The sequence below is a fragment of the Aotus nancymaae genome, unplaced genomic scaffold (assembly GCF_030222135.1).
Source record: "Aotus nancymaae isolate 86718 unplaced genomic scaffold, 86718_ANA_hifiasm-v0.15.2.pri h1tg000155l, whole genome shotgun sequence".
NCBI lineage: Eukaryota > Metazoa > Chordata > Mammalia > Primates > Aotidae > Aotus > Aotus nancymaae.
The window spans coordinates 1,600,145-1,661,092 of record NW_026988570.1 but is presented as its reverse complement, the minus strand read 5'-3'; the positions used below and the strand labels follow the sequence as shown (position 1 = coordinate 1,661,092).

The window sequence follows — 60,948 nt, the reverse complement described above, 5'->3', positions numbered from 1 at the left end:
GATGTGGAAGTCGTTCCCGCTGCTGGCAGAGGGCGGTGAGGCGGGCCTGGGCAATTTCGGAACTAGGAGAGACCACTTCGGCAACGCCTGTGGTCCTGGGCAAGGGCCATGGATTTCCCATTTCTCAGATCCCGGCTGCCCGACTTCATTCTTGTTTCTGTCGGTCCAAGCCATCCTCTCTTCTCCCTCCCTTAGTCTCCTGGCAGAGGCAGAAAGGGACACCGCTCTGCCGGCGTCCACTGCAGGGGAGGTGACCTAAAACCCATGGGCCCTTCACACACTGCATTCTCTGCACTCCAGCCCGGTTCCGGGAGAACCTCCCTATGCCGCCGGAGAAGGCCGCAAGGGCTCACGGCCCCCGACGCTGCCTGGGTCTCGGGGGCGCACGAACCGCCAACTCTGGCCGGCTTCCTTTTAGTGTCCCAAGTAGCGCTTAGCGCGTTGCTTCCCCCGACTCCTTTGTTTTTCAAAGTGTTCACAGGGTCGCCAGAGCTAGCTACGCGGGGGCGGCGAGGCTGCAAGGCTGCACAGGAACAGACAACAAGAAATAGGGCTTTCTTCTGCGTGGTTCTTTTCCGGTCCCTGTCTGCGCCACCCGACCCCGAGGCGAGCGCAGAGCTTTGCGGCGTGGGGCGGACTTGGGGCTCTCAGCCCGTGCAACAAGTTGCATTGCTTTTCCCCGGGTACGAAACCGGATGGCCAAAGAGCAGTGCTCTTCGGCGGTAGGAACTTCGAGGCCGGGTCAGGGCAGATCTCTGGCCTGTGAGTCTACTTAGCCGCGTCCACACCCGTGCCTTTTCCCTCTTGCAGTGAAATAACTGGGCGGGGCCCGGCGCGCGTCCTCCAGGGGCTCTGGGAACCCATGGCCTTCATCACTTATCTCAGAACTCACCTGAGAATGCGCTGAGACTTTGACCTGGGGCTGTGCTGTATCCCACTGACATTACAGATGTGCTTATGAATTTAAAAACTGATCCAGGTGGCCCGACGGCGGGACAACGCCTCCTCACTTGCTCCTCTGCGACAAGGCCCCGTCCTTCTCCCTGCTGGCTGGGGTGCTGGGTAGGGTGGCCCCTTTCCTTAATCCAACTAGCCTGACCTCCCCCGCGGGATGTTCAATTATTTCCTGACCCACTTCACACACCCCCGCTGCAATTAGTTGTCTAGAAGCCGGGGCTGGGGAACTTCGGCGCTCGGGAGCAGACCGGAGAGGAGAGGTTGGGGGCGGCAGCCACGCGTTGAGAGAGCAAACCCAGGTGCAGACTCAGAGGACTGGAGGGGCGGCATGGAGTTTGGTCTCTAGGGAGAAAGAGAGTGTGGTGCCGCGGACTTCAAGGAGGAAAGGGATGGGGGCGAGAGGGGAGGAGGGACAGGGTGCTTTGCGCCCCCGCACCGGGGCCTGAACTCTGCTGTTCTGCCTTCACTGGCCTCAGCCCATCGAAGGACAGCTCCTGCGAGCTTATCTGCATGCCCAACAAATCTCCGGGGTGCTAGCCGAGTGTAGGGCACAGCCTTCTCTCTCACTTGGAGGCTGCCACTCACCTCGGCTTTTTTCTTTTCCTAAAAGGATTTTTTTCTGAGTGCTTTTTTCATTTCCCTATTTTACCTGCTCTGCACATGCCTCCCGCACACCCCCGGGAGGCGGCGAAGACGCCCACTGGGACCACGCCTAGCCATTTTCTGGGCACCTCCTGTCCCCACAGGCTGTGTCTGTTAGGGAGACTGGGCGCGGAAGAAAAGCTGGAGACACCCTGCGGGGTGGCAGGAGGAGGGTGCCTGAGTTCCGGGACAGGAGTGGGCGAGGAAGATGCGCAGCCTGCTGATCTGCGTCCCGCCCGGCGCCAGGGACCCTCGGCGGGAGGAGAGCTCAAAGACCTCGCCCTGCGCCTTCTCGAGGACCAACAGAGTCTCCGTGCCTGCTCCAGAGTGGCTTAGAAACTCTGGGCACAGTGAAGGTGCAGTGCACCTCCTGAAGCTTTCCTCGGCCAACTGGGCCAGCGGAAGCTGTGACCGGAGCGCCCCCTCTATGCTGCGCACGCCGCGGCGGCCACCGGGTTGGGGGAGGTGAACGGGAAGCTAGGGTACACTTCGGGGTGGGGGATGGGCGCGCACATGGCCGCCAGCAAGCCGAGTCACTCCGGTAAACAAGCCAGGGTCGCCGGCGCGCGCGGTAGGCAACCCGGTGGGGCCACCCTGCCTTTACCTGTCCGAGCCTGCACACGCCGGCGGCTGCGGCGCCGCGGGAGCGGAGCTTGCTAGCCCTAGCGCCGGGCGGGACCTAGCGGGGGCGGGGTCCGCAGTGATTGGGCGCGGGCGCGGGGCCGTCAGCCAGAGCTGGGGTGCAGGGCTGCGCAGGTTTCACTTCGCTCCGCGCAGCCGCCAGGTCTGCAGTTTGTTGGAGTTCTGCGTCCTGCGCCGACGCTGCCACTACCACCACTCAGTTTTTGCAGCCACCCCGCGAACCCTGCCACGCTGCGATCGCATCGTCGTATTCGGTTCGCTGCGCTCCCGCCGCCACCGCCTCGGCGCCCTTCCCTTGTCCCTTGTTCCCCCAATGTCTGACTCTGACTCTCGGACTGAGAAACGCAAGGTAAGTACCTCCAAATCCCGGGGAGCGGGTCGGGCACGGATGGAAGACAAGCGCTGGAGCCCGAACGGCACCACCTACTGCCCGCTTACCGTGCACGTGCGAACCGAGACGCTTGCATCGGCCCCGCTTGTCGCCGGCGGGAAGCGGCGATCCGTGTGGGTCGGGTTCCCTCTCGGGCAGGTTCTCTTTAGGGAAAGGTCTTTCGCGCGGAACCTGCGGGCTCTTGGCCGAAGGGCGGCTTGGGCCGGGATGCTGCGCGCCGGCCTGGTGAAGGGTCGCAGGCCCGGGGAGGGGGAGGAGCAGCGCTTGCTTTCGGCGCCGGCCGGGGGATTGGTAACCGGCCCTGCAATACGGGGCTGTGCGCTCAGCCTGGAAGTCTCGCCGGCGGGCCTGGTGAAGGGTCTCAAGCCCGCGGAGGGGGAGAGGCAGCGCGTGCTTTCGGCGCAGGTCCGGGAGTTGGGGACCGGCCCGGAAAGTCTTGCCGCGCGCGGGCCTGGTGAAGGGTCTCAGGTCCAGAGAGTGGGAGAGGCAGCGCGTGCTTTCGGCTCCGGCCCGGGAGTTGGGGACTGGCTCCACAGTACCGAGCTGTGCGCCCAGCCGGAAAGTCTTGCCGCCGGCTCCGGCGCCCCGAGAGTAGGTGCCGCGCAGCGTGAGCGAGTTTCGCGTCTTGGATTTTTTTGGGCGCGCAGGCCTGTTGCGCAGGATTTGGGAAACTGCGGTGGTGATTTAACTAACGAGACGGGGCTTTTCCTTTTACTCATTCAGGACACGGTTTCGGGGCTGCTGCTGGTTCGTCTTCTCTAGAGTACCTGGGGCCCCTGCTTGCTCTGCAGGAATCCTGCGGACAGTGCCATCCGCACGATCCACTGGCAGCGAGAGATTTAGGCCCTCCCCTGACCACCTGGACCGCGCAGGGAACTAGCCGCGACCAGCAGAACCTGCCTGGTCCCTGGGGCCGAGCTATCTCAACGACTACGCGTGCCCAAGCACATCGACCTTATTCGCGGTGCAGGCTGGTGGCGCCGTGGCCTCCGAGACCTGTTGCCCCAGGGTGGGCGCTACTGGTGGAGGGCCCGACGGATGCCTGGGCGGAGGGTGTAGATTTACTCGATGATCGCGGACCTGCGCGTCTGTGGCCAGGGGAGGCTCTTCGGCTTTGACTCGTGTCTGCGGCGCACAACGAGAAAGGGAGGAAGTTGTTGGAGGAGAGTAATTGCCGCAGCTAGGGTTGTGACGGCCGTTGGGGTCTGCCCCCGACGGTCCAAAACAAGGACCAGTAGCGAGGACTGGGCCTGGGGATGGCCTTGTGGGTGCGGGCGCGGCGCAAGTCCTGCTTTGTCTACAGGTGACCCGCTGCCCGGGGCGGCGGGAGCTGCTGGGGCGTCTGTCCGGAAGGAGCACAGGGACAGGGCAGGGTAGCCGGGACAGCCGGTCCCCAAATCCTCCCGCGAAGCCGCCGCCAGGGCCACGGCCCGAGCCGCGCTCCGAAGCGAGTTTGTCAACAATCGCCGCGCCTTTGGCGGCCTGACCCGTAGGCTCCGCCCCCACCGTGGCTGCCGATTGGCTGCGGCGCGGAGCCACCGCGCGCGGACCAATTGGGAGCGCGGGCACCCGGCGCCAGCGGCGCGGGGAGGTCGGCGGTGCCGGCGGCGGCGGGCGCAGAGCGCAAGGGGAGGAGCGGGAGGAGGCGGAGGATGTTCCCGGCGGCTGCGACCGGGGCCGCGCGGGCCAGAGGCGCAGCGCGCGGAGCCGTCGGCTGCCCGGCGGAGCGCAGCGGCGGGCTGGCGGGAAGGCGTGGGCTCTGTGCTGCGTCGGGGACTCTGAACCCGATTCCCGGGCTTTGTCTCCTGCGCTGCCTTCGTGGTGACGGTCAGGGGCCGCCGGGTCGGCGAAGGGCGCGAGTCGGACGCCGCGGGGCCCGGTCCCGGGCCAGGACGCTGCGCTCTGAAGGGAAGGCTCTGACGTGAGTTTTGGCGTGATTGCCTTCTGAGGGGAGAGTCTGTGGGGTGAAGGGGGTGCTCACCAGTGTTGCCTAGCATTCGGACCTAGATGTGGACTTGGCAGGAGTTGGCTTCGGGGGGACCCCCCCCCCACATTTGGAGGTGTGCACTACACCGTGCGGCTGCATCTCGGAGAAGTTCTGTCTGGTTCGGTGCGGCGCGCGGTACGGGAGCGGGAGGGAGGGACCACGGGTGGAGAGCCCGGAGCCCGGCCGAGCCGCGCTGGAGTTACAAACTCTATTGTGACGCACTTACTACGACTGACGGCCGCTGCCAAACCTTCCCCAGACTTGCTGTCCTCAGCATTTTCGGCAAACAATGGGGCCGGAGCAGGGAACACCGCCTGCCGTCTGCAGTCGCTGCATCTGCGCCTTCTCCTATGCTCCAGCCTCCTATCTAACCCCTGGAAATCAGAGCCGCTGGGAATTTCTGACTTAAGTTTGTTCTGGGCAAAGAGCACACATGAATAGACTTGAAATAAACTACTACTTTGGAAATGCGCGCACGTGTGTGTGTGCGCCAGTTTCACAAGCTGTTGACATTGTTACTGTATTTTGTTTGGGGTTACGAAGTTTAGTCCCACCCTCTACCAAAAAAAAAATATGTCTTTATTATTTTAGGTACATTTTTATTATTTGGGAGATTGTCAGAAAAGTATAGAACATAAAGTATTGGGGATTAACCCTAAGAATTTTTAATGATTAGGTGAGAGCTAATTTGTTTATTCACTGATTTTTTTTTTTTTTTTTTTTTTTTGCTTAAAATAATCTTAGTTTTTATTTTCCTTGCAGAAAAAAAGACCAAATGGCAAAGCAACCTTCCGATGTAAGTTCTGAGTGTGACCGAGAAGGTAGACAATTGCAGCCTGCGGAGAGACCTCCCCAGCTCAGACCTGGGGCCCCTACCTCCCTACAGACAGAGCCACAAGGTAATCCCGAAGGCAATCACGGAGGTGAAGGGGACAGCTGCCCCCACGGCAGCCCTCAGGGCCCGCTGGCCCCACCGGCCAGCCCTGGCCCTTTTGCTACCAGATCCCCGCTTTTCATCTTTGTGAGAAGATCCTCCGTGCTGTCTCGATCCTCCAGTGGGTATTTCTCTTTTGACACAGACAGGAGCCCAGCACCCATGAGTTGTGACAAATCAACACAAACCCCAAGTCCTCCTTGCCAGGCCTTCAACCACTATCTCAGTGCAATGGGTAAGCAATGCCCGGGTAAGAAGCACTTGATGTGTGGATGGTTGAATCTGCTTGAAGGCTGTGTGTGGCAACTAAAATCCCCTTTTAAAACCCTGCAACTAATGTATTCCATGTTTTGATGGGAGTGGAGGGTGTGTCAAACTATCAAACCAACATTTTTTAAAAGTTATTAAATTTTGTGGCAGTGATGAGTTCAGGTCCAAACATTAGCTTTCAGGTGTGACTTCATTTTAAGCTAAAGTGTGTAACCACCACATGTTGTTTTAACCACCAGGCTTTACATAATAATGATATTTTGCTTGAAAGGGACCTGATCATTTATAGAAAATTAATAGCTTAATAATCAAAAGTGTGAAGAGAGATGACAATTATTTTTGAAAATGGCACTTTAAAAAAAATGAACTAGTTCATAAAAGCAGTACCACCATAGAACCATGAAAATGGTTTGTTTTCTGCTTAAATTCCTCTTTGGACTTACTGCTCAAAGGGTTCGGACATAGTACTGATCAGATTAGGTTGTAGGTTTTTATTTCAGGGATTAAAGGCAGTTGTAGGGTTTGAACCAAGAGTGGCTAACATAAATACAGAGAGGCCCACAGCAAAATCATGGAAGGAACCGACCTGGTGGGGACTGGTAAACTGGAGAGTATTTGCCCCTCCCTGTTTGGGCCATGCCTAATTGTGGCTGTGAGGGCATGTTGTCTCAGGGTGGTAGGTTTTCCTATATTGCAAGATAACCCAGGAATCCAAAATTGATGCCAGATACCCTGTTTCAACATTGACAACTAATTTAGATCTTTGAAAACATTGTACAAGCTGAAAAGAAATATCTGCAGGCTTGATTTGGCCCTTGAGCCTGTGACTTTGGGTACATACAATCCTGGTAACCCTGGTGAGGGGCTGAGTCTGTGTTGATTAACTTGCTGTTCCCCACCAATGGAAAAGGGTCATGTCTTGATCATTAGTCACCGCAATCACATTGACCATTTGTCCAGATTAGCTTGCCGTACATGAACAAGATAGAAGTAATTTGGTAGTTATCAGGAAATCCAGTACAGAGTCTATTAAAGTTTAGATTGTACTTGATGGTGAAGGCTAACTCAACAAAGTCATCAAACTTGACAGTGGAACAAAATGATATTTCTAAATACCATTCAGCTCTGTCTTCATAGGCTTCAGTGAGGTAAATCAGGTGGACCGTTGCCAATGTTACAGAATTGGAAAGAACCTCAGAGTGGTGGTCACTTGTCAGAGGTTGGGCACACCTGTGAAATGGTGGGCAGAAATGACAAACGTCCCAGCAGCTGCACAGGTTGGCTGCACGTCTCCTGTTACCTTCTAGCTCCTTTCCCTAAAAGTACTTTTTTAGGGCCCATCCTTAGGGAAAGAAGCTGGAAGTTTTATTATTGCTGGTACTACTGCTCATGAACTCATTTCAGCCTTAGAAGTTCTTAGTGCTTGTAACTGTTCTACTCGTGAAAATGCTACCCCATATATATGAACTTGCTTGCTTACTAAATGAGTTAACGGGGCTCTGTGGTGTGTACCTTAAAACATATGGTCTTTAAAGACCCTCTGGAAGCTATTATCACTTTTAACACTTTCACAGCAGAAGCTTCACACTTGTGGTTATTAAGCTATTTTCTCTAAATAACAGGCCCTTTTCAAGCAAAATGCATACATTGGTTTCTGTAGGTGGTGGCTTAATGCATGGAAATAGTTTCTCATTCCCTGGAACTAGGAATAGTGGGTGAGATAGTGTATTTTTTTAATGTAAAGACAGGCATGAATGCTTTTTTTGGTGATAAATACTATTTTACAAGCTAATTATAAGTTAAGTACTGTTGCTTGAGATGAAAGATAGGGCTTCAAAGATCATAATCTAAATTTTTAGGCACAGCTAATGGTTATATCTGTGAAGTAAAGTCATGGATCCTGAGGTATAATTTTATAGTATTAGCTACATTTCAGTAGATGGTGTAATGAAGAGTTTAATGTGTAGGATTAAATGAGAAGTTACAAAGAGTTTGTTTAAAGTTAATGTACCAAGGTAAGTTTTCAGTGTTAAGTTTTTGGGAGATTTGTTTTGGAAGAGGATGAGTTGGGGTTCAGGGAGGAAAGGACTTATCCAGATGTGAGTTTCTTAAATTGAAACATAAAATTTACAGTTTTTTAGTATGTAATTAACTTTTCTTTGGCCATTCTACAATCTTAGCTCATGCCTGAAGACCACTGAAATAATGCTAACTTGATAAGTGGTTCTCTTGACTTTGTTTAGTATTTTTACTCATCCCTATCCGTGAAGTTCTTCAATGAAGGTTTTGATAATTTATTGCAAAATACATTTTCCACAAAGATTGGTTTGAACTAGTGGAACACAATGTGAGGTTATAAAGAGGTTCGCCTTAGCCAAGGGCTCCTTTAGCCACAAAATAGTTTTTTGCTCAGCAACTTGGGGCAGAGAGTGCATCTTGAAGTTTTGTTCTTGCATCTTTCTTCTAATGAGAAAGTAAAGTCTTATGTGGAATGCGTAGTAAAGTGTACTAACTGTTTTCATATTTTCCTTTATGTCTCTAATTTTTCTGAAGACAGGTTCAAAGAATATGTTTATCTGTGGAGCAACAGATACAGTTTTTACACTTTTCCTCAATTTTAGTCTCCTTACACTCTGGGAGGATTAACTTGAAAAATGATATCTTAGTGAATAACTGATTATTTTTATCAAAATCTCTCACGTGTCTGTTTACTGAGTGCCTTTTTGGATGAGTGTTTTATGCCATATGTGTTTTTAATGCAAATTAAAGTGTAGTCAGTACAATTGGAAATCGAGTTGAGAAAGGTCAGGTTATGGAGGAATGCTCCCTCATGTCATGTTAGTAAATGCCTTAAACTTTATACTTGTTCCCTGGCACATCAGAATTCACAGATGAAAGATAAATGGCTTTCTTTTTTTGCACCCCTCAGAGTCTTGTGGGTACTTCTCTTATAGCTGGTAATTGTCTGACCCCTCCTGTAGTTTGTGAGCTCCCTGGGCAGGGCTTGATGTACTGTAAATGTTAGTGAGTGCCTGACGAAAAGAAGCCCAGGAGATGTTGCAAGTCAATCCAGCTCTGCCTGTTAGCCTTTCCAAGGAGCTCAGTTAAAAACGGAGGACAAATAAAGTTTAAGCAGCCAAGTAGCAAGAGAAAGGTCCTGACCTCTGCTCTGCCAAAATGTTTTTCATGACCTGGATCTAGCTGTAAGGTTTGCCATGTAGGGGTGACAGCTAAGGTCTAGCTCAGCCCAGCCCAGCAGGAAAGCCACACATGCATTAAGCACTTGACATAGGACTAGTCTGAACTGAGTTGTGCTGTCAGTGTTGATACATACTAGATTTTGATGACATAAAAAAGAATGAAAAATAGTTGAATTGTTTTCATATGGGTTACATGTTGAAATGATATTTTAAATATATAAGTTAAATATAAACTTGTATTGCAGTTAAAAAAAGTACAAAGCATAAAATTTACCATCTAAACCATTTATTTCTAAGTGTACTGTTCAGAGTGTTAAGTGCACTCATTTTGTTGTGCAGCCAATCTCCAGAACTTCTTCACCTTGCCAAACAGAAATGCCATACTCATTAAACAACTTACCATTTCCCCCTCCCCCAGCTTCTGACAACCATCATTCGATTTTCTGTCTATTAATTTGGCAACTTTAGGTACCTTATATAAGTGAAATTTATACAGTATTTGCCCTTCTATGATGGGTTTATTTCACAATGTCCTCAAGTTTCTTTTATCTTGTAGCATGTCAGAGTTTCCTTCCCTTTTAAGGATGAAAGGTTGTTCCAGTGTGTGTCTGTCACACGTTTTGTTCATCCGTTCATCCATCGGGGACACTTGCATTGCTTCCACTTTTTGGTTATTATGAGTAGTACTGCTATGAACATGGGTATGCAAATATCTTTTGGGGATTCTTTTTGAATTTTTTTGGATACATATTTGGAAGTAGAATTGCTGGATCATATGAAAATTCTCTTTTTAATTTTTTAGGGAACCATCATGCTGTTTTCCATAGAGGCTGTGCCATTTTACATTCCCACCAACAGTGCACAACGGTTCCAATTTCTCCACCTACTCACCAACACTATTTTTTTTTTAACAGTAGTCATCTGAATGGATATGAGGTGATATTTCATTGTGGTTTAGATTTATATTTACCTTCTTTGATTTGTATGGCCACCACCACAGTCAAGGTACAGAACAACTCCACCACAAGTATTTCTCATGATACCTTTTTATAGCCACAGCCACCTCTCCCTCTTGCTTGAGCATCTTGTCATATGCTCATTGGTGATTAAATAAAATATATTTTAATATTGACTTTCTCTGTTTCTTTTTACCTTTTTAAACGTGGCTACTAGAAAAATGCAAAATTAGTCTATGGCTGGTGTTCTGTTTCATCTAAACAGGCTGGCCTCACAGAGAGAGGAGCTGGAGTGTACAGTGCTGCTCTAGCAAGCAGGACTTAACTCTTCCCACTCAGGCCACGTAATTTCCATGAAGCTTACTCCTTGGGTTGTTTGATTGACTTAGGAGAAATAAAGTGATTAGCCAAATCTTGTGAGCATTTTAAACATTAAATGAGCATTGTAAACAGGAGTTTACAGAGTTTTGTTTTACCTATAAACTCCATCGTATATTTGGACTTCAAAAAGTAGATGGTAGAGCACATGCTTCCTCAGCACCTCCAGGCTACCCAGAACCTCACAATAGAGGTGTTTTTGAGAGAGTCCCAGCTCTGTCTCTGAAGCCCCATAGTCACTTGTTTGACACCCAAGAGAAATAAGGAAACTTCTTAGGTCCTAAGTGGGGAGAGAAAATGCTAAAAGAGAAAGTTTTTTTTTTTTTTTTTTTTTTTTACCAGTTCCAAACACAATTTAGTAATTGTTAGTTACCCGGTTTTAAATTTATGTCTTTCAAAAATTTTTTTTCAGGTAATTATAGATTCACATACATTTATGGGAAATAACACAAAGAAATCATATATGCCATTTACCCAGTTTCCCACAATGGTAACATCTTGCCTAATTATAGTATACTGTCACAACCAGCAGTTGACATTAACAGAATCTGTCTACCATGTTCAGATTTCTTCAGTTTCACATTTAGTCCATTTTATTTGTCTGTGTATGTATAGGTACTACTATTCAGTTTTATCAAATGTGTAGATTTGTATGGCCACCACCACAGTCAAGATACAGAACAACACTACAAGGATTTCTCATGATACCTTTTTATAGCCACAGCCACCTCTCCCTCTTCCTTAACCCTGATAACCACTCATCTGATCGACATGTCTGTACTTTTGTCATTTCAAGGATGCTATATAAGTACAATCATACTATATATGACCTTTTGAGATTGGCTTTTTTCACTTAGCGTAATTCCCTTGAAATTAATCTGAGAGTTGTTTATTAATAGTGCCTTCTTTTTTTATTGCTAAGTGGTATTCCATAGCATGATGCACTACAATTTGTTTATGCACCTGTTGAAGGATACTGTGTTTGCATGTTCTGGCAAGGCCCTGGCACAGCTGGAACTTAGGGGGAGGATTAAAAGTATTTATTGTAATTGTACTTTATTTTTATTTTTATATATATTTTTTGAGACGGAGTCTCACTCTGTCGCCCAGGCTGGAGTATGCTTTTGGGATCTTGGCTCAGTGCAACCTCCAACTCCTCGGTTCAAGCGATTCTCCTGCCTCAACCTCCCAAGTAGCTGGGATTACAGACATGCACCACCACACCTTGCTAATTTTTGTATTTTTAGTAGAGATGGGGTTTCACCATGTTGGCGAGGCTGGTCTCAAATTCCTGACCTCAGGTGATCTGTCTGCCTTGGTCTCCCAAAGTGCTGGGATTACAGGAGTGAGCCACTGTACCTGGTCCTACTTTTAATATTTATGTGTTCACTTGTAGTGTATAGAAATACAGTTGATTTTTGTGTGTTCGTCTTCTATTGTGCAGTTTACTCAACTCCTTTATTCTAAGAGTTTTTCCGTACATTTCCTGGGAGATGTATACAGTCATGTGATCTGCAATAGGGACAGTTTTATGTCTTCTTTCTGATGTGTGTACATTTCTTTTTCTTGCCCAATTGCACCTGCTAGAACTTCTAGTGTTTATGTTCACTGGGATGGTGAGAGCAAACATCCACACCTTGTCCCCAATCTTAGAGGGAAAGCTTTCTGTTTTTAATAATTAAATATGATGTTAAGTATAGGTTTCATCTGGATGCTTTTTAAAAGAATGAGGAAGTTTTAACCTGTATTCCCAGAATGCTGAGAGTTTTTGTCATAAATAGATTGTGGTTAGATTTTATAAAATGCTTCTGTATCAGTTGATATGATCCCATGATGTTAATTTATGTTAACCTGTTGATATGGTGCATTGCATTGATTTGCAATGTTAAGTCTCTCTTGGATGTCTGAGACAAATCTTGCTTGGGCGTGGTCTGTAATGCTTTTCATCCATTGTGGGATTGAATTTGCTGATGTTTTGCTTAGAGTATTTGTGCTTAAGTTCTTGAGAGGTATCTGTCATTTTCTTTTAAGACTGTCTGGTTTTTATATCAGGACCTTAATTAGGAAGGGTTTCCTCTTTTATTTTCAGGAAGAGATTGTGTTAAAATTGGTATTGATTCTTCTCTCAATGTTTATAGAATTCTGTAGTCAAACCATCTAGGCCAGGAGATTTTTTGGTTGGGGGGCATTTAGATTATAGATTTTTTGTTTTGTTTTGTTTTTGTAGGACTGTTCAGGTTGTCTGTTTCATCCCAGTTGAGTTTTCATAGTTTATAACTTTTGAGGAATTGGTCCAATTTTTCTAAGTTACTGAATTTATGAATGTGAAAAGTATTTGTTGTAGTTTCATATATTTAATGGATGCAGGATCTGTTGTGAATAGCTCCTGCTTCATTTCTGATATTGATAATTTGTATCTTTTTTATCTCTATCAGTCTTTCTGAAAGTTTATCAGTTTTAATGATTTTTTAAACCAGCTTTTTGTTGCACCGATTTTTCCTATTTTTAATTTTATTATTATTTCCTTCTGCTTGTTTTATGCTAGGTTCTTTTTCTAGTGTCTTGAGGCAGAAACTTAGAATAGTGTTTTGAGACCTTTCCTCTCCTATTTTTTACTCAGAAAGAAGCATTTAATAGGTATTTACAAACAGAAACCCAATCTCGGGCAGCCTCAAGATGAGATGGTAGATCCCTGCATGGTTACCCCCCAGACCCAGGGCTTATATGCCGTAGGGAAAGAGTATATATGCTTCAGAAGGGATGTATAGGACGGTTGCTTAAGGGCAGGAATTATGGTAAGTAAGATAATATCAAAAGTTGTTTCGACCTAAGAACAGGATGGATGGTAAGTATATGTTTGTACCCAAGGAACAGGAGATAAAACAGAAATCTTGGAGGCATTCCCAAAACCAGAGTTAATCAGAAGTCAACACAGCAAATTAGCATCCAAGATGGAGTTGCTTTGGCTTCCACACTCCAGCCCCCAATCTGGCTCTTACAGTCTTGTGTGCCTTGCTTTTCTGCCATGGTCCCTGAGCCTTTAGTGGGTGTGCTTCATATTGTATAGCTTTACCAGGAGTGCCTTGGCAGTGGAAAATAGATTGGGTGCAGTGGGATTCCAAATGAGGAAGATTCTCGGGCTTTGTCTAATCATCTATAGTCCTCAGAATACCAGAATTCTGGTTTTATTGGAAGAAGTAAAGTGAGATAAACACTGTTAATATGCGCACAAAGATGATAATGAAAAAGAATATGAAGAAAATTGGAACTTGGTTCTTCTTTAGAGACTTGTAGCTAGGAAATAATTCAGGATGCATTTTGAATTGCAGGCAAATAATAAAAACTCAAAAATAATGGTTAGGGCTAGAATTTGATAACAGGTGTACAATAGTTTTCTTTGGAACATACTTTTTTCTCTCCAGTTTCCTCATTTCTACCAAGGACCAATTTATTTGCAAAATAAATTTTAGTCTTATTATACTTAGCCTGATTAGTTGCATAAAGTGCAGCGAGAATAGTGATTGGCCATATAGGCTTTTGTTAAGTTGGCTTTGTTGGAATGTTTTTCATAAGGAATCTCAGATTAGACTTTTACAAGCTTCCATGCTAAAAAGCCAAGCTGAAAATTTGCCTCCACACATTGCCTGTAGTACCTCCAAATTGGATGAATTCCTTTCTTCTGGAGGTCCCAAAGTATCTTGAGGTTCCTGGGCCTGTCAGAAAATGATATTCTTTACTTATCCAAGGTCAGGAATCTTGTAAGGGAACTATGTAGACAAGTTACCAGGCCTGTCTTTTCAAGGGGCTTTTTATTCTTTAAAGCAATCTGGTCATATCTGAAAATATGCCATTTTAGTCAAAGCCTTGGTAAAATAACCAGTGCCTTCAATTGCATATGGAACAGAGTCTGTGCAATTTCAGTTCTTTTAAATGTGTCAAGGTTTGTTTTGTAGCTCAGGATATGGTCTATTTTGGTGACTATTTACAAAAGAAAACAGAGTCTTACTGAACTGATACAAATAATTGTATTGCCATAAAGTAAGAATACTCATGAGTAGTCTCCAAATTTTGGAGCACTCAGAGAGAGGCAAATTTTCCTCACAAAAGTATACTTTACTCAATCATAAGCTATAAATAACTCAAAAGCTAAAGGATTTTCTTCTATCAGAATGGCAGCTTTCCAAGCAAGATGCTGTCCATTCACCTTAGAACTGCCATCCACAAACCAAACAGCTCTTGGTCAGTCAGGTCAGAGCTGTCTTTCAGGTGCTGTAGAATCCAGCAGCTCCTCACACAGTTCCAGAGTCGATTGAACAGAAGTCACATCTCAGGAGTAGAGGTGGTAGATTTTACCCCCTTTTGCTTTTCTAATGTAAGCATTTAGTGCTAGAAATTTCCTTTTCACCACTGCTTAGCTGCATCCCACATGTTTTGGTATGTTGTGTTTTCATTTTTATTGAGTTCTCTATATATATTTTTAAATTTCCTTTGACACTTCCTCTTTGACCCTAGGTTATTTAGAAGTGTGCTTTATTCCTAAATCTGTGGAGACCGTCCTGTTTTCTGTTTGCTACTGTTTTCTTTCTGATTTCCGTTATGGTCAGAGAACGTATTTTATATTATTTCAGTCTTATAAATGTGTCAAGATTTGTTTTGTAGCTCAGGATATGGTCTATTTTGGTGACTGATCCATGCATGGGTACTTGAAAAAAATCTGTATTCTGCTGCTATTGGGTGTTCATTATATATCAGTCAGATCTTATTGGTTGATTGTGTTGTTCAGTTCTTCTCTGTCCTTGCTGATTTTTCTGTCTTGTTCTGTCAGTTGCTGAGAGTATGGTGCTGAAATCCCCAGCTCTTTCCTTTCAGCTCTATCAGAGTTTGCTTCATGTCTTTTGAGGTGCTGTTGTTTGGAGTTTACACATTTAAAATCATGATGTTTTCATGTTGGATCCAATCTTTTATCATTCCTATAAAATGTACTTTATCTGGTATTAATAGCACCTCTGCTTTTTTTTTTTTTTTTTTTTTTAATTGAGACGGAGTTTCGCTCGTTACCCAGGCTGGAGTGCAGTGGCGCGATCTCGGCTCACCACAACCTCCGCCTCAGGCAATTCTCCTGCCTCAGCCTCCTGAGTAGCTGGGATTACAGGCACGCGCCACAGTGTTCAGCTGATTTTTTGTATTTTTAGTAGAGACGGGGTTTCACCATGTTGACCAGGATGGTCTCGATCTCTTGACCTCGTGATCCACCCGCCTCGGCCTCCCAAAGTGCTGGGATTACAGGCGTGAGCCACCGCGCCCGGCGCACTTCTGCTTTTTTAACATTAATCTACTAGTGTTAACATAGTATTATCTTTTTCCATCCTTTCACTTTCAATCTTCATATGTTGTGTTTGAGGTAAGTTTTTTATATATGGCATGTCTTTAGGTAAACCTGTGTTTTTTAGTCTGCCAAATATGTCTCTTACATGGTCTAGACCATTTACATTTAAGATAATATATATAAATCAAAATGCCTTTTTATTATTTATATTTTGTTTTCTTTGTTCCTTGTTTTTTTGTTTTGTTTTTTAACCTTATTGTGGTTTATGTGAACCCTAGAAAATGTTCACATAACCCACAGTAAGATTAAAATCTGGAAGTTCAGATTCCTCCTTGGCTTTGCTGGAGGAATTTTGATTTGTTGTATTTTAAAATATTGCTCTGTATCATTTTCTTAGTTGCCGTTCCAGGTATTACAATATATCTGTGGAATATATTCTAAATCTACTGGTGTCAATGGTCCCAGCATTTTATGACTAGGCTGAAGAATAGAAACCTTACTTTTCTAGATTCCTTTAGCCCCATGTTTCAAATAAAATTATCTTAAGTATTTCCTCCACGTGCATTGAGCACTTGTATGAGCTAGTGTTGTCATTTTTGCTTCAGCCATATGATTTAAGAAGTAGTAAGAAATAGGCTAGTCTACTAATTGTTACTCCCATTTTTCCCATTCCAGTTTCCTTTCTGAAGTTCTAAGCTTTCTTTTATCATTTCCTTTCTGTTTAGATAACTTCCTTAGCTCTTTAATGATAGGTTTTTTAGTAACAAATCCTCTGAGTTCTCCTTCTGGGAATGTCTTTATGTCCCCTTCAGTCCAGAAGGATATCTTCACTGAAGATAGAATTCACAGTTGATGATTTTCTTTCAATACTTGGAAAACATGCCACTTTCTTCTGGCCTCCGTGGTTTTAGAGGAGAAATCCCCTGTCATTTGAATCGGCGTTCTCAGCTAAGTTATGTGTCATTCCTACGTGGTTGCTTTCAAGATTGTTTTAGTATTAAGCAGTTTAATTGTGATTTAATTTTTATATACGGCATGTCTTTAGATAAACCTGTCATGAGTTTCTTTGGCATGTCTTTAGATAAACCTGTCGTGGGTTTTTTTGGGCTTATCCTTTTTGGGGATGCATTCAGCATCTTGAATCTGGAGTTTCATGTTTTATGCCAGGTTTGGGAAACTTTCAGCCATTATGTCTTTAAATACTTTTCCAGTCTCTTCCTCTTTCTCTTTTGGAATTCTGATGATAAGGATTGAAGTGCTTTGGTTAGTCCTCTAAGTCCCTGAGACTGTTCATTTTTTTCCAGTATATTTTCTCTGTTTTCAGATTGAGTAAATTCTATTGATCTGCCCTTGTAGTCACTGATTGTTTTTAAAATTATGTTTAATTATATTTCTCAATTCTAAGATTGCTGCCTGTTTCTTTAGCTAAGTTGGAAGTTCAGATTCCTCCTTGGCTTTGCTGGTACTTTGCAAGCAAAAGTGGGGCCCGAATGCACACTGCTTCATTGTGTCCAATTGTTGGGGGAGGTGTGCAAGCTTGGCTCCCTAGGCCACTCTGACACCAGAAAGCAGGGAGACCATGGAGGGCTGCCTCACACCTTGTTTCTGCAGGGTAGAGGCTAGAACTCAGCTACCCTCTGTCCCCTGCTGACACTGGGGGCGGGGGAGCAGGTACAGCATGCCAACCAGCCCCACTTTCCACTCCCTGATTCTCTCTCTTTGATGCTGGGTGGGGGAGTTCCCTTTTGTTCTCCCTAATTAGCCAGATGGGGTAGAGACTCAGTACCTACTGGGTACCCAGACACCCAAGGCTGGGGCTGGGAGAGCCAGTGGGCCCATGAACCCTGTTTTGCACTGTCTGGTTCAGTGGGTGTATGTAATATCTTGTCAGCTAACCCCACCTTGTACCCGTTCCTTGTTGTTTAGTAGAGGTGGAGCCTTAGCTCACTGCTCAGCCCCACAAGGTTACCCTGGGAGGGGATATTAGATAACTGCCCATGCACCTACTAACACTTGCTCTGGCAGGGCAGCTGATCACCTCTGACTGCCAGGCAGGTTTGGGAGATGGGTCTGCTGACACCATCTGGTGGTGGGATCAGAGCACCTTCTGCTTCCCCTGGGCTGGGGATGGACTAGAAGATCAACTCCCCACTCTGGCCATGCTGAAGCTGTGGGGCTGCTGCCAGGGGTGTGGTGGTTTTTCCCATTGCTGTTTGGCTGGAGTAGGGCAGGAATCATGAAGTGGCTTTCTGTTGTTAGGTCACCCTCTTCTCAGTTCCTTGGCGATGGAGAACAGGCCTCCAATGGAGCTTTTATTGATGCCTCTTGGAGAGGCCCAGTCCAAGGCTTCTGCAGCATGCTGTCCAGAATACATGGGAGTGAGGAAAATGGCATACTCCCTGTCTGTCATCCCTCAAGTCCTAAGGTCCCCAGCAGCCTGTCCTCTTTCCCCCTTCGGTTTTCCTGGCCCTGCTTGTTGTGTTGTGTCTAGATTTGTCTAGGGTTCTGTCTTGGGTCTTGGGTTGGGAGAGAAGGACCTGGAGAGATGGCTCCTCCACCTTAGTGGAACTAGAGCTCTACCGCTTCCTTTAAAAAGTGTTTATGGTGGCTATCTATCTTATTCCCTTTAAGCTGCTCTGATGAAATACCTGAGATTGGGTGGCTTATACCAACAGAAGTTTATTTCTCACAGTTCTGGAGGCTAAGTCCAAGATGAAAGCAGCTTTGGTGTATGGTGAGAGCCACTTAGACGGCACCTTCAGGCTGTGTCCTTGAGTGATAGAAAGGGTGAGGGTTTCTCTGGGGTCTCTTGTGAGAGCACTAATTCCATTCCATTGGCCCCACCTCCTGACACTCATCACCTTCAAGGTTAGATTTCAGCAAGAGTTTTTGGGGACGTAACGTTCATACCATAGCAGTATCGATTGGCTCTGGCTACAAACTACTATGAATTTTAGAAGTTATTTCTTTCATCCCTTCTTTTTACTTGCTATGTGGAATAATAGACTTATAATGATGCAAAGAGATTTAGCCATGATCCAGGCTACCTTTTTCAGAAGATAACCATAATATCTATTGCTGTAACACTACTGTGTGTGACTCTCATGGTGTGCCCATAGGATGTGCTCCGTGCTGTTTTCAGACATCACTCCTGAAAATGTCTGAGTAACCCAAATCCAGTTTTGCATGCTTAGGGGGACTTCTTGTTAAAGATTCTGACTTGTTTTATATTTAGGGTACTTGTAGTAGGTTTAGAGATATACACATAATTGCCAGTTGAATGCTGTACATTCTGATGGCTTGCTGCTTGACCTACTTTAAAAACATTAAATCTGATCATTGGCCCAGTCTCCACACACCCCAGGTCTGCCTGTCACGGGACTCCTGGTGAACCACCACCTCTCCCTGCCCCTGTCTCCACCTCCCATACCCGAATTAAGTTGTCTCCATTCCTTCTTTGTTAGACCAGCCTCAGTCTCTTGCCATATTCCTCCTGTGATGAAATTTCTAGTCTAGTTCACCTCTGGTCACTGCTCGGTCAATGGCTGAGACTTGTGCTGGGGCAGCTGACTTCAGACTGCTTTCCTTCTCTGCAGGTCTCATCACACTGTGGACCCAAGCCAAACACATGTCCCCTGAGACCTCACAGGCTTGTTCCTGTGCTGGCTGTAGGCTCTGCCACCTATATCTGTCAGACCTTGCATTGCAGCACAGAGCAGAAGACCTGACATTCCCTTTTTTTTTTTTTTTTTTCAGGAAATGCTAGCAGAAACATTTGTGCAAGGGGGTTCATCACAGCATTGTTTATATACCCAGACTGGTGCTGTCTTCGTGGTGTTAAAAAGAATAATGGCATGGGGGAAATGCCTCTGGCCTGATACTAAGTTTTAAAAAGCTGCAAGATTATTTATGGTAGTCTAGTTTGGTATTAAAGAAGTTCATAGGCATATCAAAAACATAAGAGAATACATTAAACTGTTTTAGTAGTGGGTATTGTTGTATTCAGGTTACAGGTGGTCTTTTCTCTCTCTCTTTTTTTTTTTTTTCTTGAGACAGAGTCTCGCTGTTGCCCAGGCTGGAGTGCAATGGCACAATCTCAGCTCACTGCAGCATCCACCTCCCAGGTTCAAGTGATTGTCCTGCCTCAGCCTCCCGAGTAGCTGGGATTACAGGCACCCACCACCATGCCCAACTAATTTTTATATTTTTAGTAAAGACAAGGTTTCACCATGTTGGCCAGGCTGGTCTCAAACTCCTGAACTCAAGTGATCTGCCCACCTTAGCCTCCCAAAGTGCTGAGATTACAGGCATAAGCCACTACTCCCAGCCACAGGTGGTCTTTTCTATGTGCCTTTCTGTATGTACAAACTTGTTATAACTAGTATTATGTTTGTAATCAGAATAAATTTGATAAATAATACATATTAAAAATTTTGCTCTTAATAATTTTAATCTTTGTTTTCAGCATTCCTAGCAGCCTGTCAATGGGCATGTATGCCTTGCTTGTGTGATTCAGTGTTAACCATTGTGTCTTTTGCATTGGTAAAGATTTTGTCCAGGCTGATCAAGTTGGGGGCCCATCATGACCATCACCAGAAGTACTCGAGGTGAACATTAGCCCCCTGATTTACTCTTTGGGGGTCTGCCTTTTTATTTTTTGCAAAGTGAGTAATCTCTCAGGGAACATCACCATCGGTGGGATCATGGATGGATTTGGTGCTGGCAGGTTGCTCTTGGTAGCTCTCTCCCCCCTCCAGGTTGCTCTTGGGTCTGGGGAATGTTCTGGGTTGAGTCCTGCCTGCCCTCCATGGGGCCTGGGTGGATCAGTGAGTCTGTCTTGAGCTTTAGCTTCCTCAGCCATCAAGCAAGGACATAGTACTCACCTCTGAGGGTCACAGGGAGTTTTTCCATAAGCAAATTGACAGAAAGCACCTGGTAGAAACTTGCAAAGGAATCTTTCCTTGCTCCTCAGTGAGTCTTCATCCCTGGTAGGTTAGTGAGCATGACTGTAACGAAATGCTCTCTGCTGCTCTCCGTGGAAAGAAGCTGTCATTTCAGAAGTATAGGAAACTCACAGGAAAGTGAATTCATCTGGAAATGCTACTATAATTCAAATCCCCTGGGTCCCAGAACAAACAAGCAAGCAAAAAAGAACATCTTTTCTAGAAACCGCCTGGAGTGGGTGGGGAGAGGAGGTCTGAATCAGCCCTTACCTGCTAGTGAACCGAACAACATCCTGAGAAGAACCTCGAGACATCTGGAAACCCGCCCCACCCCAGCTTTGTCTGAATTGGGGCTGAGCTGGGGACACCTGCCAGAGATGGCTCATTTGATTTGGCAGAAACTTGACTGTAGTTCAAATTGTGTCTTGAGGGCTGGGTGCAGTAGCTCACGCCTGTAATCCCAGCACTTTGGGAGGCTGAGGCGGGTGGATCACAAGGTCAAGAATTCGAGACCAGCCTGGCCAAGATAGGGAAACCCCGTCTCTACTGAAAATACAAAAATTAGCTGGGCGCTGTGGCAGGCACCTGTAATCCTGGGAGGCTGAGGAAGGAGAATCACTTGAACCCATGAGGCAGAGGTTGCAGTGAGCCGAGATTGCATCATTGCACTCTAACCTGGGCGACAGAGCAAGAACCCATCTGAAAAAATAAAGTAAAAACAAAAACAAAATGTGTGTCTTGAGACATGAGACATAGACTGAACTACTTTTTCTTGCAATCCAAAGTTATGTAACTTTTTCCCAAAATAAGGGGTACATTGGTTGCTCATTGATTTAACATTAGCAATGTTCATCGTGTGACTGAGATCAAGACTTTTACAACTGCTTTTTCCTTCTTTTCTCTGAGGTAATTAAACTCCTTTAGTGAGAAGACAGTTTAGACAGACTATTGGCCATCGATAATCAAAATTTTGGTATTTCTAAGTGAGTGATTTATGGATCCTTCTTCTTCGTAACCTTTGTTCACATGCTATGAGGTAGCAGAAGTAAACAGTCAGTATAAACAACATTTACCCAGTTTAACCCCTGTTTGTAAGAGGCCAGGCCTTCGTGGTTTTAAGTATTTGCCTAGAATGAATTGGTATCCCCAGTGTCCTCTGGGAAGCAAAATTCTCTTTGTATTTTCTCTTTTCTGCCTTGGACCAGATCCACAAGGTTGGCAAGTAGAGTTGTGCTTTGCCAAGACAGATGCGGCAAGAAATAGCCCTGAGACAGGGCTCCTGGCAGGCAGCTCTTCTCCTGTTCTGCCCTTCTGTGTGGACCATGAGGCAGGATTGAGGGCTTCCCATGGAGCATGTCTCCCTTTCAGTCACACATCTGTGCTCACAGTCAGTGCCAGCCAGTTGACTGCATGGGCTGTGTCTGCAGACCTTAGAGTGGGGACTTGACATTGTTTTCAGAGTGAGGAAACTGAACTTGGGGATTTGGGCATGAGTCTGGGCTGTGCTAAGTTGGAGCCCCAGCTTGAACTCGGGTCTTTGGTGCTGGCAGACTGCCCTCTGCACAGTACATAATGCTTGGTTTAGTTTGGACTTCCCTTGCTTAGGAGTGAAATGGTTTTGAAGCTTAAATTAGAAAAAAAAATAGTATCAACCATTTCAGTCTGATAAGAGTATGTGTGTTAAATGGAAACACATTCAATGTAAGGATTTCAACTATTTGAATTACCTTGGGGCCTTTTCTCCCCAAAATATATTGTATTCCTGGGTCATAGAATACTTTCCATTCCAGTTCCTAAAACATTTTACTATTAGCAATTTATAAGAGTGATTTGATGCTTTTTTTTAAAAGAAGGCAGCTTAAGTGGATGGAATCTGTCTTTCTCTTAGGCACATGCATCTGTGAAAGTGTCTGAGGTGAGCCAAGCTTGATAACCTGATTTTGTTAGTGAGTTACTTTGCTGTGGGATAAGTGTGCTGGAGAAAAGGCTAAAAGTTTATTTTCTTGTTGATTTGTCTGTTACTTGGTCCCTTGAGAAATGCGTAAATCTAAAGTAGTCTAGTAGTGAATTCTGAATAGATACAATGTTAGTATATATGTGAGTTTATACCTCATATTACTGATACTTGAGCATAAATTCTACTAAATTAGTCAAAACAACTTACCAACTTAAGAAAAACTTTGATACATAGCAGGAGTGCAGTATTTGTTGATTTAAAGAGAATCTAAGTGGTGTTTAATGCAGTGTTTGAGTGCCAGCAGTTCCTTCTCTTTTTACTTGGATTTCACCAGTGTGCTCATTTGAAGCTTAGAACTCTGTTCTCTCCAAAGAAAGCCTGGCATACGCAGTACATAGTGTTGACTCACCTTTGTGTTCCTCTGCTCCTCTTTCTCATAGTATAGTGTGACGTATGGAGTGGGAGGTTCCAGCAGGTGACCCACCCCAGTCTTGGTCCTCCCACTGGCCTGTTAACAGCCCTGGGGCAAATGCCTCAGCCTGCTTGGAAATCTCAGGGTGTTAGGGCCATGGCCCTTTGTGATGGTCACAGCAGTGTAGAGAGTTGATACCAGTGGGGAACTGGCTTACACTGAGTTAGAACAATCCTGCTTCTTTTTCTTCTTCTTCTGAGATGGAGTTTCACTCTTGTTGGCCAGGCTGGAGTGCAATGGTGCAATTTTGGTGCACTGTAACCTCTGCCTCACAGGTTCACGGGATTCTCCTGCCTCAGCCTCCCGAGTAGCCGGGATTACAGGCAGGTACCACCATGCCCAGCTAATTTTTGTATTTTTTTAGTAGAGATGAGATTTCAACATGTTGGCCAGGCTGGTCTTGAACTCCTGACCTCAAGTGATCCGCCTGCCTCAGCCTCCCAAAGTGCTAGGATTACAGGCATGAGCCACCGCCAGAACAATCCCGACTCTATCTGTATCACACAGTCTGTTTCTCACCTAGGATACAGACTCACTGGTCAGCAGCCATGTCTGCCCTGGAAAGTGAGGGACATCGGGAAGGAGCAGGAAGAATGTGTGAACCCAAACACATGGGAGACCTTCAAAAGCACCAGAACACACAGTCTTTCAGCACATAATTCTATACATCCTTAACTTGCACTTGCCCTAATGGAGACCTCCTGTTCCTTTTCTTTTGTCACGAAAGAGGTCATCTGTCTGGGAAGAAATGGCACAATTTACTTATTCAACATTTTTATGGTTTACAGATGAGGCCACTGAATCCTCCCTTGGAATTGCCCTTCGTAGGGAGGTTCAGTGGCCACTTGAGTGGTTAGCAAAATCAAGGTGAAAAGTTTTTTTTTTTATTCAAAATGTGATAAAAAGAAGCAGCTGCCTTTTGTGACTTTAAGTGAGAAGCTTTTATTATGTCTCAGCCCTGCAGTGTGTTATTGATTACCATATATCTGTTAAATTGTACTCACTTTGTATATAGCCATTGTAAGTTTTAACCATGTAAATAAAATTGATAGGCTTTTCCATGTTTTATTTTAAAAACTGTTTAAGGTGTAGCTTTTTAGGATTTTGTTTTTGCTCTTATTTTTGACCTGTGTCTTGGTCTTCCCTATCATGGAGATGAAAACAGTAATACCTAAGACCTTAATGTAGGTTTAGGGGAAAAGATGCTCGCAACCAATTTCCTGCTACTAGTTTTAAATTATATAGAGGAAGCCACACTTATTGTGTCATCAGAAACTTATATTTGTAGTTTAAATTCTCATCTCCCTCCCCTCTTGCCCAGATCTGGTTTTTTGGCTAGAAACAACTACAGTAACTTCAAATTAAGCATTTTAATTCTAAGGAATGGTCTTAAGTGAATCAGTGTATATAGAGTTGTATCTTTACTTTTAAAAGGTCTCTAAAGCATTTTTCTTCTTGTGGAGAAATAAACTGGATAATTTACATTGTCAGTAGACTAAGAAATATAGGAGTTTGTGTTTTTGCACTAAAGTAAGTTCAGGGTTGGTCTTCATTTAGTTGTCCATAGTTTGGGGTTATTTTTGTTTTTCAGAATGAAATGGCACAGACACTTTTAATCTTCTGAAAGTAATCTAAAGCTGTAGAAATGGACCTGCAGCTGTCCCAGAGACTTACTAGGACGAAGGTCAGTGTAGAAAAATGAAGGAGCAGTAGCAGTATCCAGTGTCGTGTGTCCTTCTCTGAGAGAACACTGTCACACACTATCCAGAGCAGCGATTTCAGGAGCACACCAAGGCGGGCCAGGTGGTCAAGGGACTTCCCAGGGGATGTCATAAAAGGCTCATGGAAGGAACTGGTTTAGGACCAGATTTGGTGCAGGTTCATTGACAAAAAGTGGGGTGGTGATTGAGAGGGATCATAGATTTCCTTTTTATAGTCGCAGGGGCAGAATCAAGATTTTCTATGAGGAGTAACTTTGTAGCACTCAGTGTTTTTCAGAGAGGACAGCAGTGCCTTAGGAAATGTGCATCTGTCCCAGGAAGTAGGCACACAGACTGGGAGTCGCAGAGGGCTCCTGCCCAGGTCTCCCACATGGTGGAAGATGCTGGGCTTCTGTCATGACTCAGCTGGGAATGTCCTTGAATATAGGGATTACAGCTCAGTCTGGGTTTGCTCCTGGCATGTTCCCAGCTGCTAGTATATATGTTAATGTGTGTGTCGGGGACAGCTCTGGTAACATAGATAATTAATTCTTCTGATGTTGAATGAGAAATGAGTAAAAAGGCATAATATATTAATTTTAATGTCTTTAGACTTGTACTTTTATTATAAGAGACAGATAATAGTGAAAGAGGGAAAAATCTCATGAAAACTGGTTTCCAGACTTCTGTCCAACTTCACAGCCTTGGTTTACTGGCAGTTTCGAAATGGTGAGGCTGGAAATTGATGAAATCAGTTTCTTTTGACCATGGCCACATAAGGGCAATGGGCAGTGCACATTGAAGGAATAAGTATGAAAACACTGGCTTCATCTCATAAACTTTATTATTGATAGTATTTTATCCTAACAGCTGTTTTTAAAGCACTGTCTTGAATTCATATGATTGCCCAGGCTTGACACAAATATGTTCCAGGGTGACAGATTGAGGAAACTTTGAGTACTAATGCTGTCACTTTATTTCTCATGGCTTTTCTTTTCATCCAATGGCTCAGTGGAATTGATTGGGATTGCCAAAAAATAAAATGATGCAAGTGAGAAATTGACCCGGAGGGAGGTGTATGTGTGTGTCGTTGGTTTCTTGCTTATTTTATTTCTGAGAACCATCAGAGTTGAGGATTTCAAACACATGATTCTGATAGCATTTGCCACAAATAGTGATAGCAGTTGCTCTCTTTTGCCTTGTAGCTGACTGGGACTAGAAACAGCTCCATCACTCAGGTGGGTTTCATAAGGAAACATTAATGGACTGGTCTGTTGCTTCCCTCCTTCTGTAAGCTTTGAATAACTGAATATAGAAAGATATTTCTGAATATACTTAAAGTAGGAGACTTAACAGAGTTGAATAAAAATCCTGGAATTTTTCTTTCTCTAAATGAATGCCAGCTTCAGAAAGCCCACCTGTAGACAGAGACAATTCTAAACATTTTTGGAGTATCTAGTGGAATTGGTTTAAAGCTGGTTTCAGAGTTCACAAAGAAATGGCCCTTTACAGGATCCTTTATTGCTTTTGGTGGTTAAAGCAGAATCTCTCCAGAGAGTAAAGGTGGACAGCTCTGCATGTCTGAAGAACAGGCCTTCTCTCTCCTCACAGCCCTGCAGTTCCCGGCTGCGCTTGGCTGTTTCCCACAAGTGCCGGACAGAACGTGCACTTTTTGGCTAAGTATGTTCTATTATGTGTATAAAATCCTCTCTCAGTTCTGTGTTGAATATTGGTTCAAAGCTTAATTCATGCTGATTACTTGAAAATCTAATCTTGATTCTACCCGAGTGTTTGTAGATATCTGAACATCTGAAAAACAGTGCAGAGTGAAGTGTTCCTGTGAATTTTAATTTGGTTTCTGGTGCTACACTTGAAACTCCAGTAATGATAAGATGGGAACTAAAACAGCAGCTGCCCCTCTGAAATGAAGGTTGCAGAAACCTTGTTCCCAGACTGAGGCTGCAGTTGAGAATCCTTGTGTGTGATATGCCCGGCCTCCCAGTACACATGCCTGAGTCATTACATGTCACTTTACAGCATCATCACAGAGAACAACTGTGTTTTGGAGCGAGAATGTCATGATGAGACTTCAGTACCTTTGAGCACTAGGGTAGAGGCTCTTGACGTACAGTCTCTTGGACATTAAAGAGAAATCAGAAGGTTTAGCCTGACTGATGCTGAGCTCATTATGAATTGACAGTCTCTCTTTAAAAAAAAAATTTTCCCACCTTGGCTGCTGGCACTACAGAAAGTCCTCTGTGAAAGCCCTAGCCTGATTTCACTATCAACCACTTAACCATGGTATTAATTTTTCAGTTGTTGAACATTTAAGATTTTAAATTAGAGTTTAGAAATTGTTGCTGAACCAGAATAGTTTGTTAAGAAACATGAATCTTTGAGTAGAACTAAAGTTGCTTGGTGTTGGAAAATACCCACCCTACTCCTCCAAAAATGGATTAAGTATATACTTCATAGTATTTTCTCATAGGGAATAATGTTACCAGTAAGTTCTGGACTTCGAAAATCATTTCTAAGAAGTGTGAAGATTCAGTGGACATATCACACTTTTGGCAAAAATTGCTTGTGTCTGACATGTTGCATTAAAAAAGTTTTGATTAGTGGCTTTTTTTTTTTTTTTTTTTTTACAAGTAAAGAGAAGGACAATGTGGATCTACCAAGGAAGTCCCCTCTGCCTGAGTCTGCTTCTTGCAGGATTGGCGCTTGTGCTGCAGATTACAGCTTTGGCATCGCTTTACCTCAAGAGCAGTTTATATTTTATTGTGCTTTAAAAAAAAAATAGTGCCAGGTTTATGGAGTGAAATGCTTTCATAAATGCTGAAACTACATTTCCTGTGGGTAAAAGTGGGTAAAAATGCACCTTATCAGAATTTCCCCTTTAAAGAATTTTTTCATGTTCACATAAAATTGCCAAGTTAAAAATTTGATCTCCCTACATAGTAAGAGATTTCATTTCAAATAAAGCCATTTTATTGACCAGATATCAACATTTACAGTGGTCAGACACATCGCAGATAACAAAATATTTATGCTTGGTACTTACTTTTCTTATAAACTAGAAATGTTAACCTAAGTTATCTTTTTGATACCTCGACTATGTTAGGATGGGAGGAATTGGGTTGAGTATCCAGGTAGGATTACAGGGGTGAGGGTGGAGCAGCAAGTGTTTGGAAATTGCTATATCCCAAACCCCACGGACTCCAGGCACACTTTTGGAAGACCATACCGATGGATTGCTTTGCCATCGTGGTGGCAAAGCAAACTGATGCTAACATAAATAAAAACCTTAATTTTGCTGCTGTTTGGTGCCACTGGGGGGCTGACAGACCCCATTCATTTGTCCTGGTAGATGTCATGTGGTGTGAGACCAAATACAACTGTCACTAACATTAAATTAGTAAAGTTAAGGAGAGGCTTTCTCTATCCTCGAAGAAGGTATTTTGTCACTTAAGAAATAATTGAACTTTATGTCGCACTGTATTAACGGATTAAAACTACCTTTTTAAAATACCGGAATAGGGTTCCTTTTAAAATAGTAAGAATAGAATTTTTGTCATTTAATCTTCATAGCCATATACTACTGTGTGCATACTAGCTAGGTCTTATTGCAGGATGAGTGTTTGCCCTTACTTTTAGCTTTATACATTCAAGGAATAAGAAATGTATTTGTAGTCTCAAAAAAATAAACTGGTTTTTAAAAAAAATAATGATAGGTGCTTGTTAGAGTAGCCCCAACAAGTCAGTCTCTTTTGCAAACTGTAATTTATAGTATCTATTTCCATAACCTTTTAAAACTACACCTAAGTACAGTTGATAGCTGTCTTAGTAATCTGTAGCTATTGCCAATTCCAGTATATGCAATTCCAGTATAAGCCTAGTCTCTAAACCGTTATCTTTGGTTAATACAACTCTCCTAACTCTTAAATGCTAAAGATACATCTCAGGGCTCCAAGGCATTGCCATGGTTTCTTACCTTCTGCCCACTAGGGTCTGGTTGGGAAACCATCTGCACCAGAGTTGGTTAGTAACTTACAAGTGTACAGCCTCCTCCTGTAACCTCCCGCCCCAACACACACCCTTACACCCTCCGTTTCTCTCTACCAGAGCTTAGGGATATATTTATATCTCTGAATTTATTTAGGCTAATTAAATTTAGCTACTGAACTTTTCTTTTTGTATAACAGGCCATTTGCTTATTTGCTTCCCCGAAAGCTAGCAGGGCATTTATCTCTTAAGATACAAGTTAAAATTGTCCACCAGCGTTCCTTATTTATCTCCTTGCTGCTTGCTAGGTTGAATGCATTCACTAAGTGCTAGTTTTAATAGGTTGGCTTCTGACAGAGACTGCCCCTTTGATGGTGTTTGGTGGTGTTTGCATTCACAGCCCAAGCACAAGCCATGTGGAACCTTCTAAACCGCAGACACAAGTCAAGGTGTTAAAGGGAATCCAGTGGACTTCATCTACAAGTTGGGGGAAATTGATGGGGGGAGTTATATTTGTTTTGTCTTACGAAAAGTATAAAGTATGTCTCCTTGTCCAAAAGAAATTTTGCAGTTAGTTGAAATCAAGCAGTTAATACACGAGAATGTAAGCCCCATGGAAGCAGGGCATGGCCTCCTTTGATGCTGTACCCAGAGCACCTCCTAGAACAATGTCTGGCATGTGAGTGTTTGTGTTTGTTGAGTGGTTTTGTGACTATCATTGATTTATTAAGTATTGGGTAACTTGACCAGCAATTTTTACCAGTCAGCCAACTTTATAAAACATCAATCTATATTTCACAGATATCCTTTTGATAATTGGCATTTTCTTCACTTCTGACCCCAGGGCTGAAGGCAGTTTTCTCTCTCAGTCATGTGTAGTGAGAAACAGGTGGAGCTTGAAGCTCAGGAGAGGTGGGTGATGATGTCTTGTTGGCTGATGTTCACCTGTGCATATGGGTAGGTGCATCTCCTTTAGGAGGATTGCATGAGACCCTTGTGCAGTGGGTGCCCAAACAAAAACTTTTCTTCTTCCCCTAAGGGTGAATTAACTTGTTAAAAGCTTCTAAATCAGAAAAGAAAACTTAAAAACAGTAACTCTTTAAAGGGCTGTAAGCCCAGGAAAAGGAACCATGACGTTAGCATCAGCTGGTATCACATCTACCCAGAAATTTTGTTTTCTCCCAGTTTAGTTGTTCAAAATTAATTTTAAGACCTTTTATAGATTTCTTAGAAATATTTGTGTGACGCAGGTACAATCGAAGTAAATTTTATATGATTGGATGTATTCAGAGGCCTTGCCTGACATCAGAAGTTTGCCTTTCATCAGCCTTTGTGTTTCTCCACCAGGGCTTCTTACAGCCGTTCCTCCCTCTGGCTTATTCATAGAGTGCAGATAACTCTGGAGGGGATCGATGTGTGTCCCCCACTCCTCTCCACCACCCCCACAGGGTGGTGTGATATTCTGCCTCTCTTAGGCCCTCAGTCTTTGTGGGATTATTGTTAAATTCACTTGGGTAGGGGCTGGGGGACAGAGAAGACGAGGCAAGGGTTTTTAGAGGGCTTGGCAAAAACTCTTCAAAGTGTTCACTTTTAAGTGCTTTTATAGAGCTATGAATCAGTATCAGTTTTACCAGCCTTTTACAAAAATAAAAAACAGGAAGTTATGTTCATATTATTACAAAATCCTATTATCGTAGGTTTTTACATGTTTTGTTCTGGCAAAAACGTAATATGTATGTTTAATTGTGAGTACAGTGTGCCCATTTTTATAGTAAGTTAGCATAAGTTACATGTGACTAGCAGTGAAAATCAAGAATCTTATCTCTTTTCCTGTACACATGTTACTGAACTGTTCGCCTCTGAGTATAATGCTTTCCTGGTGGCACATGGAGAATATAATCTTCCTAATGCATAATGGGATCTTTTGACAACTCACATTTGTGTTTTCCTTCATTTTTGGCCGTCACATGGCTTTTAATGGTTTCATTAGTAAACAGATGAATGTACTGGGTGTGAATGTTAGTGACAGCTTAATGAAAGGGCAGTCCTCCCTCTTTCTTCTCCTTTCAAAAATGCCTTTGCTCTTAGACCCCAAAACATTTTTTCTCTCCATGTGGTGTTTGCAGACTTGAGCCCATCTTGATTGGCTGCATTAATATTGAGACAAAACATGCAATTACGCTTTCATTTGGCCCTGGGGTAACCCTTCTGAAGACAGCTGTCTGTATCATTGTACATACTTTCATAGAAACCAACTCATTCAGGTTTCTCAGGGTTTCGCTTATTTTGATTTGAATGGGGCAACCATTTCACCTCATATTTTTCTGTGATGTTTGAAAGTTATATAGGAATTTTTACCTTGTAATAAGATCAGAATGGTAATTTTACTGAAAAGCCAAATTGTTAGGCTCTAATTATGTTTCAAGCACATTTCTTTGGCAATATTTTTTTTTTTTTTTTTTTTTGAGTAACTTCTTGAAATGGAAGTGTGTATGAATGGGTGGCGATGCTTTCAGTTCTTGCAATTCTGAATCTCCAGTTTTGAAAAAGGAAATTATTCTATATCTCTTATTATTTAACCAAAGTTATGTAGTGGACTCTGCTTCTCTAATCTTTAATAAATGGCTGTAGTTTTTACAGTCAGGGAGCTCCCAGAAACATGCAAGAGTATGTGAGATAGGCTTGCCTCTAGAGACTTATCTTTGGAACTTTCCGAGTGATCCATGAACCACAAAGTGATTTTTGTTTTGTTTGTTCTGATGCAGCTTCCATGAGGCAATCTCAGGCTGAACCTGCAGGTATGCGCCCGGAGATATGGATCGCCCAAGAGTTGCGGCGTATCGGAGACGAGTTTAACGCTTATTATCCAAGGAGGGTAATGATATTTTCTTTACCCCCTTTTCTGCTCACCCCTCCCCCTCCACACCATATCTTTTTAAAAAAAGACAAAGTGACTTGTCATAACTACATGCTAATTCTGGAAATGAGTACTGTTGCCTAGTTGTGACCTTTCGTTGTTTCTCCTTTCCCATTTTTCATTTGTTTTATGGCTGAGTTTAAGTAATGACACTTAAATAAAATACAGTAGGAGGCAGCAAAGGAATTTTATGAGTGCAGACTTTAAAACAATGCTTAAAAAGGGATTATTTTTAGGCTTTGAGGGAGTCCTACCTAAATATTATTAACCTAAGTTTCAATCCATATAGTCTGTTTCTGTACTCCCCTTGTGCAGTTTATGTCAAAGTTAAAAGAAATTTTTAAAAAACATCTTTTGTTACTTAGCGCACAGGAGTGATGCCAGCACTCATGTAAAAGACTCTCCTGCAATTTGCAGGGTGTCCCGGGTAAGAGCAGGGAGCCATTGCCCTTGCAGAGCCATTGCTGTCTTTGGACATTTAGTTATTGTAATATATTAGAAGGCCACTAATCAATAGCCTGTAATTTGGTCTGTAAAAACTATATTATAGATAATTGACTGCCACTTATTTTTAGCTATGTTCTTGATTTTTAAAACATTTTAGCCTCTGTCATCTTCTGTAGTTAGTAGAAGTAGAAGCAGTGTTTTTTGTGTGTTTGTTTTACCTGGGGGCAATATAGGTGATCATTTGGACATGTTTTTCACATGGGAGACATTTTTAAATGTGTAGGCTTTAACTCCAGGAGTTAGTACCATTAGGAACAGCTGTGACTACTTCTGCTAAAGGGCACACTACTAGCAAATGTGTGATATAATATAATTTACTTGTTCACAGAGTTTTAAACACCTCATTTAAAGGTATCTCAGTTGATTCATCCAAAAGGAAGACACTAATTCTTATTTTGTGGACAGTGTTACAGTTGTTAATATCATTTATTCTTAGCACTTCTCTTCCAGCTTTATTTTTTTTTCTGAACATTGTTGTTTCATATAAGTACCTCTTAAAGATTTTTTTTTTAAATCTGTTTTCTGGGGGAGGTCATGCTTATTTAACTGTTGCTATGTAAATGGATTTTACCTTTGAATTATTATTTTTCTGCCTGTGTACAATGTTTTTTAGACTTCTTTTAGACAAATATAGAGACATTTTCCTGTTAGAAAAGAGTCTTTCAATTCTTCAGTATGGAATTTCTGTAAGAGTCAAGGATGTTTTAAAATACACGTCAGATCTTCCTACCTTTCTGTGGGGGTGTGTGTTTGAGGAGTGTGCTGTAGTAAAGATTCTGTTGTAAAATGGGAAGTGTGACATTGATGGGCTTAAGAATTTCTTAAAATGTTGTCTTTAGCTGGCAAAACTCTTGGCATCCTCCACCTGACATAAACCAGTTCACAGAACGTATGTTCCTTTCCGCCTGTATCTGAAATGGTAATTTTTTTTGCAAGTTTGGTTGGTTTTATAATTTGTCACTGAAGTTACCATTCCCTCTAGTTCCTCTGCCTTGGTTTTCCTAAAGGGATTTCGGTGTTCCTGTATGTGACTGGATGTGACTGTCTCTTGGTTGATTGAAAGAATTGGTGAGAAGTGAGACGGCAGTGTATTGAGGATGGAGGTGGGGAGGAAATGGGTCCCTTTAAGAGAGTAGGTGAATACACTCAAGTCCCGATTCTGGGATTGTGTCCAGAATCCAACAGGACAGATCATTTCTGATGGGGATGGAGACACCTCCAAACCTGGACTGTAAACTGACCATCCCCTTGGCCTGTTTTCTTCCTGTCTGGAAGGGGCTTTGTAGACACCCTTGGGGCAGGATCTGCCTTAGATGGGGCTGCCTGAGAGAGAAGCTGCAGTAGGCCGTGCCTGGTGCCCACAGTGTCTTCCTGCTGCCAGGAGCTCTGGGTACTGAGATGAGCTCGCACATTCTCGGGGATTCTGTTAGTGATTTTGACCACAGAGCTGGATGTGTTCAAGGATATTATACAAGTTTCTCTTTAAACCATGCAATATGAATGCATGACTCCACAAGGCTTTCCTGTGGTCCTGCCCAGATGGACCTTGTGGATGTCACGGCCTCCATGCGTGGTCAGTGACAAGACATGTGCTAAGGCTGGCATGGGGACTAGAGTGCCTCCCAGTCCCCGGCCATCCCCTTGCGAAGGCTGTCAAGGTGGGGAATAGTTTGAGTCACATGCCAATGAAACCTAGGCTGCTGGGTTGTCTTCGTTACCTCGCCTCTCTGTTGAGGATGCAGTGGCAGCACCTGACAGGTTCATAGCCTGCCTCCCCTTCTCTTCTCCCAATGTTATTTCACAATTTAATGTTCAAGCATATGTTTAAGATGGTCATGTTTATGTATCCAGTGAGATGCGACCTATTGTTCCCATGCTTTTGGTGGTAAAGTAAATTTGGCTGATTGCAGTATTTATGAGATTTTGTCATTGTGCATCTTAAATAATTCAATGCAAAAATACAGTCACAAATAATTAAAGGACTTTAGCTTTCTTAGTATGCTGGGTTATTGGGTGGAAGGAGTAGGGATAGATTCTAGGTTATAACCCAATTTTTCTGAAAAAAAAGATAAATATATTCAGATTTTGTAAATTGTTCAAAACACTGGATAATACTCTGGATAGTGACACAGTGACCTTCAAAGCCACGGACACCTGTCTTGATACTTGTTAGATTTAAAACAGTCCATTGTCTGGAATCACACTTAATGGTCCAGTGTTAAATATTGGGGGCAGAAATCTGGGGAGGAAATGGGAGGCTGTCTTGGGAAATAATGAATTCAGATTACCTGCTGTCTTCACAAGGGAATTATCTTCTCTTGGCAAGCCAGTGTACCTCACTGCGCTGCTTTAGGATGGATATTAGCCTTTTAAATATTGACTGTCTTTATTTGCTTAATGCTATTACAATGCCTTATCTAAAGTGTTAGTCTTTTATTACCATGAGCCTTGCGAAGCCTGACAGGATATTTTCCCGTTTTTCCAGTTAGAGAAATAGAGGAAGTTGTCGTGTAGTTGTCATGTATTCAGTCCACTTAAAGGGCAGTGGGGAAGCGTTTGAGACGAAGCTGTGGAGGCTGAATCCTTGAAGGAGGAGGTGAGAGAGGCACAGGTGAGCGCAAAGTCCCAGTGCATGTCCCCTCTTCTCTTCCGATGCTGTGCCATTCCCAGATGACCCTGCCCGGCTGAATGACCTGACTCCTCTATTCAGTTAGAGTTTTACTACTACAGAGGATTTTGATAACTTTATTTTGAAATAATTTCAGACTTACAAAAATGTTGCAAGAATGACACAAAGAACCACCCTTTTATATCTGTCCCATTTGTTTTAATGTTTTCCCTCTTTGCACACATGTACAATTTATTTCAGAATAAACTGCAGACATGATACTTCAGTGTGTATTTCCCAAAAATAGCAGTAATCCCTTATGTAACCACAGTGTAATTACCAAAATTGGCAAATAATGTTACAGAACTTTTTTTTTTTTTTTTTTGAGACGGAGTTTCGCTCTTGTTACCCAGGCTGGAGTGCAATGGTGAGATCTCGGCTCATTGCAACCTCCGCCTCCTGGGTTCAAGCAATTCTTCTGCCTCAGCCTCCCGAGCAGCTGGGACTACAGGCGCGTGCCACCATGCCCAGCTAACTTTTGTATTTTTAGTAGAGATGGGGTTTCACCATGTTGACCAGGATGGTCTCGATCTCTTGACCTCGTGATCCACCCGCCTCGGCCTCCCAAAGTGCTGGGATTATAGGCGTGAGCCACCGCGCCCGGCGTTACAGAACTATTATCTGATCTATGGACCTTATTCGAATTTTACCAATTGTCCCAAAAATATCCTTCTCAGAAAAAAGAAAAAAAACCGTATTTTCTGACTCGAGCCAATGTAGGATTACACATTGAATTTAGGTGTGTTAGCTCTGGCTCTGTTAATTTGGAGCTGTTCCTCTGTCTTTGTCTTTTATGACAGTGACTTTTTTTAAGGATCAGGGCAGTTGTAATTTACAGACTCCCTGAATTTGATTTATCTGATGTTTCTACATGATGAGACTCACTTTTTGCATTTCTGATAGAAGTGCTCCAAAGGTGATGTGTCTGTCCTCAGTTTGGTACAGCAGGAGTCACACCATGTCCATTTGTCCTGTTACTGATGAGGTTCACTTCGATCCAAGGTGGTGTCTTCAACTGTGAAGTTAGTACTTCTCCATTTGTAATAGAAGGACAGAGCTTATAAAGGACGAAGAACTTTCCTTTTTCCCTTATATAGTTATTTAGTGTACCAACTTGGATTCATGGATTCCTGTTTTATTCCATGGACTATAATCTATTACTCTCAATATTTATTTTGATGCTCAGTATCTTTTTTTTAAATACATATACTTTTAAGTTCTGGGGTACGTGTGCAGATCTTGTATGATTGTTACATAGGTATACACATGCCATAGTGGTTTACTGCCTCCATCCCCCCACCCACCTACATTAAGTATTTCTCCTAATGTCATCCCTCCCCAATCTCCCCACCCCTTGCTATCAGTTTCTTAAATATATGGTAGGAGGAACCAGTAGTGCAGGCGCAGGGATAACCAGTTGTGGGACAAAGCCCAGGGGCTGTAGAGGTGATGGAGCTCTTAAAAGGCATTTGTTGCTGAGCGAATATGGCCAGGGGGCTGCTGACCCTCTCAGCTCCTCCTATACAAGTCTGCTTTGCAGGGCACTCTTATAAGACTCCAAGCTTATGAGACTCCTAGTGGAGAGTGGTGAAGCTATTGGTAAAGGCTGGGTAGCGCAGGGAAGATAGTGGGCTTGGAGGGAAGAGAAGTTCTTTAAGAAGCTAAATCTTTATTTTGGAATTTGTGAGGAGGTGAGCAGCTTGCCTTTACTTGAGTGGAACAGTGTTTGTGCACCTTCTCTTCCTTGTGGGTGGGCACATCATCCCAAGACAGCCAGAACTGTTCTTTAGTAGCTGTTGCCAGTTTCTTTCATCACCCAAACTGTTAGAGCATGTGCTGTTTCATCTGCTGCATGCAGTGCCAGCAATTATAGATTGCAATCCTCTGTAGATGTGGAACACAGGTACTAGAAGGATAGTGTCTACTTGGATGGGAGTCTTGACCATGGGCCAGGGCTGCAGTCAGAAACCCTTGGAATGTAATGCTTGCTCTTGGAGTAACTGGACCCATTCTGCAACCAACATTCCTCCCTCTTTCCCTTCCATCCCTTCCACCACCCCGAATACTGAAGCTGGAGTTGTTTACTTTCTGTGGCTTCTTAAGTTCTTTGCAGTGAGGTTGTCCAACTCAAGTCACTTTGAATGCAGATACACTGCTCTTGCCTAACAGTGACCTGGGCATGTCCTGGTGGTGGGCTGCGGTGGACAGCAGCACATGAATCTGCTCTCCAGATGAGGCAGGCAGTGAATGAAAACCCTTTCATTGTCTGATCACGAGAAAAGTGATCTTTTGTTTACACTGCCTACTTCCTTCTCTGTCCAGAGCATGTGCAGACATGAATTGATTGAAATGCACGTAGACCCAGTCTAGCCTTGAATCAAAGTAGAGTTGTGAAGGTGGCTTGCAGACTGGTTTTAATGGAAAAAATTTAATGTAAGTGTCATTACATTAGCATTTTCCTATACTGTGTATAAATTTGAAATATTTATATGCTCTCCCTCTTGAGAAGTGAAATCCCCAGTGCTATCTCATTCTCGTTTTTATAAATGGTAGTCATTCTTCTGGGAATAATGTACAAAGGCAAGGACTAAAGTTTAGTCCGTTCAGTAATTGCACAAACTGAACACAAACCCAGAGATGTGTGTTCTCAGCATTCTTTGGAGGGCTTCATTAATTGAATGTTGGAATTTAGTAAAATAAGTTGCTTTCTGTTACTGGCTGTGAAAAGAATCGTGGAAATCTGCATATCAGTTATTAAATATATGCAATGATAGGTTGCCCCCACACTTCACTCACATGAGTTTATAGAATGTCAGTTTTCATAACAAAAGCAGTCATGAGGAGCTTAGATAAATTGATACCTGCCATTGATCAGTGGCAGTTTTCAGATTCAGCAAGCATTTTCCTTAGAGCTGGAGGGGAGGCAGCTCAGTGTTTGGGTTTAGGAGCCTTCCTTGCCTGTCTCAGACCACACCATTTCCATCCCACAAGTACAATGGCCAGAGGTGATGAGCTCCTTGGTTCTTCCCCTCAGACTTTTAGGAGAACGTATGGCTGTGATTGTGTGGACTACGGATTGCTGGTTTTCCAAACAAGGGCGTTCTGTTACTCATTGAGGCCAGAATGTGATCTTGTAGGCAAACACAACTCGCAGAGAAGTATGGGGACTTTGGGGTCAGACCTAGTACCCTGACTGTACCCTTAACTTTTAGGAGGCCCATTCTCTGGTCTATCCTTTAGGCATGTAGTGAAGATTAAGTAAGAACATTTAGAGATGGAGCTAGAAAATTCTTTATCATCATCCATTATCATCATTCTGTTTCCTCGTACTTTGAACTGTAATTGAAACATTTTTCAGTGGGACTTTGGCGTTTAGAAAGGGAGATGCCAGGATCTTTGTTCACCAGTCTGTCTTTTAAATACTCTGGAACTGCTTTTTAAACAAGTTGTGTGTTTGGCCCTACTGCACGTGCTATGTCTGGGTATAGGCAAATATGAGATGAGACTGAGGCACTGGTGTGTGTTTAAATGGCTGGGTGGGCATCGGACTAAAGGGTTTGTACTTGTTTGCACCACGTGTGAGTGCTCATCTGTGTGGCAGGTGCCTACCTACACCTGCAGGGCTGCCTTGCTGCTCTGGATCAAGGCCATTAACACATGTAACCATGAGGAGATGCAGGTGCCTGGAAGGGGACTTCAGGAGGTCTAATTGGGGTTTTTTTTTTTTTAATCTCTTGAGGAGGAAACGAAGATACACACAAACTAAGGCTTGGTTCTGCTGCAGACTTTCAAAAATAATAAACTTCTCATATCGCCCTTCACTAGACTTCTACCACCTGAAACAAAGTAGAGAGGTTTTAGTTGTGGTTAAACTATGTTACGTCTCACTTAGCATTTTTCTGAGGCTGGAACATTTTGGAACAGTGTGTTTCTGCTCTGAATCTAATATTCCAACTACTGTTGCCTCACACAGATGTCAGAACAATCTGTGTCTTCTCTGTGGTTGGCCATAGAACAGTGACAACTTCAGAAGTGGCGGGTGGGAGTTACTCACTTTATTCAGCACCAGGGCTGGAGTCTGACAGGCTAGAGGCCTGCCAAGTGGAGGGATGTGCTGTGCTGCCTGAAGAGCACCAGTGCACAGCCTCACCTGGACACTCTCTGGAGAAGGGATTAGTCTCGCAAGAAGCCTTAACTATCGTAATTTCTTTGAAATGATGCGTCAAAAATAGGATAAAATTTGGTTTATGCAAATGTAGTTTTTATCTGACTTATGAAGACCACATTGTCACCATAGCAGATCAACTGCAGTACCCGTAGCTTTGCAGCGCTGGGGGAGTGCACTCTCCTGTTTGGGGTGAAGGTACCATGCAACTGGGAGAGAACTTCCCAGTGCCCTTTCCCCAGCTGTGGTGACCTCTAAGTGCATAGGCATAAGCTATGCAAATATCCCTGTTGCCTTGGTGATGAATAGAAAGTGGATTTGGTGTTGGGCAGTATTGCAGCAGCTTCCTCTGACACCTGAAAACAGCAGTGCATATGGAACCAGTGCTGAAGTACAACTGAGCTGCAATTTGACTGTGGTTGTTGGTCTGAAAGCGGGGAGAGACCAGATCTTTCTGAAGAGCTCCGCATTGAGCTCACCATGTCCTGGGCCTTTTTCTTTCTGACCTCTGTGTCACTCAGTTGCCAGTCAAAATGCTGTTTAGACTGCTGGGTTATGAATGGGTAGTGGGGTGGTATTCTTCTAACAGACTCGGGGGTGACTCCTAGTCCCCTCTCCCACCCTGCCACCTTTGATTATAGCAGCACTCAGCAGTGTCCCTGAAGGTGCCGTGGCAGCCCCTGGATATTCTCAGGCTCTTGGATGCCCATTCCAGGCCCTCTTTTCTGCAGCCTGTGGGGATCAGACCCCAACCAGAGAGACACTGCTTCCTCAGTTGCCTGAGCTTGGAGCAGAGATTCCCTCTGTCCTTCCTGCTCTCAGTCCAAAATTCAGTCTCCTACAACATGTTGACACTTAAAGATATATATTTTTAAAAGTTTCAGGACATCTTATACATTCAGTGTTGAAATTCTGTAAGAAACAATTTTTGAGTAAGTTAAATTCCGCTGCATCTCAGAGTTCTATAGGTATACTTTGCTTTTTGAATGCCTCTTAGAATTAGGAATTAAGCTTGCTTTGATATGGCAATGAAATTGTCATTTTTTCCTTGTTACTTTGACTGCCAGGAAACTCTTAACTAAACTGTGACTCTCTTGCAGCATATTTCACCCCTGGTTCCCAGGATAACTCCTTGATGTCATTTCTGATCTCAGCCTTTTTTATTTGTGCTTTTTTTATTTTAAGTCCCCCCTTGAATGATGCTGTATCTGTGTCTGTGTTGTACTTACTGAATTCTTTGGCCCAGTGGGTGTCGGCCCTGTCTTTGAAGCGTGGGTGTATGGGCTGTTTTGTGAGCTGTGTTGTAGGAATCACTTCGTGATTCTCAATTCTCCAGAAGCTCTGTGACCTCAGCTCAGCCTGAAACAAGGCCCCTTCAGGTCTGAGGAGCAATGAACCCTTCCTGGCACAGGCACAGGACATTCAAGGAGGTGAGGTGCTGGCCTGAAAGGCCTTGTTTAACTTCTCTCCTGCATCTGGCATTCCTCTACATGTGGACCAAGAGTACTCATCCTGTCCTACCACTGTTTTGCACTGCCCCTCCAGTCATTTGCCTGGCCCCTGTGTCACTGGCTGCAAAACAGCATAGGGATTGCTATCCTGGCACTCAGGGTTGTTGTGGAGACTGAAAAGCATGGGCTAGGTCATTTCATTTAGTGATGGCCTTGGCAGTTCTGTCCCCAAGCTTGGACACACAAAGTCCAAAGGCCTGGAGTGCCCTAAGCAGCTTTACAGAGGCTGGACTCCTTCCTCTCTCTCTGCAGGAGAGTGAAGCTAAATCCAAAGCTGCATTCTATAGGTGTCTGGTGGTCAACCTGACCAGATTCCTGGGGCCAGGGCCTCTTTCATTTTCCAAGCATCTGCTTCCCTGGACTGAGCAAGAGAACGTTGTCCTGCTGTGATTATTTTGTCATTAGAGTGTCATTAAATTCCCTGACACTTCCTTGGTTATCTCAAGTGTAAATTGAAGATGCTGCTGCCTTGCACTCAGTGTTCCTTGCTGCAGTGGCAGCACCAGTTTCTAGCAAGGCAGCAAGAACCCCACACTAGGGCATTCCTGTGGCACAGCTCCTCCCCAGATGCCACCCAGATGAGCTTGTGCCGTCTGGTGTCATGTAGATGTGTGAAGAACTATTTAGGAATTCCCTGTCAAATGGTCTTGACACCATCTCGAAGACCATTCTTCAAATCTTCAGAGAAAGGGTGCCTATGTCTATACTGAGGAAACTTGTAGACACAGAATCCTATGTCTTTCCAGTTAGGTGGCACAGTGTATGGGGAGCAGTCCTACAACTTGGTATAATTTTTCCTTCTGGTTTTGATAATACCCCCTATTTAGATTATCTTTACTGAACTGCTGGCCCCTTCTGCCTGTTGGCCTTGCTGCCTCTTCCCAGCTTTTCTCTCCACCTGCAGGCCCATTCTTCTCTTGTCTTTCCAAGAAACTCTCCTCTTCCTTAGGAGCTTGGTGTGGTGATTCACCCTTGTGCCTTCCTGCCCTGGTCCCCCCACTTCCTCTCTGGCCAGTGCTTTTTTTTCTGTCTCATTTTATTTGCTTCTGTGTTGTCCTTGCCTTATTATCATGTTTACTATCTTGTGCTGGTGACTGGCGACACAGCTATCACCATCAGACTTAATGGGTACACAGACATGTGCCTTGAAGTTAGGCCCTTCACTTTGATGCCAGCCAGCATCAGGGCCACTGGAGCCTCTTACCCTGAGAGGGGCAGGGGCTGTCAGGAACCGGTTCCTGGAGGGACACACAAGGTTGTGAATGTTGAAGGAGTCATCTTCTGGACACATGGGATGGCCTCAAAAGGCAGTTACCTCCAGGTAACCCAGACTTCATATAGCTCCTGATTTAGACCATGGCGATTACAATACCCAACTGGATGGGGCCCTCCTCTTTGTGCACTTGTGATAGTGTGTTGTGTGTATGTGGAGAGAAAGAGTGAGGGAGGAGAGAACTGTAGTATATGGTCACTTAAATTGTAACTTAGTAGCATATTTGGTCTTTAAAAATAATCTCCTTCACCCAAATGAGTTACTATATCTTTCCAAAGTATTTTTGCAATTTAGACTAAAACAGAGTTACCCAACTCTGTAAAAAGGATTATTTTCACATAAAAGGTGAAAGACTGAGGATTATAGATAAGCATCAGTGAAAGGGTGTATTCGTCAGCTAGGGCTGCTGTACAGAGTTCCAGAGAGACTGGGTGGCTCACACAACAAGAATTTATTTTTCCTGGTTCTGGAGGCTAGAAGTCTGTGATCATATTGCAGACTTAGCCTCCAGACCTGTAGATGCCATCATCCCCCTTGTCTTCACATGGTCTTCCCCGGTGGGTTTCTGTGTCCTGATTGTCTCGTACAAGGGCACCTTGGATTAGAGCCCACGCCGGTGACCTCATTTTAACTCAATACCTTATTGATGACCCCATCTGCACCTACAGTCATAGTTTGGGGTCCTGGAGATTAGGACTGCAACAGATGAATTGAAGGGACACAGTTCAGCTCATGAAGAGGAGGACACCCAGAAGTTTCAGGAGGGAGTAGAATGTCTTCCCTGATTGTATTTATTTTAGTTTTTTTAGAAATGCTTTTAATCAGGAAAGACAGCACGTCTTTTTTATATTTTCCACTCTAAGCATGGCAGAACTTAAATGCACTTCTGATACATAGATATCTCTTCCATCTGATTGAGAACCACTGTAGCAGACGCAGACTTATTGGACGCTAGGTGGGAGGCCAGCTCTGCAGACACAGCAGGTCTTAGGAAGATGGTCCAGACATCACTGTGGAGGCTTCTCTTACTTAGCCCACATCAAATGCAAGGGACCGCTCACACGGCAAATGACATTGCTTGGCTCAGTTTTAGTGTCATACTTGCCTTTAACTGACAGCTCCCCAACAATGCAGGGATTGTCATTTTTAGTCCTGAATTTGCAGTTCCATCTTTGACGTAATACCCTGTCCAGAAGCCACTGGGTATGCCCTTACTTTGACCTTTCACCAGTGCATTCCATCTTAGGGGGCTTTCTCTAATTGCTTCAAACTCCCTCCTGACCCCTAACACCACCCCAAAACCAAAGGCCCTCGTTTAGGATCTGAATTATAACAGCCGTTCCTCATGTATCTAGATCACAGGGAGATCTCACTGGAGCTGGCTGAAGCTCTTGGCACTTTGAGCAGCATTGAACCGTCAGTCCTAGTTCTACATCTTCACCCCACTGCAGCTTTTGGCCACTTGCCCCAGTTTAGTGTCACCCAGGCCCCAGCCATAAGCCGCAGTAATTTTTATGGCTGCAGGTATTAGAGGGCAGCCAGTCTGCTGATTTTCCAACTGTCTTCCGCTGGACGGGTGTACGCTTCGAGCCAACAGCAGCTCCAGCCAGCCGTGCCAGCTGTCAAGTGCTTTCTGGGCTGGCATGGCTCTTTGAAGCAGTGGTAATGGCTTCCTCTGTTGAATGTCGTCCAAAAGCAATTGCTTTTCAGCTTAAGAGTGTATGCCATGTTGTCATGCCTGCTGTCTAAGAGGGCAGGCATCCTTGTGCCCTTGCAGACTGGGAATGCTGTAGCATCTTCTCATGGGTCAGGGATCAGGTGTTCCTTTTGCCAAAGTTTCCTGCATCTTCCCCACCCTCTCCAGCATGTCTTTGAACACCCCATATACTTTACGTTTAAGATGAAAGCAGAACTCTTAAAAAACTTGGAAAGATTCTCTCATGAAGTACTTCTACTTAAGCTTGGTCACGGCCTCCTGCTGTCCTCAAAGAGTGAGTGGGAGATTTCTTCCCTCGGACGCTGCCAGTGCTGGAATATGAAACTTCCCAAGTGTCAGCAGTTGGGGTCTGCCCTTCACATGACCCAGTCCACTGTTGACTGTGGACATCTAGTCAGCCCCATTTTCTGGCCATGCTCAGTATGGCAATGACACCAGGTTGGCACAGAACTTCCCTGCCTGGATTGATTATTTAGCACATCATAGCGTACACTTTCTTCATTTTGGTAAGTTGTGGTTTTATTTTGAATAAGTCTCTTTCAACCTATTAATATTAGTCTACACTAAAATTAACCTTCCCCTAAATTATTCTCACATAGAGGCAGCAAAGTAATTTTGAAAGTTAAATCAAAACAAAGCAATCTTCTGTGTAAAACAGATAAAAATCACAGACTGTGGTTACAGAGTGCCTCTACAGGAATCGCTTACATAAAGCTGATTTCCTCCAATCTTGTTATGGAAGGAAAAGGGGAAATGCCCTGGCCTTATCACAATCCCATTCTGTCAAACAAGTGCAGCAGAGCTTGTGTAAACAGTGGAGCTGCAGCTGCAGCTGGTGTCTGTGGGGGCTGTTCAGGGTCTGAGGGGACAGTTGTCTCAGTCTGATTCATGGCCGGTGGTTCCCGCGCCGGTGTGTTGGAGGCATCCCGCACCCAATGAGAAGGGGGTTTGTGGAGAGACAGTCACGTAGCCCGGTCTCATGTGGATTAGTCATTAAGAAATGGCCAGGGCACATTTCAGACTTGAACAGTGAACCAGGTTGTAGCTCGTGGCATTGAGGCTGATGTGTTGTGTTGCCACCTTTGGCGACTCCGAATTGATACCTTGCACTACCCACAAAATGGATTAGAACCAGAAGGTGGGCGCTATGGAAGACCTGAGGACACTGAAAGCATTGAATAAGCTGGTGATTTCCTTTTGAACAGTTTCACAGCTTGTAACAAACGTACGCTGGTCACTGGCACAGAGGCTTTTTTATGTTCTGAATTGCTCTTTCCTCCCCACACTGGGAGGGTGGGAGGATAGGCGTTGACATTGCCTGTGTCTGTGACCATAGGCACCCCTCTGGGTTACAGTGTTTATCACAGCCTAGCAGCCAGAGGCACAATGGCGAATCACTGCGCCACTTTATTTAGCTTTTTAGGGCAGATTACTCCAAATCACTGGTTTCTCAAATAAATTACAGCTACCAGAAATTCACCCCATGGGGAATCTGCAGCATGGTTGAATGTCAATTAACTTGGGTGGTAAGATAGTTTCTTACATCCTCTTTGAATTTTCCAAACATTCTTTTGGGTGCTTTTTTTTTTTCTATTTTTAGGAGTAAATCATTGGTATGCCTGCCCGTCAAGGATGTCGTCCCCTTTGCAGGGAAATGAATTGAGTTTTCTTCATAATCTCAGGGAGGAATCGTGCTTTGTGACAGTGCTCTTGAAGAGGGGCCTTTCGTAGTGATTAAGATGGGATTGGTTGTTCACTTAAATATGGGCACCCTCCCCTCTTACCCCCAAATTAGGGAAAAACTAAGAAGCTTTCCTTTTGTTGTTGCAGGTATTTTTGAATAATTACCAAGCAGCCGAAGACCACCCACACATGGTTATCTTACGACTGTTACGTTACATTGTCCGCCTGGTGTGGAGAATGCATTGACGGGTTCTTTGTGGAGCCGAGATACGTGCAGACATTTCGCTTGTTCAGACCAACAAGCCCCAGTGCCACAGTCTCCTGGTGCCATTCTTATGCAGCCAGCAGTTCTCTCGTGGAGGGGCAGGTGACGTGTTCAGAAAACACTGAGGTGGATGGGGACTTGACCTTTCTGTTTATCACCACACAGCAGAATTTCTAATGGAAATTTGTTGTGAATGTAAAGGAGGGAGCATTCTTGGCTTTTAATGTACAAACCATGGTTTTTTAGAGCAGGATTTTGTGTAGGAATGGTGTTTACATGCAGTGTGTCTTCCCCCTCACCTTCTTTAATGAGAACAGGTTTGTCAAAAAGGAAGTGAAACTTTTTAACCAACTTGTGAATGATTTTTGTATTAAAATTTTAAGAACCTATTGCCTATTCTCAGAGGATTATGTAAACTCTGCAGTAGAAACTGAGCCAGCTAACTTATAAAGCTGCCTTAGTTTATTTTTAGAGATTACTGTACAGAATTTTTAAACAGGGAGAGGTGTGATATACTTTATCCCTTCCCTACTATTGCCTCTTTGACCTTTTTAAATTATTTTTATTAATACCAAAAGGGTTCTTTTGAAATGGAACTGATTAAAGGGGCAGAGGGTCTGTTGTCAGCCTGCATTGATATGCCAGTCCCATTTGTAAATATTTACGTACCTTTATAAATTCAGTTGCATCTGTGGCAAAATTTCAGACTATTTTTGTGTCTTTCCTCATCACTTTTTGTGATGCGCCTCCAATCTGGACTCAGATGCATAGATTTGGTCCAGTGTATTTTCATGATCAAATGAAACTGAGTCAGAACAAGAATTAATATCTGCCTGTATCGTGCACAGTTCGATCGATCTATTATTAGCAGTCAGACTGGGAAGCATTTGGTGTTGGTTTTTATTCCATTTTGATGGGCATGTTATTTGGAAGTATTCTGAAGAGGAGGCAATAGCAGTAATAACAGCAGACTTAAGTGCTGTGCCCTTTGTGCTGCTGGCTTTTCTGGTTGCAGGCTTTCCCATGGTCACAGGATGCACTGTCAGCATCAGGTCCCAGAGGGTCATCGTGCCCAATACAGCAGAGTCCAGCTGCAGCATCTAGCTCACGCCCTCATGGAAATTGGCACAGGCTTGGGACAGGGCTTTTGATGGCCACTTGCTTGGCCTCTTACAATTTAGTCTAACTCAGAGCCCACTGGCCTTGCTCCTCTAAATTCACTTTGAAACATAAGCTTCATTCCACTTCCACCAGCACCGTAAAAGAAGTCTCCTGGGCAGAAGTCTGGTTTTTTCATTCCTCCAGGACAATTGGATATTGTCAGACCACTTGTGCCACCAGCCTTTCAGTGAGGGTGTCCTTTCCCTGTGCCTGCTCCTAGGAGTGCAGTGGAAGGAAGCCAGCCACACACTGGTCAGTCATTTCAGAGGCAGCAGACACCCAGGGAGACCCAAGAAAGAGACAGGTTAGGGAGCAGTGAAAGTGAGGAGTGAAGACAATTCTGTGAACTCTGTAACTCTTACAGTTGTGAAAACTCCAATCATTAAACAACTTTTAAAAGAAATAACTAAATTTTCAAATGAGTCAGCAGTGCCAGCAACTAGTGTGTTTAGTTTTGCCCAATAGAAGGGCTAGCATGTTCATGTTATTTAAATTAGGTGGAAAAATCTAAACATTTGTATATTCATAATTTAAGAAAGATATGTATATGTATAGCATATACATATACACTTTTTCCTTTAGGTAGAGATGATTTAATTCCAAATACTCTTCATTTAAAAAATTTCCTTTCCTCAAGAATCTCCTTGGGATTTTGACTTACTTGTAAAGCTGTGTTGGAGCTCAGCTTGTTTCCTGATGTGTCTCCAGCCTATTTGTAGGATCACACAAATTCCACAGTTGTAAGCAGTGGTAGGATTGCAGCCGTGGGCCTGCTGGACACACACACACACACACCAAAGACATATTTGGTTCTGGGCGCCACCTCCCAGGATCCCTGTACTCATGTGCCAGTCTCCTGACTAGAGCACTTTACTCTGTTTCCTCAGTCCTGCAGCCCCTGGGAGCACACGGCGGGGGCAGCCCTGGGCCAGGCGCCAGCAGCCCTGCCCTGCGCTGCCCAGGGGCCATGTGCACCATGGCCTCCAGGCTGGCTGTGGAAACAGTTCCTGAGGAAATTAGAGATTCTATGAATTGTAGGAGTATTAAAGAACAGGCTGTTGGCACCAGAACTTTAAGCGATGACTGGATGTCTCTGTACTGTATGTATCTGGTTATCAAGATGCCTCTGTGCAGAAAGTATGCCTCCTGTGGGTATACATTTTACCTTTTTAAAAATTTTTTGTAGAAAAAATAATTAAATCCCCTTTTTGGAAACTTAATGCGGGTTTTGTGCCTTGACAACCTCTCCCCATGCGAGGTTTGTAAAAAGTGTCCTGTGACTTAACACAAATGCAATAAACACATACAAAATAGCTTCATGAGTTATTCTTCAGATGTCCTTCCCAGAAACAAGTTGATCAAGAAATTTGGGGGTGGGGGTTGTGGAGAAATCAAGTTTAAAATTCCTTCCGATTAAAAAAAAAAAAACAGTGGAATACAATTGTCTGCCATTTCCCCTTCTTAATGTATATATTGTGACTATTTATTAGATTAGTAGGTCATATTTTACTTATCAACTGAGCCAAATGTCTGTGTGCAATTATGTTTCCTTTACCTTTCTTGTAAAATTTTGTACAGCATAAATGAGTAAAAAAAAAAAAATCACTGTTTTTTCTAAACTTTTTCAGAATCGAGAGTTTGTAAATATTGTAGATTCTTTTTCTGTGTGATGTGTCCTACTGTTTCATAATGCTGTAACTTGTAGAAATATTGTATATTTATTTTCTGCTTATTTAATGTCTTAAGTTCTGGAAAGTATTAACATCCCTGTCTCCCACAGCCCCCAATCATCCCACGAAGTTAACTCTCAAGAGGTGTGGGGGGTGACTGGACACCTCACTGCAGGCCACATGGTCCTCCAGGGTGACTCTCCAGCTTTGGGTCCTGGTATTTCCAGTCAAGTGGGTTTCAATTCTTGGGCTTTGCTGCCCTTATAATGAAGGGTATGTTTGATGCCAATGAGAAACTCAATCTGGCAGGCTACAAAAATCTACTCCAAGAAATACCCAGCAACCTTCTGTTTGTTCCAAAGCAGCTAGCTTCTCATACAAGCAAATTTTGCTGACTCCAGGCTTTATCTTTAGGAAAACAAACAAAAAAAAACCAAAGTATTATCAGCAGGTGGGAAAGATTTTTCTATTGAAAATTGATCCCTGAAAACTCAGTGTTTAAAATAAAATAAAAATGTGCCACTTCCAGAGGTGCTGCCTTGCAGTTGTTCAGGGCTGGGACCGGGCCAGACAAGGTGACAAGGTGGGGCTGGTGGCTCCTGCCTCAGGACCACCTTGGGCCACTAACCCCTTGTGAGTAGGGGTTGTGAATAGTTGTGTTTTCCCCCACCTGCTTTGTGACTTCCTATGCTTTGAGGTTGGACTAAATTGTCTTCAGGAGCTAATTCACTGTACAGTCCTCCCCACACCCCACCCATTTGTTCACTGCATTTGGTCAGCCTGCTTCTTCAGGTCAATGCCCTCCTGATTCTCCATCTCCTTCAAGGGAGGTTGGGGCCCCACTGGACTGGGTGTCAAGATGTGAAAGCTCATGGAAGCTTTAAGAAGAATTCTTGGTAGTTCCATGCAGGTGGTTCTGCCATCCCTGCTAATTTAGCCTGGTGCTTGTGTGTGTCCACTCACATACATGTATGTGTTTGGGGGTGTGTCTACACATGACGCTAAATCAATTAGGGTCTACTCTGAACAGCATTGTGTGTTAGAAGCATCCTCAAGCTCCCAGCTAAGTAACTTGACTACTTGTATTTGGGAATTTCAGACTGTAGCAGCTGTTTTATGTTTTATGTCCAGATTCTGTGACCACTAGTTACTGTATCGGAACTCATCAGGTACCCACTTATAAATAGCACTGATCTGTCTGTATACTGATCCATCACTAACCTGTTTTCTAGGACCCAGCATATGTAGCATTTGTATTGCAGTTTCCCTGGCTTACTTGTGTTTTGCACTGATGAATTTTGACAGGGTAATTGCCACTTTACTTGTGCAATACTGCTGTAAATAACTGCAGATTTTTAAAGAAACTCAATCTTTTATGTTCTTAATGAATTTTATATAAATAAAACTTTCAACTAGTTTTGTTGAGCTGCTTGATTTGTTTGCACAAAATGTCAGAGAAACAGCTGAAATTATATACAAACATGTACATGCCCACACATCTGCCGTTATCAGTCACAAAATGTAGCTGTGTGTAGCTCTTATTTATTTTTGCTCGAAGATGAATCTGTGCAGTACACTTAAAAGCAAACCAGTCTTTTAAAGTTTTGATGTGGCTGGTGCGACTGCTAGCAAAGTATTCTGCCTGCATAGTCAGATGTGACTCAGCACTTGGGTGGGGAGTGTGGGGGAAGGGGAGGTGTACTAGGAGCTGGCTCTGCACTGTGTTTATGGCAGCTGCCCAGCCATCTTACCCCATCCACCCCACAGAAAGGGCTTGTCTGCAGCACCTGCTCAGAGTCAAAGGGGTCACACAAATGTGCCTAGACCCTGGGTGTGAAGTGATGACCAGGAACCGCTAAGTTCACAGCCCTGTCATACAAGGTGGAAGGGAATTGCCTTAGGAATGAGTGAGAGAAATTAAAGCCTGGTTTGGGGATACAGATGATAAAAATCTAGTAAGAAAGTACTTATTTGCCACGTTTATTCTTAGTGCTGGGAAAGTGAAAGACAGACTCAGCTTCATTTTAGACTAATAATTTGTTAATGCATTTAATCAGGTGAGCAGTACATGAATATGGTCTTGTAAATTTATTTCAAATTGTATTTGTTTCAAATCAGTTGTTCTTAATCCTACCTCCTGAGGCAGCAGTTTGCATTTTCCTGGACCCTTAATCTGCAAAGAGAGAGAGAGAGAAAGAGAGAGAGAGAGAGAGAGAGTGTGTGTGTGTGTGTGTGTGTGTGTGTGTGTGTGTGTGTCTATACTTACACAGCAGTTTTGCGTTTCTGTAAGTGCCATGTGGGTAACCCCTCTTCTGGGCACCAAGGAAGGAGAGCTAGGCAGAATCCCAGAGCTATTAGAGCCTGAAGAATAATTTACTGCTCATTTATTTCCTTCTATATAATCCTTTTATATAATCATATCTTAGTTTTTAGTCAGAGGAGTATCTAGAGCAGACACGGTACAGAGCATAAACTAGGGAAAAACAGCCATAGCAGGAGGACAAGAATCAATGGCCCAGGTGGTAGTGCCCCTGCCTGAAAGGGCATGCACTACATGGCAGGCTGGCCCAGGCATAAAGATACCCGCTGTATGGCTGGCTTGGAGCAAGAGTCACTTCTCCTGTAAGGGAGTTGTAGTATCTTGTGTCCAGTTCTTGTGGAAAGCTGGCCTCAGGCCGGCAATCCTTCGAACATCCGAGGGCTTAAAACTCCTCTGGTATAATTGTGACTCAGTGGCTGTATACCCTGTTAGCTCTTGCTACTGTGCTGACTCGAAACATCCTCCCATAGAAACCTTAGAAATTGCCTGCCCCTAGATAAGAGATGTTGCACACTGCACCCTCCTTGCTGCACACTGCCCACCTCCTCCTCTCGGTGACCTAATGGGGATGGGCCCCTTGTTTATTGCTCACGTGATTGTCTTGACCCTATCACTATCCTTAAGATGACCTCACTCACTACCCTTCCTCCCCACCCTATACCAAATAAATACAGACACGCCTGGATGCTCGGGGCCTCGGCTGTCTCTGCTTGTAAGTGGCATCGGCCCCCTGAGCCCAGCTGCTCTCATCCAGTCCTTTGGTGTCTTGTCTCCTTATTTCTAGGATCCAGCACCTCAACACAGTGAGAGGGGACACCCCATGACCCTAGGATGTCTGGACCCTACATGCCATGGCTCTGTATGTGGTTCTGTCTTAGCAATAGGTCACATATCTTTCCATAGTGACTGCAGTTCACACTAACTACTGCAGCAAGTGCCAGAGCACAAGCGTAGAGTTTGCTCTATGAGTTGCCTTAAACTTTGAAACATTCAGAATAGCCAAAATGAGTTTTACAGAGAACACCCAATACCCTCACTACCTAGCTTCTACCTTAAACTTTTACTACCTTTGCATTATCATGTATTCATCTATTAATCTGGCTTATTTTTTGGTGCCTTTCAAAGTAAGTTGTAGTCACCAGTACTCTTATCCCCAAATACTTCAGCGTCATTTAGAGTTCATTAGTTTTTTTTTTCTAATTTTTGTTTCCAAAGATAAAATTTACATAAAGTAAAACAAATCCTATGTGTGCATTTGCTAAATTTGACCAAGAATACAGCTGTCTCTCAAACCCTTGTCAAGATAAAGAACACTACCATAACTTCCAGAAAGTTACCTCCTTCTCCTTCCCAGGTAATCCCTCCTCTCCTGTCCCCAGGGGTAAGTAACTTCTGTTCTGAGGTTCTTTTCCATCAAAAATTAGTTTTACCTCTTTCTGAACTTTGTATTAATGGAACCATACAGTATATGGCCTTTTGTTTCATGTCTGGTTTCTTTGGCTCAGCATATGAGATCCACGTTACAATTATCAGTAATTTTTTCCTTTTTATTACTGAGTAGTAGTCTATTGTGTGAACAAACCATGCTTTGTCTATTGTCTTATTAATGAACACCTGAGTTCTTACTAGTTTGGGGTATGATGAATTAAGTTGCTGTGAATACTCTCATACAAAGCATATGAGTCTTTTTTGTGAACATATGTTTTTATTCTGCTGCATGTTTTTTAATTGCTTGTGGTGTACTTTATGTAGAAGTTGTCAGAAGTCAAATTTATCAATCTTAGGTTTCTGTATTTTGTGTCTTGTTTAAGAGGACAACTCTATGCTGAAGTTTTAAATATATTTTCTTATGTTTTATTCATATAGCCAGTATAGTTTAGGGTTTTTTTTTTATCTTAATCCACCTGGAATTTGTTGTTTTAGTTATTTTTCCCCCACAGCCAGTCAGCACTGTTGTCTTTTGTCCACCAGCCTAAACTGATCCTTTGACAGTATACCAAATTCTCATACATATGGTTCTGTGTCTCAACTCTTCCCTTTTCCTTTGATCCTTTTGTTTAATGTACATTATTTTAATTACTAGAGTTTTACGTGTTTTGAATTTCTTGTCTTTATTTTTCAAAATCATTGTGACTATCTTACATTGTCTTTTTATTTGTGTCTTAGAGTTAGTTGAAGCTTCTTGGAAAGTTCTTTGGAGGTCTCATTTAGGATTACCCTTGATTTAGGGAAGAATTGCCATTTTTCCAAATGTTTTCCAAGGTGTGTAATATTTTTATCCATTGATTACGTTTGGTTTTGGATGCTTTTAGTACACTTGATTTTCTTCCTATAAATCCCACAGATTTCCAGTTTGCTTTTTCTGGGAAGGAGGGGAGGATGTCTGGCATCCAACCCTTGTCTCCACCACAGTTTCCCTTTGTGTGCCTGCCTCCCGCTGCCTCTGCCACCTCTGAAACTTTCTCTCCCTGCCCAAGATACGGCTGAGGGCAGGCCCGTGGCCTAATGCTTGGCTGATAAAATGCACTTCCCAGCACTTTGACTCTGGAGCAAGCGAGGCAAGGAGGGGCCCTCTGGAGGGCAGCATCCTTGAAGCTGCAGGAGGACGTTAGTGATCTTGGCCACGGTAACCGGCTGCCCAGCCACCAGCACCCTGGGCCCTGTCTCTGAGCTGCCTGCTGGACTATGCAACAGGCGCCCACCCTCCAGCATGTTCTTTCTCCTTGTGCTAAATAGCTAGGGCTGGTTTTTGTTGCTGCACTGACTCATTCCTACCTGTCAGAAGGACCAAATAAAAAGGTTACATGAAGTTCTCTTTAAACAAGATGAATTAGAAGGTGTAGGGTGATGGGCTGATTATGACAGTCTCTCCTGGCGAGACCAGAATTGGGCTGTGAGGAGAGGGGAAATAAGGAAAAAGGTGGTCTCTAATCTTTTTGGGTGACTTAAACCACTTGCTGTTTTTTCCTGGAAACTCTGTGTTTCCTGAGGTAACCCCTAAGTCCTTAGAAGTTTGTATTACCGAGGAGAAGATATATTAGAATATTAAAGGCCCTTGTTTCTGGACATGTTATAGAGTGATTACATGTATTATAGAAAAGGACCCAGGAAGGCATGGTTATAATAACTACTCTGTCTCCATAAAGTAGATTTGGGTAGAGTTAGCTCTTACAATAACCCCTTAACTAATAGCTAAACAAGATCAAACTTGGCCCACCACTCTTAAAAGTACACCATAAAGCTGTCATGTTTCATTGCAGATATCAGAGAACTTATGCAACCCCATTAAAAATATATTTTAGGTGGTCATTTTCCTAAAATCTCCATCCGAATATTAAGGTCCTACCGTATACTAGACACAGATGAGAATATTAAAATGCTTAAAACCAGGGCACAATAAAGAGGCTGTTTTCTTCAAGGTCTCACAATTAGTAAGCAGAAAAATTCTCTAGTGCAGTTCCCAGGGGGAGAGCTGTTTCAGGAGCTTAGAGAAGTGAGAGTGGTGGGCCTACAGTTTCATGGGTTGTCTCACCCACTTCCTCCTCATCTCAGGGTCTTCTGTAATGATGCTATAAGGACAGCTAACCATTAGGCACTTGCTACGTGTGAAGTACTGTTCAGAGCATCTCATAATTCATTTTCATCTCAGAACAACAGCCCTTTGAAGCAGCTGCTATTACTACCCCAAGTGTCCAGACAGGCAAACCAAGTCATGACGTGGTTAAGCCACTTGCCCAAGGGCATCAGGCTCCTCAATGGCAGAGCCAGGATGTGAGGCCAGGCAGTGTGGCTCTGCCAGAGCACGGACATCTGACCATACCCCTGTTGCCTCGAAGGGCCCATCAGAGCAGAAGCAGCAGGGGGCTGAGACCAGCCAGCCAGGGTCTGCCCCAGACAGGATGCCTGTGCTGCAGCCTTGAATCTGCATAGCTGCCAGCACTTGGGGGACTCATGACTCCATGGCCTGGTCCAGATCCAACGTGAGAATGTGTGTGCACAGGCCCAGGTCTCACTTGCATCTCCAGCCACCAGAGCATTTCAGCTTTGTCAGTGGCTCTTCTTGCTGTGGGGCCCTAGTCCTGCACTTGTCATGGATTCTTTTGACCTAACCTGAGGGCCTCCTGTGGACATGTGGGCTGTCCCAAGAGTCCCTGGTTTTCCCCAAGCCTGGTAATTGCCACACAGACCCCTGACAGGTGTGGTCTCTCTGTGATGGAGGGTGTGGACTCCCCTCCTGCCCACTGCCCCAGCCTCATTCTGCCACTAGGGTGGAGCAGTTCCCCAGGCATTTCTTGGGATTTAAGTCCATTTTAATGGGGCCATTGCAGTGCTAAGGTGATGGAGCAAAGGGGTCAGAAGCCCCCGGGAGTGGTCTTCCCAGCTAGGAGCCTAGAGTGAGGTCAGGTGGGAAGGAGCTGATCAGTATCCATCAGGAGCAGAACCCCCACCCCCCAATGCCATTCCTGTCTGAGTCTTAAAATCTTTTCTCTCCAGACCAGGAGCAGGGAATTGTTCTGAACCCAGAGCCTTCTAAGCCCTCCACATCTTACCCCACCTGCCAGGCACATACTGCCTGTGGCTCTACACTGTGTCTGAGATGCAGCCCCAGCTGGGTTCACATGTTCCTTTTGCTTTTCTCAACCTGGTGCACACCTTCCCTAGGGCACCAGTGGAGGGCAGGACTTGGGGTTCAGATCTTTGAGTACCCCATGGACCCCACTTTGCAGTGAATCCTATAGAGAGCATGCAGGACTGGACTCCCGGGGGGCTCAGGAAGGCCATCATCCCCAGGAGCTGCTGTTTGCTTTCAAAGAGCTGGAGCTGCTCCGGTTTTCTTCTTTCCCTTATAAAAAAATGTAATGAGGTACAATACACAGAGGGAAGCACACAGCTTGCACGGCCGACTTTACACATTTCTACAGCCAAGGATTTGTCTCCCCAGTGAAGATGCAGAACGTTCCCAAGTTTAAGTGAGAGCAACTCGGTCCTGCTGCCCAGGCTTGCCCCTGACCTCCTGAGCCTGAGCCCGGAGGCCCCGCAGGACAGGCTGGGGATGCAGGCCTCTAACCTCATCATGGGTAGGTCCTCCAGGGTGCTCGAAGGCCCCTCAAGGCCTTTCTAACATGAAAGGGAGCCATCTCCGTTCGCGGAGTAGGTTCCAAGGAGTCTCTGACTCAGTCAGAAACTCACCTCAATGTTAATCATAACCTTCAGGCCAATATGTGTCACTTTTTTCTGCTGAAACACCAGCTACAAAAAGCCCTGACTGTAGGAGATCCGGTATATTTTCTGAAAAAAGTAAATCAATTCTATTACTTTGAATTCTGAACCCTTAAAAGAAGAAAGTGGTGGGTCAAAGCTTCCTCAGGCATTGAATGACACTTTAAAAGTCTTTCTAGGGAAAAAAATTTTTTTTCTCTTCAATCAGTGCCTATAGAATCTCCTTCTCATTTAAATGTTGGTAAAGGGATTCTATTGTCTCTAACCCAAATAGTCTAAAAGACTTGCATTCATTCATGTATTCACTCACTCGGCAAAAGTTCATTGAGCGTCTATTATATATCAGGCACACTTTATTCTAAGTGCTCAGGAATTAGCAAGGACAAGACCCTGCCCTCATGGGGCTGATGTTCAGTGGAGGTCAGAGGCATAAGATAACACACAGGGGAACCAGTGACCAAGACAGTGAAAGGTGCAAGAAATAAACAAGGCAGAGTATGGTGGGCCAGGTGTGGTGGTGGGACCAGAGAAAGGAAGGCCTCTCCTCTGAGACCTCAGGTGATCAGGAGCAGCCAGAGAAGAGTGGTCCAGACTGAGCCACTAGAGATGTAAAGCCCAGAACAGCAAGTGGGGAGGAAGGGGCTGCATAGGAGACATGAGAGGGAGGGAGCCATGGATGGGGGAGATGGGCTTGAGAATTAGGCCAGGTTGCAGGGCGAGGGGGCATGCCCAAGAGACGGCTGGCCATACATTCCCAGGACAGTGGAGGGTTCTTGTCATAGGAGCAACATAATCTGATAGAAACCCCAGATTACAGGAGACCAAGGGGATATGGTGACTGAATGCAATATACTATCTGGAATTTTCTGTCGCTATAAAACACATGATAGGGGCAAGTGGTCAAATCTGAAGGAAATATGTAGATGTAATAAAAATATTGCATCCATGTTAATTTCCTGATTTTGATCGCTGAACTCTGGTTATGTAAGAGGATGTCCTCATTTTGGGGGGTACACACTGAAGTGTTTGGGGGAAAGGGGCACCACATAATTCACTCTCAATGTTCAGGAAAAAAATCTGATGAGAAGGTGGCAGTTGGAAGGGAGAAGGATAAAGCAAAATGTGGCCAAATGGTAACATCTGGAAACTCTGGGTAAGGGCTATAAGGAAAGTATCTCTGCTACTTTGCAAACTTTTTGTGTGTCTGAAACTATTTCAAATTAAAAATTAAAAAATTAAGAGCTGTGCTTGGATTATTGCTGTGCCTGGATTGTGGTCTGGAGCAGAAGTCAGGAGTCCACGCTGGGAGACCTGGGATGTGGACAGAGGGGAGACAGGCTTGGGAGGAAGAGGCTTCCTGATGTGGAAGGTGAGGGAACAGAAGGAATCAAGGATTCTAAAGGATGATTTGGGTCAAAGCAATTGGTGGAGTGGCGCTTCCTGAGACTAGAAGCAGGAGTGGGAAGTGGGTTAGGTCAGGAAGGGGCTGGGGTGGAGGAAGAGTGAATGGAGAGTTCTGTTTTGCTGTACCACACTCTCATAAAACACAACACCAGGGAAACAGGGCCTTGAGCATCTATGAGAGGTGGATAATGGCCCAGTGGCCTGTATGGAGCATCTATGAAGACAGGCCAGACAGGGCGCAGGAGGGAGGTCCTCAACCCTGGAGGATGTTAGACTCCCCCAGGAGCTTTTACAAAATACCCACACCAGAGGCCCACCTCTCTGAGTCTCTGGTGGGACTAGTGTCATATTATTTAAGGCTCCTTAAGTGACTCCAGTGTGCAGCTGGGTTTGGGGGCTGCTGAATGACAGCTTGCTCAAAGCTGCCAGGAATGACTCCAACAATGGCAGGGCAGTCACAGCAACATCAGTCCAGCGAGCCTCCCTGGGGAGAATGCTCTGAAGGATAGCACTCAGCAAGGTGCTTTCTGCCTGTTTAAATTTCTGTTGTAGTTGCAAAATGATCAATTCTCATTTCTGTTTCCCTCTGCCAATTTGCCCTGGCATAGGCATCCATGCCTCCAGCCAAATTCAAGGTGAGTAGAGGACAGAGTGGACTACAGGGCCCAAGGCCAAGGCCATGGCAGAGTGGAGGTGAGGTGGCGTCAGGTTGTGAGCCTGGGGCGAGTCCAGTCATCATCTGGTGAGTCACAGGCTGCTTTATTGACAAACCCAAAGAACTCGGCGAGGTCGGAGACAAGAGGCGGAGCTGTGGTGTGGACACCAGGAGGGCAAGAGGTGGAACTGAATCTGTGTGTGACGCAAGCAGTGAACTTGGGTGGATCATGCTGTGCTCGAGCCTGGCTTTCCATAGCTCAGGAGAGTGTGGAGTGTGAGGGGGATCTCATAATTATGGGAAAAGTGTCGTCGTCGTCCCCTGAAAAACAAGGACAGGAGGACACACGGGGCAGTCTCTGAGAGTGCACATTCAGGTGTGGACACTTAAAGGGGAAAATGATTATTTATATTGGGGAACAGACCACAATGCGCATTGCCCCCAGTTAGACACCAAACTCTTCCAGGGGAGCTTCCACTTCTGATTGCTCAATACTGTGCAGAAATGCCCTCCATGGAAGCCTCCACAGGCCCACCCTTTCCCCTCCACATCCCTCTCAGGGCCAGACTGCCTACCCCTGCCCCAGCCAGCAAGGCTCAGAACAGTGGCTACTCCCAGGTAACTCTCAGCCTGACTCCAGCTCCAGTCACCAAGCTCTGGGGATGGCCTTCTGATGGCTTGCAGGTAAATGCTCTCACCCCTGCTGAAAGATCTTAATAATAATATTTTAAATTGTGTCTCTCTGTCTGTGGGGCTACAAGCATTAGCCAGTGTCCCTCTGACTCAGCAGGATCTATCAGTGCCTGGCACCTAGTAGGCAATCCACATACAGTTGTTGGATGGGTGCGTGACAACTGTCTGATGAGGACTCTAGTAAATCGTCTTCTATGAAAGCCCAGCCTGTTCTTGGCCGCTTGCCCTTCATCATATGTATGTACTATTTGCCGTTTTCAAGAGTAGTGAGAACATGGAGCCTATTCAAATGACAGACCTCTTTAAACAGTAGGTCCAGCCCTTTAGCACAATAGCTCTCCCATTTAGAGCCCCCTTTTTGCTTCATGGTAGCCCCTTCCTCCTCCCTCATCTCACCTGTTCGGGCTCTGGGGACACTACTTCTCCTCTCCTTTTTAAAAGCTGCTGCCCAGAGCCATAGTGCTGCCAGGATTCTGATAAATATATTCCCCTGATGAAAATAACTGACCATGTCTTGATGAATGTACTATCACTGGCTGCTCTGGGTGGCGTGTGCATTTCGGACAATTTAGTTGCTCCTAAACTTGGTGGCTGGTATAAAACAGAAGCCTTCAAGAGTCAAAGAAAAAGGACACATTGGGGAAACAAATGTCAATATCATGGGCTGTTTCATGGAGTATGCCATTTGCCGTTCCTTAGAACAACCCAAGCTCACTCTCGCCTAAGGCTGCAGCTGCCCGCCTTTTCTAAATCGCCCTTCCCTTGATAGCCACAGGGTTGGTGTCTTCAGCAGTCAGGGCTCTGCTTGAATGTCACTTTCCAGTGGTGCCTTCCCTGGTCGCCCCCTCAATCCCACCTTCACTCTTATTATCTGGGCAGCAGGCTTTGCAAACACTCTGGGATCCCCAGGTCTAATGTGTGCTAGAAACTGGAATCCCAGGTTCTAGACCTGGGGATGGCTATGAGATGATTGATAGGGAAAGACTCAGGTCCTAATCTCTGGGGATCTTGTGGTTGGCAAGGCCTGGACTATGTGCTCCATGAGAACAAGAGCTGTGTGAATGTCATCCTTGTGTCCCTAGCATTGACACATAGTAGATGCTCAGGGAATGTCTGTGGGATGACATAGCTCTTGCTTCCGGAAGAGTGTGCCTACCCTAGCAGCCTAGACAAGGTAAAGAAATACTAAGTTGGGTGGGAATGAGAGAGGCTCCCCATCTTCCTCCAGACCCCTGATAGCATCCCTCTGTGGGATCCTATCATATATGGCCTTTCACAGTACACCCATAGGCAGCACCCACACAGAAGTTGCTCAAAACTTCCCTCCAGAGGAAATCAGGCATAAAGTCTTTGCTGGCCATTAGGCCAGGGCAGCCCTGGGGCTCAGTGGCTGTTTTCCGATGGTGTCTGGGAAGAGGCCTCTGGGAGCTCTTTCTTAATGGAAGCAGGCTCTCACATCATTACGGGTCACATCCCTGTCGCTTCAACCTGGTTCAACCCACAGGACTGACCTGCCTAGCGGGGCTGTGAAGGTTTAGGCAGACAGACAGACAGACAGACAAAGGGCCTAAGGTGTAAGGGAGTACACTTACCCTTGTGACCAAAACCCCATGTGTGGCCAGCGTGGCCGATTACTCATGGTCTAGGGAGGAGGGACTGTCGGATCTAGAGGTAAAGTCTAACCCATGGAGTCTGAAGCAATGGGAAAGGAGCCCCGTGTGGATTAAATAAACACATTCCCGCCTGTAGATCCCCTTCTCTAAACGCATAAGGCAGATGTACAAGCTGAAGGACTTTGGACTCAGTGAGTTGTGGCTTATGTAAACAATACCACACTGACTTAAAAATAATCCACGAGGCAGTAAAAAAACTACTTTCATTGTTATAAAGCTGAACTAAGATTACATTTTTTTCCCCCTGTAATTGCTTCTCAGGTCCTTAAATAGACCTTATTATAAAGAGCTGGGGAGGGGAACAGCAAATCAAGATAAAGTACAACCTTTTTTTACATTATTTATGGGTTTTTTTTTTTGGTCTTAACTCTTTGAAGAACTGAAGGACTATATCAAGCAAGTTAAATGCTTTCATTCTAAGAAATATCAAATAAAACCCTAATTTCAGAGAGGCAGAACTCTACCAGTGTTCCCAAATGCCAAGAACCTTCTATGTCATGTTTTCTGGGACTTAAGTTATTCTCCTTAAACCTGCCGTGATTTTGTTGAAAAATATCCAAAGTGGATGCAAGCCTTGCCCAGGGAGAGTATCCTGAATGTGTGATTCCCATTTTCTACAACTCAGCGAGAGAGGAAGACCCTGACCAAGAGGAGAGCAATGATCACTGCTCAGCAGAGAGCAGCTTCTC

General features: G+C 44.4%; 1 protein-coding gene across 7 annotated transcripts; it reads left to right on the top strand.

The window, feature by feature from the left end:
- Nucleotides 1–2,381: 2,381 nt before the first annotated feature.
- Nucleotides 2,382–49,711, top strand: BCL2L11 (BCL2 like 11). 7 transcript variants are annotated; one of them, XM_012467621.2, is made up of 5 exons: nt 2,382–2,590; nt 5,382–5,518; nt 5,699–5,788; nt 31,523–31,632; nt 45,346–49,711. In XM_012467621.2, exons 2-5 carry the CDS (start codon nt 5,395–5,397, stop codon nt 45,442–45,444), a joined length of 423 nt encoding a protein of 140 aa, XP_012323044.1. In that variant the 5' UTR covers nt 2,382–2,590; nt 5,382–5,394; the 3' UTR covers nt 45,445–49,711. The 7 variants fall into 7 exon arrangements, with proteins under 7 accessions (XP_012323044.1, XP_012323046.1, XP_012323042.1 ...); XM_012467623.2 differs by lacking the exon at nt 5,699–5,788; XM_012467619.2 differs by having other exon boundaries at nt 5,382–5,788.
- The last annotated feature ends 11,237 nt before the right edge of the window (nt 49,712–60,948 follow it).

Bases quoted from the DNA above. Each gene is read 5' to 3' on its own strand.
- BCL2L11 (XM_012467616.3), top strand. From the start codon at position 5,395: ATGGCAAAGCAACCTTCCGATGTAAGTTCTGAGTGTGACCGAGAAGGT. The intron at 5,789-31,522 runs GTAAGCAATGCC...GTTCTGATGCAG, and splicing joins CCACTATCTCAGTGCAATGG to CTTCCATGAGGCAATCTCAG.